The sequence below is a fragment of the Pleurodeles waltl genome, chromosome 9 (assembly GCF_031143425.1).
Source record: "Pleurodeles waltl isolate 20211129_DDA chromosome 9, aPleWal1.hap1.20221129, whole genome shotgun sequence".
Classification (NCBI taxonomy): Eukaryota; Metazoa; Chordata; class Amphibia; order Caudata; family Salamandridae; genus Pleurodeles; species Pleurodeles waltl.
In genome coordinates, this window is record NC_090448.1 from 1,071,668,867 (window position 1) to 1,071,740,955 (window position 72,089).

Genomic DNA, 72,089 nt, shown 5'->3' on the forward strand with positions numbered 1-72,089 from the left:
TCCATGTTGTACATACACTTGGACACCAGCGCGTTGGAATAAACGTTGCTGGAAATACACTGGCTGATGAAGCAGCCAAATTAGCAATAGCTACGGTTGCTGTTGCTGCAGTAACTCATTCTCATTCATTTCTGCTGTACCAATTCCTGATGGGATTGTTACATTTGATATATAAGGCCTCACGGACGACATTCTAATACCATATGTGTGTAAACTTTCTATGAACGATGTAATGATACCCAAAGTTGTTTCTGATGACTGGGATGTGAAAACAGTTGATTCTATGATGAATGAATTGCAGTATTTTACTGTATTTGAAAGTGGGGATGTTTATCAATCCAAAGAGAATTATGGTGACATGTTTTGCTATAATTATTTTCGACACCTTTTCATTCACAGAGCTAGTACCCCAAAAACTATTTTTAATTGCACACAATGGGAACATTGTCCAACTCCACCACAAGGGAGTTCTAAAACATATTCTGAAAAATTTGCATAATTTTCTGGACACAATGTTAAAAATGCTGAGTCACATCATTTCAAATTGCCATTGATGGAAAATGTACATATATTATTGACAGATACAAAATTAATTTATTCGGATTCCTTTGTTTTCCAGTTGGCTATAGAAGGCTATGAATAGTGGTTGAAGTCGATTGACTTAAAAAGTGTGGGGGGAACAAAAAATTGGCAAATAAGGGGAAAGGAAGTTTTAATTAGAGCACGCCTGATACCTGTTCAAATGATATTTGTAACTGAAACAGCACAAGAGACAAGTTGTTTAGGCTTAGCAAAGATTAAGGATTTGAATGCGCCCAGTATTCCTTGGCAAAAGTGTCTAAATGCAACTGAAGATCAGCTCGATGAACGGGTCCAGAACGGCACGTTTAATGCTTCACTTTCACGTCCTGATGGGGTGGTTATTGTGGCCAATAGATACCAATGAGTGTCATAAATGTTTTATAAACTCCACTGGGTTTTTAGAACAAGTAGGCCAGAACCTCGCTATGTGCCATCTGAACATGTGGGTATAGTAACAACATACAGTGTAGGGAAACTATGCCAGCAATGATTGAAGAGTTCCTCACTAGATGCTGTTAGAGAACACCTTAGTCTCCTGTCTAATAACACTGACTTACAGGATTTACTGTTAGGCCCCAGAAAACATCGCAGAAAGCGCTTCTTATATGCAGTCTATAATGAAATTGGGAAGCTTTCTCAACAAGAAGCTGCTGCCCGGTTAAGGCAAATAGATCAGGAAAACTTGCAGAAGGCATTAGCTGTTGTAGATAATAAGATTAATACCCTGTCCGACTGGATATACCCCTTAAACATTGTTTCTTCTGCAATAGACATATCACAAAGTGACAATGTCTTCTTTACTCCATGGGCAGAGTAAACTAAGGTCCATTATGCAGTTAGGTTGGACACTACAAAAACTGAAGGCAGGTCACGTTCCCTGGCAACACGTTAGCGCAAGGGACAGATTTTCCACATTTAATTTAACAAGACAATTAATGGCTAAGAAAAAAGTGACTTATGTCATGTTAAATATTGAAAATGTTGTTTTTTACTGTGGCTGAAATATCAGCTGTTGAGAGGTTAATACACAGGGTTATTAATCTGCCTATTTCAACACTTCATTTCACGTCCTGCTCAAAACACATTCCAATAGGCAAATATGAAAGGCTAGGAGATAGTTACATCCATAAGGTGTGGGAGCTACCCTTCTCGTACAAATGCCTCAGTGGCATGAAAGAGGTCTTTCTTAGCGGTAGTGAAAGCAAGACTTCTGTCAGCCATTCGATGGTTTGTAAACAGCTGTCCTTGCATGGGGCATGTAATGCTTCGGCAGCGAACCTGGCTTGTTATCTGAAGGGAGTCCCAATTCTTTTGAATAGACCTGTGTTTCAGGTGCTCTCGAATGGAAGCTAAGATTGTTACATGCTGTGAGAACGTACTTTTTCCTCCTACACGACAAAGGCAAGTAGTTGAGATTTGGCCCCATATCGCTACTTCAAATGTGAATTTTGACACGCTGAGCAGACTCAAGGCTTTATTGTTTCAAAAACATGTGGCACTCACATCTGCACGTAAGACCTATGCGCTTCAGGTTGCAAGGTCATCAGCAGAGATACAGTCCCTTTTAAGTACCAACTTCCCAAGACACTTTGGTGAGCTCGTGGGACAAATATGTAATGTGTCCAATACTACTTGAATCACAAATTTCTTTAAGACTGTTGTTTCTGGTTTCATTCACATTTTCTCCTCTATATTCGGCTTAATACCTTCAGCCATCTACTCAATATCATCCAGTATTTTTGTGGGATTTCAGATAACTTTGGCTATAATAGGTGGCGTTTTGCGATTGCTACTTTTTCTGCGCAATGGCTGACCCATAACAACAAGGAGGACTGAAAGAGCACCCACCAGCGCAGCTGTGTCGTGAATGCATGATGCAGTACTTTGGAGCAACACTCTTGGAGCAATTGGAGTGTGACCGGTCATTCGGACCGGTTTTGCATTGTGTGCAGACCAATTTTCGATGCCTCTGGTGCTCATTTGAACATGCAGTGAAAGTTTTTTCTTTCTTCGCACCACTTGCTTTCATTGGACGCTGATCTGTTGATGTTCTCGTTGAGTGCTCATTACCAGACATGCACGTTGAGGGTGCATTTGCTACGGGAAGCTGCCTATGAGTTGCCCTTCGTGGAATGTGCAGCTCTAAACTTATTGTTGGGCACACCATGGAATGCTGCTGCCTTGGCTGGAGCTTAGGTTTTGAAACATGGATGTTCCTTGGTTTTCCTTGGCGATGAACTTCCTACCTTACCACCTGCAGAAGTGGAAGATTTCCTGTCTTCAATTATCCCGGATTCCATTGGCAACTTCCAAAATGACTCTGACTCTTGAAATTCGCCCTTTTTAACACCACAATTAACATTTTAAATTGTCCTTTTTACATGTGTGGAAGTGTCTTTTAAATTGTCATTATTGACTTTCTTACATATATATATATATATATGCCTTAGGTTGAATTTTAGTAGCGGTCGTGGCGGTCTGCCCGTCATATTATGAACATGGGGCAGAGCCGTTATGTTTGAAATGCTGCCACTGCCAGGCTGCTGCCAGCCAACCATCGTGAGTCTGGCAGTCCCAGAACCACCAGACTCATAATGAGGGCCTTAGTATTTTACTACAGTGGCATTTTATATAAATGAACGGTAACAAACTTGTCGGCCATTATCTAGATGATTTCCTTTTTGTTACTGAAAACAACACAAACAAATGTTTAAAAGTGTTACAGAATTTGCAAGCCATGACACAGCTTGATGTACGATTGGCCCCAGAAAAAACAGACGGTCCATATACTAGGTTAACATTCTTGGGGAATGAAATTGATACTATAGAAATGGTAGCTAGGCTTCCTGCTACAAGGTACAAGAGATAAAGGGGGTCATTCTGACCTTGGCGGTCCATGACCGCCATGGCGGAGTGCGGCGGAAACACCGCCAACAGGCTGGCGGTGCTTCCTGGGCGATTCTGACCGCGGCGGTAAAGCCGCGGTCGGAAAAGGGAAGCCGGCGGTTTCCCGCCGGTTTCCCGCTGGCCCAGGGAACCCGCCATGGCGGCGCTGCTTGCAGCACCGCCATGGGGATTCCGACCGCCTTCCCGCCAGCCTGTTTCTGGCGGTGTCCACCGCCAGAACCAGGATGGCGGGAACTGGTGCTGTGGGGCCGCTGGGGGGCCCCTGCACTGCCCATGCCACTGGCATGGGCAGTGCAGGGGCCCCCTAACAGGGCCCCAGAAAGATTTTCACTGTCTGCTTAGCAGACAGTGAAAATCGCGACGGGTGCCACTGCACCCGTCGCACCCCTTCAACTCCGCCGGCTCCATTCCGAGCCGGCTTCATTGTTGAAGGGGCTGTCCCGCTGGGCCGGGCGGCGGTCGGCCGCCGGCCGCGCGGGAAAGCCGGAATGGCCGCCTTTGACCGCGGTGCGGTCTTTCGGCGGGAACCGCTTGGCGGGCGGCGACCGCCGCGGTCAGAATGACCGCCAAAGTCATTTTAGCTTTCAGAGATTGAAGAAAAGAAATTGGAGCTTAGGAAGATGCAAAAATTGCTAAGCTATTTAAATTTTGCATGCAGAGTTGTTAGAGCTGATAGGACCTTTTGTAGACGTAGGGGTATGGCTATGTACGAGGCGTTTCTACCCCATCATAGGATAAAAATTTCAATGGCAATCAGAGCTGATCTTGCTGTACGGTGAAGTTTCTCGATGAAAGAGTGGGATGCGATGGGGGGGTCTACTGCCTACCTTAGCAGAGATCTGCTCTACTGGAGGATGTCCATTTAGTAAAATCATCTGGTCTAACTCTGATAAAACAAATGAAAGTGGACTTATCTGTGGTAAAAAATAATTGGGGGGTAAATGTTTAATTCGGACAGAATTTTTACCCCGGAAACAGTGGAAAGGTGCAAAGAGTCATTCAGCAATCGATGAAGCAAGAAGAAAGTTAAATAGAGCGATGAGGGTTTTTTGTTCCAACCTAGGTATTACATTACTAGCTCACAAGAATATTGTCGAAAGTGATGCAAGTATGTTTTGCTCTGATGGAGATCATTTGTCAAGAATGGGGCAAGCTTATTATGTATTGAAATTAAGGGAATTGTTTGAAAAATTATGAAATGAATAACTATGGTGTTCAAGCTGAATGCTTTAAAAGGAAGCGTACGCCTACATTTTGGTGCGGCAGAAGACTCTGGTTTTCTTGGGTGGCAGTTTTTTGGGGGGAGGACAGTCTGGAGCGGGCTGATACATCCCTCGACGGGGGAAGGACAGAACACAGGAGAAGTGAAGACTAAACAATGTGCCTTTGAACATCACTATAGCAGATCACTTGGGGATGCTTGATGAGGGGAGACCGTGAGATTGGGGAATGCAATGAAAAGGCGGTGAATGAAGGAAGAATGGGAAAAAATGGAAGAGCATGGGGGTTTTTCTTGAAGCAATGTTTGAGCAAATTGGGGCGTTTAAGGGTGGGGGAACAGTTAGACCTTTTATGTATTAGCGAGGTTGAATTAAATGTTTGTATTAACTGAATTATATGCTACAATATCTGTTTTAATAAAGTGGCCTTTTTTGCTACATTAAATAAAGGAGTGGTATGTGATTTATTGTGCGATGCAGGGACCAGAGCGAGCATAGCTATATATCTTGTCTCCCCCTTGGTGACTTTGCGCAATGGAACAGGCCACGGTTAACAATATGTGTGGAGTGTAGAGGAGGCGGGGCTTAGGGCTAGGTTACATAGGTAGGTTTTTGGGCAGAAAGGCACTCAGTGAGGTGGTGCCAATAGTGGGTCATAGGTTTGTGTGACCCACCCGCACATCCATGTGTTACATTTTTTTGTTAGAACATACATTTAGGAATTTTTGAAGATCCAATGTGTAAAAAGTTGACTGGAGGTTCAGAAAAGTTATTTTTTGCCACGATAAGACGTGTTGTAGTCTTGTTTTCTCTGTATCAACATTTTGTTAGTCAGGTTGCTTTTTAGGGGGGTGGACAGTCTGGGGTGGGCTAATCCATCCCTCGGAAGGAGGAGGACAGAATACAGGGGAGGGGAACACTAAACGATGCGCCTTTAAAACACACTATAGCAGATCACTTGGGGATGCTTGATGGGGGGAGACCATGAGATTGGGGAATGCAACGAAAAGGTGGCAAATGAAGGAAGAATGAGAAAAGGTGGAAGAACATGGGGATTTTTCTTGAAGCAATGTTTGAGCAAATTTGGGAGTTTAAGGGTGGGGGAACGGTTAGACATTTTATGGATTAGCGAAGTTGAATTAATCTCAATGTTTGTATTCAATGAACTATATGCCACAATACCTTTCTTGATAAAGTGGCCTATTTTGCTACATTAAATAAAGGAGTGGTTTGTGATTTTTATTCATGTATTTGATTCATCTTTGTAAGTAAGTTACGTTGTGGCACAGTAATTATACAAGCACACGTGGGTATTATTCATTCAGTGCACAATATGAGGAGGTGGCAGTGCGACTGGGTCACGGTGTTAATGCTGGTTGATGTGTGCTTAATGTGATCAGCTAATGGTGGTGCGAGTAGAGGCAGCACATAGTGGTTCACTCACTAACCTTTTACCCTTGACACGCCAAGATTTAACCCTTTTTTAGCACATTAACAAATATCATTTAGAATTCTTCATGATGTGGCACATGCTGTTAATTAACCAACACGGTTTTTAGAATGGGCAACACGACACACTGCATGTTGTATCGCGTTGGCTGTCGTTTTGTCCTCCTAACCTTGAACTATTCGTAGTTTGTCACTTCTTCATGAATGGCATTAGAGTTACGCTTTAATAGTTCAGTTGGTAGTTCCAAGAGGTGACGTTAGGATTTCTGTTTTTCACTTGTAATACCTCTGAAGAAGGGCTATTCAACCCAAAATGCATTTGGTTTGTGAAACATATATTGTCAAGAATGCTTAGTACTGCACAACAAAGTGAAAATTAAGGCACTGGTGATGAACATCAATGGAGTAAGCAACATCGGTGCTTAAAAAACAAATAGAGACAATAAATAAATGCAGAATCTTTTGCATTGAAATAGGCAAAGCTCATTGATTCAAGTGTCAAGACATAGTGAAGTGCTTCAGGTGGCTGACCATTGGAGTCCAGCATTAGGATTGGAATTCACGAATCTTGCAAAAGTGAGACGTTGCACGGCACCTGACTGCACATAGATTCAAATGTTTTCTTAACTCAGAACAGTTGATTGTCAAAACAAAGGGAGTGCACAGAAGGAATCAAGTGAAGGAGCATAATACTGTCACCAAAGAGCAACCAGCACGCAATGTGTTAAGAAGTCATAGGACTCTCATGAAATATTTCTTTACTTTCATTGAGAGTCAACTAAGAATGACTTCACTCCTGCCCCAGGAGTGTTACAGCCTGTTCACCATAAGACAGTTTTGTAAAAATGGTCCCAAAATGTTTAACTTTTTGGCCCAATTTCACTTTAGAATGTTTGAAAATATATGGGATAAAGTAACTCCTGTCTTACATAATACGGATATTTCAAGTCACAGAGGAACAAAACCAAAGGCAGAGTTCTTTTATGAGGTTATGGAACTCTGAGGTGACTTGCAATATTCTTATCTTGTACATCAGGCGGTATGTTATGCCATATAATACATGATACACACAGGATAGGGAAGAGGAGGTCAAATTTAAAACAAAGTCCACACTCTCCGTGGGAAAACCTCAGTGGCTTTAAAATTGCCCTCACCCACACTTCGACACAAACCAATGTTTGGAGAGGTGCAATGTGATGCTTTGGAGTAAATACCCAGACCTTACACGACATCCACTATGCAGAATGTAATAAAATGACCTAAAGGGGGACCATCTATTTTATTCTGGGTCCCCCTTGGCAGTGTTTAAAAAATGTAACCTGGGGTACACTAAGGTAATTACTACCCTGTCACCCTCTCTGCTATCAATATGTTTCAGTCTGTCTACTGCTGCTGTGGGTAGTTGGGCTTCATCAGGATTCAGATCATCTTAATCATACTTTATTCCCCTTTTTGTCAATGCCTATAATGATATATGGAGGTAGGAGCTCATACAATGGCCTTATTTGCCACTTTTGTTAACATACTCAGGGATAACCTGTAAAATAAATGTACAACATCGGCAAATGTCACTTAAGGGTGTGCAGCCCCACTATCCAGAATCCACAACTGATAAGATTCCAGGCCTGTGCCAAGTCTATGCAGTTTTAATGTCTTGACTCAAGATGCTCAAATACCAATCCAGTGCCCAGCACCCATCACCAACCATGCGAAAGACAAAGGTGGATAAAGTAGCACACAAACCAAAGGATGAAAAAGACTTTCATGGGTATCTTACCCTGATCTCTAATATTACTTTGTATAATGGGGGTTGGAGTGGTAGCATCACCCTGTAGTCAAACACTTGGTAGGGTCAGAATAATTTAGTAGCATTTCCTTTAATTCTGTTCCTAGACACAAATATAATGATGTGAGATGCCATGTTTGATTATAAGGTCTACTGTTACCACATTATCACCCTGTAGTCAAACACTGAGTAGAAACAGTATAATTTAGTCACATTTCGAATAATTATGTCCCTGCATACAAATATATTCATGTCAGAGACTCTGGTCAATGCGGGATAATATGTGTCCTTCTACTCCCTACACATAGTTGTAGTTTTGCTTTTAGCCAATATACAGTAATGCATGGCTCTACCATGGGTCTTTTCTTTTGTTCGGTACTGAACAATGGCCTCTTTCTGTGAAATATGCCAAAATCACCTCTCAGTATCAATATCTCAACCCCTGGTACTTTCTCCAGGTGCAATCAAAATTCACCCCACAGCGTCAATAACCCAGCCCCCTTGCACTTCCTCCATGTGCAGTCCATCATCGCATGTGCATGCTACTCATTAAGTGCTTCTAAATATTCCTGTATGCTAGTGTTCTCAAAGGCTGGTCGTCTTATTGTACACAATGTCCTGTACACAAACCAATCAGGAAAATCATTCATGCTCTTAAAACAATCTCAGCCATCCAAAACTCACTTAGTCAAGTGTCTGTCAGTAATGACTCACTCAGGAATATCACTCATGCTCTTAAAGGCAATCTTAGCCCCCTAGCACTTTCTTCATCAACGGCCGTTGCCGCCCATCCTTTGTTGGTGGTTTGTGGGGTGTCAAATCTCCCCTTAAATAATGGCCCAATTAGGAGTGTTAATGATAATCATAATTAGTTTCGTGATTGCTAGTATGCTCTTATGGAATAGAACTTGTCACACCCTCCTGCCATTTTGAAGTAGGAATGTCTGGGATATAGAACTGATTCCCGACTATGCAGGTCAGGGTTTGCATCTTGCAGCAAACTGTGACCCTGCCTCTCCTTCTTTGTTCTCATTGACAAACCAGTGCTATGCTGAAGCCATACATGGCTGAGCTCAACTCTGTTATTGTCCTATTTCATGTGACCCCCCGCCTTATACTGCAGGGCTTGGCCAGTGATGTGACTGGGTTATTGCTCGTCCTCTTCCTCTATCTTGGATGAGGTCTTCTTGATCTCTTCCCTGCATGCTCGAGGATTGACTGGTTAAAAAAACCAGTTAGTGATCATGCTTAGGACACTTCCCTAGTGGGGATGTACACATCATAACCATATATTAGAATATCCTTAATTTAGTCATATTTCTAATTTGTGTGATGTTTTAAAAAATATATATAAAATCTAGCAATGTGTCTATCCATTTCCCATTCTGTTAATTCATTTCTTAAATGCATAAGCTGACAATGTGCCTCCTTGATGGTACGTTTAATCACTGTGAGCCTTTTTTCACTCTCAGGATCTAACTGGTTGATTACATATAGCCCCTCTTCTTAGAGTTCAAGCATCCGTGCACTCACGGAATTTAACTGGTTGCATACATATAGCCCCCTCTTCTTTAGACTAGCTTTTTAGGGAAGTTCCCTTACTATTAGGGCATTCAGCTTCAATCCACACAAATTGGAGTATTTATTCTCAAATGTGCCTCCTTGGGGGTATACTGGATGAGCACTGTGATGTTATGTTCCCCCTCCCCTCCTCAGGGCATTGAGACCCTCACAGGTGCGCTTTACAAATCCCTCATTGATTGATTGATTGGTTCTGTCATATTTCATAGCGGTGGGATTAAATCACCAATTCTCAATATTACAACCTAGGGGTCCCCAGCTAGAATGCTATCAGAGAATGAATGGTGGACCCACATGATATGCAGTTACCCCCAAAGATATAACACAAGATAACACATCACCTTTCTCACAAACCACTTACAATCTTGAAGCTTAGCTTGAAAGAGCAAGCTTGTTTGCAAACATGAAGAATAGAATTAAAACCTGTAGTGCAAAATCAAGCAAAGAAATCTATTAGATATTTTTTGCAAACGTATATTAAAAGCAGTTTAATACAAGTCAGTTTTAAAAACAATTGCACAAGCTTGGAATATGTAGAAACATGCAGAAAGATTCAGCATTTCTCTAATGAGTGCAAAAAATAATCATGGTATGCCTGCTTGTTATTGTAAGCTAAAACATATAGCAGAAGAAAGAAAGAAATGCAATGTTCAGTTTTTGTTGTTTGAAACCGTTGCTTTAACAATGCTCTGTGATCTCACCTGCCTTCCACCTTTGCAGCTGACTGTGGCAGCAGGCATTGGCACTACAAACCGCAACTATAATAACCTATATTAGTTGAGTTCTGACATTGTCTCTTTATAATCGATGACTGAGTGCGTCACAAGTTGCCGCTTCTAAAGAAATTAGAAACAGGCATTCATACAGGGATTACAGAATCCCAGGTATTATAACATCTATCTATACATCAACATTTCACTTATATTAATCTTTTCTATCCAGTCCCCTCCATGTTAATTCTCAATCATGTCTCATGACTTTAAAGTTTCTTGGAAGGAGGAGAGGGGAACAAATCCCACAATTCAGATGTAAAGCAGCACTAGATAGAGTTTAGAGGATCCTCCATTGGTGCTATTGCTTGGATTAGGAAGAATGTGTACTTTTGGATAGTAGATAGGATGCGCTATCTTACAAGGTAGATGTTCAGACTGTGCTATTGATGTTGACACAAGTGTTTGCTTTGAATATGTATCTGGAAATGCATTAGTTTTGTCCTCAATTATCATAATGTGAGTTTATAAAAATACTGTTCTATCAAGTAAATTCTTTCATGTGTTTTTTTTTTTTTTCATGTGAAGAACACAACTTTTAGCCTTCTATATTGTGGTATAAACATGCTCAATGACCAAATAGCAATTTCCCATTTCCATAACATACAAATATGTCTGCCGCACAGATAGATTCTCTCTGCAGGCCCATTTATGAACAGTTTTACATGTCCTGGCAGTGAAAACCCACTAACGACATCTTCACTGCAAGAAGACTATCTATCCAATAGTTTAAGACTGGGTTTCCTTATTATACTTAATAAGTATACAAATGGTTCTTCCACTCATTTGAATGGTACTTTAAAAACCTCTTTAATGGTAAAGTCAGCTTGTAAGCTACAATTCTGAAAATGCCATTTTAAGAAGGTTGCCATGTTCCTGCCTAAATCAAATGTGCCTTTCTGCCAGTGTTCAGGGTCACATGACTGTAAATGACTCTACTGTAGTGAGTTGTGTATTCCTTCCAGACATGTAAAAGAAGGTCTCGGGTTTTGAGTAGGTGCCCCCTCCTGAGCAAAATGTCCTAGGGGAGGTGAACTCAGCATTTTTGGCCTTCGAAGGGTAGCCCAAGGGCTGTGTCCCCCCTTTCTGACATCAGAGACTGCTTGCCCTGCCACTGCTAAAAGTAGCTCACTCCTAGGCCTGCCTGCCCTTTGTTCCCTTAGACAATTTGTAGCCAAACCCAGGGAAGAAGCAGTATTAGACCAAGGGGACACCTTACATCTTAGGAACCTCTCATCAGAACACTTCTGGATGTATGGAAGATTCAGAAAAATGAATGCCCTGCTGTGTGAAGATGGATGACGTGTCTGCTTGCCCTGAACCAAGGCTTAAAGTGGGTTAGTTAGCAGACATTATGTTTGAGCTACAGGACACAATGTGCTTTCAGAGGCCTCCCTTCAGCAATCCAGCTGACCCTCATCACCTACACCTTTCTTAGCCCTGCTGCTGGCCTCCACTGTAATAGGGTCTAATCCCAAAGAAGTGCCTCACATGTCTTGGACTATTGCCTGGCATTAGAATGCACACTTCCTGCCTCAAAATAGAACTCCCGGTGAAAATCCAGAGGTTTTGAGCTCCTCGCAACCGCAAGTGGACTCTTCGCACTGAGAAGTGATCATCTGTGATGCTGCCAATGAGAAGCTCCAGCAATGACTGTCTTTTCACTCCAAACAGCAGTCACTTAGGTCAACCACCGACTCGAAGCTCCAGTAAAACTCTTCATAGAAAAAAACCTGGGTCTTGTGTCTGTCCTTGTCCTATTGTGGGAAGCCTGAACTAGTGACTTTGGCATGGTCCAGTATGACCGGATGTGTACTAGTAAGGTGTGTGCTTTCAGTGCTGTTGTCCCCTAAACCTGTAAAAATCATAGCTTTGTTTCTATTGAATTTTTGTCATTTTTGTGTAATGTTATTTATTAAATTTTTCTAAACTGGTTTGGGGTGTTTTTTGTGTTTTGTTCAAATAAACCATTTCGACAGGTCAAAATATTGCTTTTAAATATCAATAAGTCACTCCTATTTAGACCTTATGGCCAATAAGGCAGGGTGCATGGCATTTAAAATTAGTATATGTTACTAGTATCTAAACCTATTTTCACTGTAGCAAAGCAGACTCTTACATAGTTGAACACTGGATTCACTATTAAATTTAATACTGCTGCCTTTGGCTAAGAAAAACCTAGAAACGTCATCTCAGGACTCTTTGTAAGATTTATTAAGAACACATTTCAGTCATTAAATTGGAATCTTAATAAATATTAAGGGAAAAGGCATTTTTAGAAAGTTCCACATTCCCTGTTTAGAGCCTCTTGAGTCCAGCTGCAGCTCTCTGTGTGTTCAATAGCTGAATGAGGTGTGACGGCTGCTGTCAGATCAGAGATAAAGGCCATGGTGTGGGGAAGTCTTGAGTTCTTCTGACAGCATGATCAATTGTGTTGTGCCCAGGAACTTAATTTACTTTACACGTCTCCTGTGAAATAAATAGCCTTGACAGGCCACTTCTTTTATTTTTCCAGTCAGGAAGAGGCTAATCCCAGTGGAAGAACGGTTTCCCTCAGTGCTGGTTTAGAGTGACTGCAGAGAAGGGGCTTCTCATTTACCTGGGCACACTTCTGGGGTTCTCACACAGGCTCTGCGCAAAGGAAGAAGGGTTTCACCATCTTTGATTTAGTTAGATCCCTCTAGAAAGATATGTATGTTCTTTTCTAGTTTTTTTGCTATCAAAGGTATAATTCTGTCCTATAATAGAACTTTGTCGGGGTTTAAAGTTTCTTATCTTCTCTTGTCACTGGCTACATGGTTTAGGATGATATTAACATTATAGGCAGTAAGCAGAGTTCAGATCCATGATTCATTTGGCATCAGTTGTTCTCTTTACTCAGCTGATGTATATTGTTAACTCTATCTTGCTTCAGTGAGGCATTTTGTCTCCCTAGACTGGCAAATATGCTCCTATATATAAGGCACACAAAAAACCTAATGATATTTGGGTTATTTTGGGTGCATTTGTCTAATTATTGCTCTCATTTTTAGGAATCCTCATTGTTCGATTTTCATTGCATTTATTCACCATTGTAAGAGACTTTAGTATTTAGAATCTAACCCTAAGCTAGGCTTTCTACTAACTGTAATTATTTTAGAAGTTCTTGGAGTGTGAAGGGGTGTTCGGTGTACATTTGGAGGAATTGCATTTAACTTTATGGAAGTACCTGCATTAGTAGTGGTTCACTCTTTTTTTTTTTTCATAAATCTGTTTATTAGTATTTTTATCATTACATTGCTTCATGTTTTGACACTTGCTTCATTTTGACATAGTATGGTGTGTGTTCTTATACCGTTACACATTTGTTGATATATACGAAATGCATTGCTACAGCATATTGTACAGTATATACTTGTAATTGTTTAACAATACATTTAGTTTATTTTGTTACCTGCAGTTGTCTTACAGTGTTGTTTTTGTTGCTTGGTGGATTGTATAATTGTCGACCCGTTGCATGGTTACGGTTGGAAAAGTCAGTAGTGTATCTAATGTCCATCGGTGTACGCGTCGCTTAACAGCGTTCGCCGGTTTAACGTTGTTTCCAACACAAATGTTCAATTGGGGCGGCTTGGTTAAGTAGGCAGAGATTGTGAGTTTTATATATAACAACTTTTGAATAAAAGGAAAAGAAGAAAAACATATATATATAACAGTATCAATTGCCGGCGATGGACACTTATTCAAATTTCACTCATGTAATTATTTCCCAGTCGGGGTGGGGATCACATCGTTGCGAATCAACTTGCTGACGGAGGGGCTGGTGTCAGGTCAAGTGGGTGTTGTCCCTCTAATGTCTTTGCCAGAAGGAGTCCTAAGTCCGCGAAGCGTACCTCCGCTCTGCGCTGCTTGCTTCTGTGGAATAATCCTAGGATGCATGCTTCCCATGTGAAGGGTATTCGTTGCATTATACAATTAGACAAGTTGTAAGTTACCGCCCTCCAGTAAGAGCCCAAGTCAGGACAGGACCATAGCATGTGCAGCAAGTCTGCTCCGATCTTGCGCATTGGGGACAAGCCGCATCTCTCCGAGTGAAGTATCTGTTCACGCGGGCTGGCGTGAGGTAGGGTCTGTGCACTATGTAGTATTGGATTAAGCGAAATCAAGAATTGCGGGGCACGTTAAGGTGGCACGAAAGAGCAATCGAATCGCCAGTGTCTGTTTCCCATGACGCGCGTAATGTTTCATTCTCAAGGGCGGTTTGGGATCTCAGGGCATCTGCCAGCCAGCTAATCAGGTGATGCCCCCGGCCCACCACCTGCCGATACTGAATCAACAGGTGAGTAGGAGGAGCCACTGAGATGTCTCCCCACCTAGATCTCATTGCCCTCACCAAGGAGCAGTGTAATAGAAACTGGCCAGGCGGCAATCCCATCTCCTGAAGCCTGGCGAAAGGGAGCAGCTGGGTTTATTCATAGAGATCTCCCAGTGTGTACAATTCTATTTTGTGCCATGTGCGTAGTTTGGATTCTGACGTGACTCTGGTGCCTCTTGGTGTGCCCGATAATGCCAGGGCCAGTGCAAAGGAGATTATCGAGTTTGTGAGGTGGAGTGATCGGCGGAAACATCTGTGGGCTACCCTGAGAAAGAGTTGTCGCGGGGACCGCGTTTGCGTGAGTGGGTGGAATAAGTGTTGTATCTGTTGGAGTGACCAAGGTCCACTATCTGATGCTGTGTCCGCAAGCTGAGCGTCTGCCAGCCATCTTGATATCCACTGAAGCTGGGCCGCTAGATAGTATTGTTCCAGGTTAGGGACTGCTAGTCTGCCCTTGTCTGGTGGTAGGTACAGTTTTTTTAAAGCAACTCTACAACGGCCGCCATTCCAAATGAATTCCCTCAATCCTGTCTCCAGTGCCTTGAAGAAACCGGGAGGAATATAGGGCCATATGTACAAACACATTTTCCCATAGACACAGAATGGGCAAAACTGCTTGCTACATCTGGCCCATAGTGTGGGAGTTTAGAGAAAAAGTACAAGAGTTGGGGCAGAACCACCATTTTTAGGAGTGCTATCCTGCCTGCTACTGACAGTGTCCTCCAGAACATCATTTGGGACTTGACCGAGGACACAGCCCTTGCAAGGTTGCCCTCAAATATATCTTCCTCGCAATGGTAGATTCGGATACCCAGGTATCTAAATGTGTGAGGTTGCCATGGAACAGGGTTCTCAGCGAGGGTGAGTCCCGGATCCGAGATTCCCGGGTCAAAGGGAAAGAGGCAAGATTTAGACCAATTGACCCTCAGGCCAGATGTTAACGCAAATTGCTGTAGAAGTGAGCCGGCTTCGTGAAGGATTTGCGTGACGTCTCGAAAGTATAGGAGAAGGTCGTCGGCGTACAATGATACTATGTGGAGACCGTCCCCTAATAGGATATCCCAGTTACTCCCTTCTTTACGCAAGGCCGCCGCTAAGGGTTCCATAGCAAGTGAGAACAACAACGGTGAGAGAGGGCAACCCTGTCTCGTACCCCTATGCACCTGGATCGGTTCCGATATCTCGGATCCCAGCCTCACCCAGACTAGTGTTCTAGTGTATAGTAGTTTAATTAGGCAAGTAAAGTATGGTCTTACCGAACTGCCATAGCACTCTGAACAGATAGGGCCACTCCAAAGAGTCAAAGGCCTTTTCCGGATCTAGAACAAGGCAGTCCGCTCGCGGCCAATCACATTTCGCATATTGCATGACCCGAAAAACCTTCTGATATTGTGGGAGGTGTCTCTAGCTGGAACGAACCCGTTTTGGTCCGGGTATATTAGACCCGGCACTGTCGGCGCAAGGCGCATCACTAGTAGTTTGGCTAATATTTTATAATTGGTGTTCAGCATTGCCAATGGTCCATACGAACCCATATCTACCGGGTCCCTCCCGGGTTTGGGAAGGGAGACCAGTAGTGCTTCCCTTTGAGTAGCCAAGAAATGACCCTCCTGTTCAGCTGTCTCGCATACACGGAGCAGTTTGGGTGCCAACTGCATCGCGAAGGCCTTATAAAAGTCGACTGGGAGCCCGTCTGGGCCTGGCGTTTTGCTGGATGCAAGCTTGCGGATACTAGATCTAATCTCTTCGCGGTCGAGGGGTGTTTCAAGTGCCTCAGACTGATCTTCTTCCAAATGTGGGAGCTCTACTCCGGCAAGAAGTTCTGCACCGGAGTCGCCTCCAAGAGTTGCCTTCGAGGCATAGAGTGCTTCGTAGTGTCTCGTGAACTCGGTGTGTATCTCCCGGGGTGTGTATATCAGTTCCCCCATCTGTGAGAGGATTTCCACTATCAGTTTCCTCTCACAGTCCCATCGGATTAGCCAGGCTAGGAGCTTGCCTGCCTTATCGTCCGATGCATGGGTTCTCGCGGAGTGTGCAGTGTAATTTAGGCATCGCAGGCGCTCTAGTAGTGACAGGCGTTCAGCGCTTATTACCAATAGTCTCGAGTCATCTGGTTGATTATTAATTGCTTCCCTCTCTGGCTGTAACCGGTCTTGCTCTACTCTGGTCAGTTTGCGTTCGACGGAGCGGCGCAGGTTACGTTGAGCTCCCAGACAGTGCCCCCGTCTGAAAACCTTGAATGCATCCCACTCTATCAAACCCGACGAGGCTGTGCTGTCATTTTGTAAAAAAAATTCTGGGATTACAGCGCTCAATGACACTCTAAGAGCAGCGTCTTCCAGTAGCTCTGGTCTCAGTCTCCATGTGGGAATAGCCGGACGGGGGGATCCTCAGTACAGGTGCACAATCAGGGTGTTATGGTCAGAGTGTGTGCGCCCCAGATACTCCGAGTTCACCACCACTGGGGCGAAACTCGTGGTGCAAAGTATTCTATCTTGACGCACATGTAGGGAGTGCGGGGCAGAGTAGAAGGAGTAAATCCTGTCTGTCCTGTGTCGTTGCCTCCACACGTCTACCAGTTGCCATTGTTGGATCCAGTTTACCAGACCCTTCAAGGCTGCTACCACTGGTGATGTAGGCAGCGGGGGAAAGGAGCGGTCCAACTACACATCAAGTACACTATTGGAGTCCCCCCCAGCAGCCATGGTAGGCCACTCCAACCCGCCAGCTGGTGGGAAAGATTATGTAGAAAGGCAGTTTGGTCTGTGTTTGGGGCATATATAGAGCCTAGTACAACCGTGTGTCCTGCGAGTCTTCCCTTAACTAGCACAAATCTACTTTGTCGGTCCACAACCTGCTCCTCCGCCGCAAAGGGAGTACCAGCTATAATCCAAATTAGTGCACCTTTAGCACATGCTGAGTGTCCCGTTGCATGCAATTGTCCTCTCCAGCGCTGGCGCAGTCGGGGGATCTCGGGGCTCGCTATGTGTGTCTCCTGTAAGAGTGCTATATGGATTGAGTGACGTTTAAGGTAGGAGTTAATGGCATATAGCCACTTGGGGGTGTGAATGCCTCTTACATTCCAATTGATTGCTGTGTACGTGGCCATATTATAAGCATTGGATTTTCTTTAATTTCTCCCTGCCTCGTCCCTCTGTGCAGTATCTCATCATTGTTTTTCCATTCCCCACTAACGGCCAAGGATTCAGTAAGTGTCGACCGGCAGAAACAAAACATAACTAATGCCATCAGAGCAGATAGACAACAGGTCACCGCCCAAACACAACAACAAAACCAATAACGTGTTATCATACATCCGTACATTATGTGTCTCTGCTGGAAGCAGTTTGGGGGTAGGACGAGTTCACAAAAGGTAGTACTTCAGTTATGGGCCTTTGTATCCGGTTGTGGCAGATAAAAGAAAGAATTAATAGAGGGGAACGTAGGGGGAGCTCCACATCTCCCAGTCATAGGAAAGTGCAGCATCCGGGAGAGGGCGTCGGGCCACCCGGGGTGCATATGGTTGCTTATAGGCCGGTGCATGTGCTCAGCAGTCAGGTCCGTTGTCTGCTCATCTCTCAAGTCACATCAATGCAGACATCATTGGCTTGGTGGTTCCTGATGTGTATGGTCTCTGGGCATTGTTCGAGGTTCCCTTAAAAAAGTTTGTCTGCGGTGGCCGGCGTCACAGAGGGCCCTCCAGTGTGGTCCGACTAAAATAGATGGTCTGGTGTGAGAGGGCGGTCACTGGCCGGCTGAGAGAGTTCTGTGTCTGATCCCGAGAGTAGGGGTGATGCACTTATCGTTGCGGCAGTGTGGATTGCTTCCCTTCTCTCCTGGATTAGCTGTTCCAGGTCTGGAGCGCATTTCGTTGGCCCGGTGTGAGTCGTGTTCCTCCTTCGGTCCCGTCTGGTGCGGCTGCGCCTGGGCCGAGGCGTCGGTCCTGTTCGTTCTGGTGCGCCACCAGAGGTTAGTCACAATGATTCAAGCCATTCCCATGCTGCCTCTGGACTGGAGAAGAAATGTGTTTTGTCCTCTGTCACAACCCGTAGTCTGGCGGGGAATAGCAAAGAGTAAGTTAAGCCTAGAGATCGTAGCTTACTCTTCAGAGGCAGGTAGGAGGCTCTATCTCTTTGCACCACTAAGGTATAGTCAGGGAACAACAAGATCTGCACGTTGTCCACTTGGGGAGGCGGGTCGGCCCTCACTGTTCGCAATTTAATGTCCCTATCTGCATAGTGGAGCAGCCGAATAATGAATGGGCGCGGAGCACTACCCAGTGGTCGCTACCGAGCCAGAATACGGTGTGCACGTTCCACAGAGAAGAAGGGGGTAAGTTCGCCTTCCGGTACCAACCCCCTCAGCCAGTTCTCCGAGTAGGCCACCGGGTCTCTATCTTCAGTGACATCTGGAAGATTCACTACCCGAATGTTGTTTTTTCTGGAGCGGCCCTCTGCGTCTTCGAATCGGCACTCCAGTTCCGTCACCCTGGCCTGTATGTCTTCCATTCCAGTTTTCAATTGGGCGGTCGCGGGCGTTAGTTCATTTACTGTGGCCTCAATCTCTTTGGTTTTATCCGTGAGCTTGCGGTGGTCCGCGTGTAGTAGGACAGGGTCGCTCGCCATCTTATCTATTTTGGCTTCCAACGACGTGCGGGCCCGTTCCAGTGAGTCTCCAATGTGCTCCACCGCTGTGAGTACTGCGTCTAGTTTTTGGCTGTCTTGAATTAACTAGTCCTGTGATTTCCCATTTCCAGCGCCAGAGCGTAAGCGCCCTGTTCCGGCCATGTTCCAGTTCTTGGGGGAGCTTCTGCTCAGTCTCGGGTCGTTGACCACCGTTTTGTCTGCCACCGCGCGTGTGCTGTGCTCCAGTCTGGTTTCAATTGGAATAGTGGGGGTGGGGAGGGCGGGTAGCTCACCACCAGGTCCGCGCAGGTCGGCTTCAGGTCGCACCTCCAATGGTCACCCTCAATTCCGTGTTGTAGATTTCTCCTTGCAGCTAGTCCAGCAGAGGGCCGTAGCTTGTGTCGCCTCCGATGTAGCGCTCCGTGTGTCTCTGGCCACTAGTTTGTTCTGCGATATTTAGTGCACTCTCTGCTTGTCAGATGCCCAAGGTGACCAGAGTGAGGCCAGGCCCGCTTGTCCAGGGGTTGACGGCAGCCCCCCGTGACAGCACGAGCAGCCCGGTCAGTTGGTTCTCTCCGCTCGGTCCCCTGATACCTGATTATTTGCCATTGAGGTACTTTACAGTGTTGCGTGCTCCCAATAGAGTAGGTGTGTTTAGTGCCAGCATAGATGTGGGTCAAGTGACTCCTGCGGGCTCAACGGGGGGATGGATCTTCTTCTGCTCAGCCACGCCTCCCTCACCTCTCAATCCGGTGCCCCGGGCATCAGGGGGGGAGATTTTCTCCATTCCAAGGCTGTGGCCAGAAGCGGGGGAGGAGGCCACCGGGCTCCCCCGGTTCCCAGAAGGCTCAGAAGCACCGCTGTGGCCTACACCCAGTCCCAGTGTGGGACCCACACGAGCTGCACGCTCACCTCCTTGATCGCCGTCAGGGGGTGCCGCCCCCCGCCCAGATCAAGTTCACCGGCAGCCACGGAGGGGAACCCAATGGTCTTCGGGTCGGGTATACAATCAAGGCCGCTTCGATTACCTTCCCTTTCCTTGTCGCTCTGTCTTGCAGATTGGTCCTCTGGTGTGGCCGCTGCGCGGCACCGCTGCTGCAGGCCGCTTATTTCTTCTTGGCTGCCCCATCCCCGCGGTCTGGTCTTCTAGCGCGGTCTGCAGCCGGGGGAGACCCGAAGGGCTACACGCCAGGCACACGGCCTAGGCCGTTCCGGTCGCCTCCTCCGCCTCGGCCGCCTCGTCCTGCGGCCCAGTCCTCGAGCGCGCTCCGCGTGGTCATGGCAGCTCCACAGTCGCAGGCCGTCTGTCCCTCCCGGGCCGCCCTGTCCCACGGCCCAGGTCTCGAGCAGGGCTCACGCAGCCTTAACGTTGCTTCTTCTCCCCGCGGGCGGCCCTCCACTCCCCGGCCGCTACGTCTCAGGGCACTAACTTCCGGTGTGCCTCGCAGGGTCGTAGCTCAGCTCTGCCGCCAAAGGGTGTTGGGGGTCCGCTCACAGCTCACACGGGCCTCCGAGCCCCCCATGCTCCGGTTCGAGGTGCTGGGGAGCAGCGTGACCCCCTGTCCCCCCCGGTTGAGTCGAATTAGCCGGATGCGGCGCGGAACTCTAACAGCTCGCGTCCGCCATGTTTAGTGGCTTGGCCACGCCCCCAGTAGTGGTTCACTCTATATCATGTCTTTTTAAAATCATAAGCTATGTCTGTCACCATTTAAACAGAAGACAAAAATAATATTATTTTACTATATTATTTTCTGGTTTGCATTTCTAGAAGCCATTGTCAATATTTATATTGTGAAGGTTGCCCATGTTTTTTTTTAGTTAGCTGAATAAATATGTTTGTGTTAAGGACTTTACATTTTTGTACCAAGAAACACATTTTCAGATCTTATGTTGATAAAATTACCATTTGATACAACTCTGTTCTGCCAGATGGCAGAAGAAAGAGCATGAGTTGTTAGAAAACAGAAACAATGTGTGGATGATATTCTGGGTGCTCCAAGACTGACAGACAGTTATTGAGTTCTCATGCGACTCCAAGTAGACATCCATTGAATACCACTGACATTTTATGGTGAAAGAAGATTGGGATAAAATGTCAAAATGGGTTTTCTAGGTCTTTTTCCCAATTGCTATGCCTCATTCATTGTGAGTAGATCACATTAGTTTGTATTGCACAACACTGATTGCAGAAACATCAAAATTCAAAAATATTGTGGTGAAATACTGAGAGCCAACATTTTGACTTCCTATATCTATGTGAGAGTACTAAACAATGCATACTACTAAACAGTAAAGACAGATAGAAATCTAGGAAGTACAAAATATACTATACTTCTACCAATATTTCTTAACCAAAAATATACAGTCCGATTTACAAAACTTAGAACTGATTTAGAAGTGTCTTATGTGTGAAAAAACCCTTAAGTTACTTATTTTAAATAGTTTGATATTCACAAAAGCTATGTGCTTCACCATGCACTGCTAATTATCTCCCATATTACTTGATTTATGACAATGTTCTGTGACATCATTGATAACATGACTACAAAATCTGAAATGACACAACTGATGACAACACTGTGGATGACAGGTGCATGAGTTATTGGTATTTTAGGGCACACGTTTTAGTTACTTGAGATAGCTACAACTGTTTAATTATAGTGTTTTTTTAGTTTAGTTTAAAATTGTATGTATAATGCTATTGCCAACTAACAATAACATTTATAACCTCATTTTTTGTGAATTCTAAGGATTTCTGTACTGTAAATTAATATATGATCAGAAGAGCTAACTGTAACATCACTTTAGCCTTTCTTTTTAGTGGATATATGTATACATTTAAAAAATATCCAGAGTCTAATATGTTTTCTGCTCTCCTGAGGAAGGCAGATGAGAGTAAATACTATGTTGGAGGTGAAGAAAACCTGTTTGGCCTCCAGGGGTGGAGAGTCTAGTCCGATTCCAGGATGAGCCAGTCACCACCAATACTTTTTGTAAAACAATTCCTGGTGTGTAGTGTGCTTTCTCCCCTCCTTAGGTAGGGCAGATTGGAAGTAAACACCAAATCTGCACCCAGGGCGAGCAGAAAGAATGTTTGTGTGCTCGGGGTTGTGTTTGGCCTGATGTCAGGACTAGCCTGTTCCCACTTCTTTCTTTTTAAAACAAAATACCCTTCCCTGGTGTCCAGGGTGCTTTCTGCTATCCTTCAGAGGGCAATCCTCCCATCTGCCCCACATAGAGTGAAGAAACATTGTTTGGGCTCTAATTTTGGCAAATTCAACTGATGAAAGGACTGACTGGCTGAACACCATTTCTATATTTTAATATATCCAGTGTCTAGGTCTGTTTTCTGTCTCACTGTGGAGGGTAGATGAGGAAAATCTAGCCCCCATTCAGCCTACCCTCAAAATGGGGACAAGGGAATGCATTTAGCACTCAGCTATCATGTTAGTGAGGCAGAACAATCCAAGGCTGACACAAGGATATGCTGTGGGATAGAAATTCAAAACTTAGCATCACAACTAATAAGACTCAATAATATATCAATATATCAATGTATAATCAGTGCCTTTGCTTAAAGGAAAGAAGAGTACTTAAATAAACGGACAACTAAATAGTACACAAATAATTTCATATATGCACACAACAATGTCACACTTCAATCAACTTGTGCCCCATATGGTGCATGGGCTATGGTAGCCTGTGACACATTTTTATCCTCATAACATTATCCCAGTCAGATGACACCCCTTGGACTCCCATCTCTCCCTACGCTTGGACATCTTGTTACTTTGTTTTGTCTCCTTTTGTTATTAATCATACCTCATGTAACATATTGGATTCATCCTGTTCTCGTCATACTCACTTCTGACCGCAGATGTTAAGATCTTGCCCAAACTCCTGGGAGAGCTAATACTCACATGTAATCTGGCAGCTATCTCGGACACAGCATTGTATAAGTGCTGCTCCTTTTCTCAGAGCCACGCTGCGCTTCAAGTTCCTTCTGCTGGAGGTCCCACATCCCAAGTATCCCCCAAAGTATCCAAAACAATCATACCTTCTTTACAGCCCAGCAATTGTTTGTGTTCTGTGCAGCCGCTGGCCCTCCTGTGTACTTGCCCCTCATTGCTGGGCAGCAATTCTGTTCCTAAAAGAGCCAGACAACAAACAAAACAGGTCAGTGGACTGAGCCTGCAGCTCCAACAATCAGTACCGCACAGCAAATTCCGGCAGCAATATTAGGGCTGAAGGCAAAACAATAAGGCAACATTCTAGCATAATGGACAAGACAAATGCTAGGTAGTACATGGTAATTGAACATCATAAATCATCTCAGAATAAGAGGCCATGGACTATCCTTGACATCCCTGGATGGTGGATACCTAGCAATTAACCAGAACTATTATTTGCATTAAGTGATGACAACTTGAAGTTTGGAGAATTTATTGCAATAAAGCTTATGTAGATGAGTGATTGCTCGAGGAGTTTATTTACCAGGGTATCATGAGTATTGTTTCCTGCTGTGCCAAGGCTTAATTGTTTCTCTGTATCTTTTCAGAGAAAACCAGTCACAGGGATATTGGAACTCCAGGGTTTGGTGCGTACCTGCTGTGATAAAGAACATGCAAGTGTTATCCTCTTTTCTTCCCAGTCTTCCCATTCCTTAACCCCTTGATTCCCTCTGGCACAACGGCTGATACTTGTAATTGTGAGATGTTGAGGGTTGCTCCAAAGAGGTGTTGGGTGCACTATCATCATTCCTGCAGTTGCTGGGCTTCAGGTGCGTGGAGTCTTGGCAAATAGTAAACACCAAAAACAGGTACACCATGTAAAATAATCACACATTCTAAAAAAAGCTCATAATTATCAATAAACCCCCTAACTCTAGACTAAACCACATAGGTCCAAGGCACCTGCAATGGTGTATGTGCCAGCATACCCTAACACCTTTTTCACCTCAATATCCCCAAATGTTCATAGAGCAAATAATAGAAGGCACTCAACTATAAAACATCAGACCTACTATCTTTACCATGATGTTCATAATTCGACATTCATTGAAAAATGCACAATTCAATGTGCATGAACATTTCAGTGATTTGCCACAATTATGCTGATATTTTGCCTTTCACTTTTGAAATGCCAGTCCAATAAAAAAATATATCTTTCATTGTTGATTGTTTACACAAAGCTGTCTCTGGACCCAAAATGCAATGATCCTGAGCAGACTTCCTGGGCACAAAATAAATCAGCCGACGAAGCTTGAAACAATTCCCTTGCTTCCTCTGGGGTCCATTTAATGCTCTGCCAAGATGGAGTTGATTTTCTCCATGCATGTGGGAAGCTTAAGTAAACCTCTACACTTATTCAAATTTTCTGTGGTGCCCGTGTCCTTCATCAAAAGCGAAAAGGAAAGTTTAAGACATTACCCCCTGTACTATGTAACTCTACTTATTCAAATGAAAGTGGCTGGTAGTGGGTAAACCTTTAATTTTCTCTTTTTTATGTCTTAAAGTCTGGTGGGATTCGTCTATGAGTGTCCTTCCCCATGCAGGTATCTGATCTTGCACATGTGGATTTAGCAGATAGCTCTGTTCAACATGGTCTTTTGTCCGCCATGCCAGCATGACGATCAGCTATGACTGACTAATATGGAAATCCAGCTATGACAGGAGTAAGGGTAGTATCTCCACTTCATAAACAGTATTGAGGAGTTGTACAGTAGGTCTTGGGAAAGGGGAATTGAAGAAGAGGGAGAGAACCTGAGTCACTGTGACATCACATACCTTTCTGCAAGTTGCCCCCAATCTGAACTACCGGAGCCTGTTATCTAAAAAGTAAGGGAAAAACTTTAACTTGAAGTATTGCATCTGAAGTACCTGCTGATACTCTACGTATTTTCACATTATAATTCAAAACTCTGTCTTTCTTCTGAGATGAAATACACTGAAGGTTTAGCATCGTAGCTGAGTGACAATCCCAATTACAATGTGTTTGTTCACTAGCAAGCTTACGTCAACATTAGAAAATACATTTAGTTCGTCGTTTCTGTTTAGGAAGACATGTGGTAATTTTGTTAGTTTCTATCCTTGGTTATATATATTCACTATCTTTGATAACGGTGCTCCATACATCAATATTTCTGTGCCTATATGCTGCTATTGAAATTTGCAATAATAAATAATCGGCACCACTAATTCCATGTGATCTCTATCAATTACTCAATTTGAAACAAAGAAAATACATACAGTTTGTAATGCCTATGGATGACTGCTGGACCTGACCCTCACTGGGGGATCACCCCAAACATTTTGCCTTTACCATACAAATTTTTGCTGAATGTGTTTTTGTTGGCCTTAGGATTCTGTGAACTTTGCCATTGCTAACCAGTGCTAAAGTGCTTGTGCTTGTTAAATTGGCCTATACCCAATTGGCATATTAAATTTACTTGTAAGTCCCTTGCAGAGTGGTATATCATATACCTAGGGACTGTAAATTAAATGCTACCAGTGGGCCTGCAGCACTTTTTGTGCCAAACATTTAAGCAGCATTTTCAAACATGTCCCAAATTGCAGCCGGAATGCAGTTTTAAATTGCATGGCAACATGACATTTAAATCCCCTTGCCAAAGCATTACCTCCCCTTTTATTACATATAAACACCCCTAGGGTAGGCCCTAGGTATCCCACAGGGCAAGGCGCTGTGCTATTAAAAGGTTGGACATGCACTTTTACGAGTCTTGTTATTGAAAAACTCTGAAGTTCGTTTTTCATTACTTTAAGGCTGACCTCTTACACAGGATAACATTGGGGATTCTTTATTACATTTAATAAACTGTTGTTTCCAATTTGACATGTCAGCCACGTCATGTTTGCCATCTTTGGAATTGTGGTGGAGAGCCCTATTTAAAGAAAGTCTGTTTTTTATCAAATTTTTTTTTTAAATGCCACTTTGAGAAAATTGGCATTTTTCTGCACTTAGACCTTTGTATCTGTAGCCTATCTTGAGTCACATGACTGGGTGTAAAAACATTTAGACTTTGAGAATTCCTCCCAGACAGTCACATACTAGAGGGATTAGTTGTACCTGAATGGGCCATCTGCAAGCAGGAATGGGGGGGTGGTGGGGGCAGGCATAGCCCCACTGGCATCTGAATAGCCTGTGTCCTACCTTTACACAAAGGGCCTAACAAGCCCACATTGTCACTAAAGCCAACTTGGAGCCAGGTCAGGGGAAGCAGGAAATTACATGCAAGTCACTGACAAGAGGCTTCGCCCACCTTCCAGAACCAGGGCACTAGGGTATAAATAAGGGATCTCGGACACCAATTGCCCCATATTTATCAAGGTTAGCTAAACCTAAGTGATATTTATCAAGTCATGCAAGGCCTCCTTGTGTGGCCTTGTGTGGCTTGATAAATCTAGATTAACACAAGGCAGCACATATCACTGCCTTGAGTTACTCTGCGGCAGGTATGCGTTCCACACATACTCCCATGGATTTTGGGGCATTCCAAGACTTACCATAAGTGACACACTTGGGAATGTGTCAAAATGCTACTCCTCCACAGATGAGGCAAAAAGAGGAGATATATGTTTATTTGGCCACTTTTCTTTCCTCTCTACCTGTACTTCATTATGCAGCACACAGAGCAAGATGGAAATGCCTCTCAGGATTGTTTTTGGGCAGAAAGATGTCCCTTACAACACAGGCATCCTTACAGCATCACACAAGGGTACCTGCTTAAACACTCAGCAGTCAAAAGTGCACAAGCGCTAGCAAAGGGCAGGAATGCACTATATAATGACACATACAGGACATTCCTGTAGTGTAGTGAAGCAAAGTGGCTTGTTGCATTGTGCTGCGTGAAAGATTGATTAATCTGCCCCTAAACCTTTAATACACTTCTAGACCTGTGGATACCCTGCCAGGAAAAAGGACTACTGTGCTGCTGAAAGGGATGTTGCCATTCTGGACTGCTGCTGCCCTGCTGCACTAGTGCCCTCTTGCTTGGGAAAGAAGAACTGGACCTGCAACTTCATCATGACCTCAGGGCTAACAGAGTGATTCCAAGGGCTAGCTGACCTCCTGATTTGAGCCTCAGGGACATAAAAGGCTCCCCAATATCCTGCACCAGCACCTGGACCTAGCTGAGTTCTTCGCCTCCAAGTAGTGCCCCTCCAGCCCTGGACACATGGTATGGCTCAGAGAGTTGCATTCAAGCTGTTGGGTGAATTTAACAGGGTCTCCAAGCACCAAGACCTCACCCAAAGCACATTGATTTAACACTAAGCTCTGTCAGCCTGACCGTTCATGCTACAGCATTAACTCTTGTGGGGACCATCAATGAGAAGCTCCAGCAGCGCCCACCTGCAATGCTCCCCCTGCTCCCTGCAGCCCCATTAACATGAATGGGACTTTTGGCACAGATTTTGAGAAAATAAACTTCAATGGGCCTTACTTGGTGGCCTTACCTCGTGACAGGGTTCCATAACAGTCAGATTGAACTTTGACCTGGTCCTGTGCGACCAGATATCCATAGTTGGAGAGTTGTGCTTTTTGATGCTATATTTACTAAAATCTATAAAAAATCATGTCTGATTCTACTTATTTGTTTTTTTTAATTTTGGTGTCAAATAATTTACTGATACTCCATTTTTCTAAGTTGTTTTGGGATTTTTCTTGATTTGTGTTTTCAGTCTACTTCACATTATTTCTGTTTGTGTGCTGCATAAATACTTTACAAATTGCTTCTATGTTAAGCCTGACTGATTTTTGTGTCAAGCTGCCCAGGGTTAAGCACAGGTTAATTTAGTGACTTATTGTGGATTGTGTTGCTGCTTGACCAGGACTCACACCCCAGTCAACCAACAACTCAATTTCTATCAATGACTCATTGTAAAACAAACAAGTACTCATTTGTTCCAATAGCTATTTCTCTAGACCCCATATGTCTTTGTCAACACCACAGAGCACCAGGTAACAGGATCCCAAAAGCAAGTCCTGGTTACAGCAACTATGTATCACAATTGTGTAGAAAGGACAATATGGATCACAAGGAACTTATGCCATGTGGTGTGTTATTGCTGCACCAAAGACAAGTCTTGTTAGAGTCTTTTAGGCTCACTGGACGTGTAGTCATTCTTATCTTTATTCAGGTATTTCATAAAATGTCCGTCTGAGAAATCAAGGTTCTGTCCAGGCAGTTCACATTCTCTGAGCACTCTTTCATCCTCCTCCAATCTTGAATACATTTACACTCATGTGCATCGCCATCCTGGACTTGGGTACAATTGTAGGTATGTCCTACTCTGTATTCTAATAGACAGGTAGAGAAGTAAACTGTTTCCTGTTGTTGAATTTTGGAATTTTGGAAATTTTGGAATGAAGCCTAGGAAGAGCTTCCCCATAAGAAAGTGTGTTATTGTTTGGGGCACCAACAACCTGAGCTCAAACCCCCTCACAGCTAGGGCAAAGAACTGACAGGCTTAACTTATGGCTGGGTAATAATGCTGTGCCAAAACTGTGATATTGTCAACATGAAAAAAAGTATGAACCAGATCATAAAAGTGGAGTCAATTTTAATAACAAAAATGAAAAAAATCTAATAGTTAGATGTGGAGATATGACCTTTTAAAGATTTAAGTAAAAATAGTGCATAAAAAGCATAACGCACCATTGATAGTATGGAAGAGGTAAACCGGGACCTAGGCATGATTACAAGCATAATGAAACATGGATCAGACACATCAAGCAGGTAATCCTCATTTTCCCTGCTGACCTAGGGCTTGATTTAGAGTTTGGCAGAGGGGTTACACTTTCCCAAACATGACAGATACTCCATCCACCATACTACAAGTTCCATAGGCTATAATGAAATTGGAATATGATGGACGGAAAATCTGTCACCTTTGTGAAAGAGTAACCCCCTCTACCAAACTCTAATTCAGGCCCTTAGCCTTCTTTATGGAACCCAAAATCCTCCAGCTGGGCAAGGCTGAAACTGTATCCAATAAACTTGCATTGCAATCCCACCTTGGCTGTGAGGTCCCTCTGATGCCCTGGAAGTCTTGGAAGTCCTAACATTTTCCAAGTCCCAACTTTCAGGGCTTCTACAACAGCTTCTCTGGGTCACTTCTAATGCTACCAAGTCATTAGGGACAAAACTTAGGGACAAGGACTCAGTCCAGCAGATTCCACCAGCAAGTTCCAGTTCAGGTCCAGTTTTTGGCGAGCTGTGGGTAAGATGCCAGTTTGACTGGCCAGTGCCTTCTGGTGTCTCCTGGATACTCCCTAAGTAACAAGAAAATAGCTCCCAGGGCCAAAGCGCCCCTCTTTTGTAGCACATCGTGTTTGCCTTACTGCAAAATATCCCACATTGTACAGTTCTAATGGATATCCCTGGTGGCTCAGGCCTTTTATCCTTGGAGGGAGTGTGTGTGCTAATCAGGGGGTGTGCTTGGAGAAATGTACTATTGCCTTCTCCTAAGATAGACCTAACTGTTTCTCTGGCCAGCTTCCCTTTCCATCCCACTGGCATAGAGCCAGCCTGATTAGGAATCAAAGAGTTTCTTCCTCCCAGGTCTCTCCTTACAGTAAACTATTAATTGGCAGCACTCAACTCTGACCATTTCAAGTTAATACAGTTCCTGGAACCTCCCCAGCTGCCCTTCCTGAACTGATAGGTATCCCATGTGCCACACCCAGTTCGTCCTGTCACAAGCCCTAAGTCATTGCTCTGCTCTGGGAGTAGTTTTCACACCTAAATAAGGTCAAGCACTTGCTGGGCATCTGGTTGCAGGCTAATGCACATTAGCTTCCAGGAGCTTGAGGCAAGGAAAATTTAACTTTTTAAAAAGTTATGTCTTTTAAATAGGTATTAAAATTTTAATTTCACAAATATATTGGATCTTTAAAAAATATGAAAATAGAATTTGAATGACTATTCTAACTTACCTGGACAAACGTACAGATTAAAATGTATAATCTATATATCAACATTTTCCAGGATCAAGTTATGGACTTACAAGCAGAATTAGTTTTTGGGAGTTTGTCATTGGAGTACAACTTTAATTTTGCACATTTTCCACTTTTAAATACTGGGCACCCTACCTTGGTGCATCAAGGTGTTCATCAGGGTGACTTATAAATAATTATAAGCAGTGGTTTTAGCTAAAAGGGTTATTCTGACATGTGTAACAGCAGGTTTGTAGATTGCTGCTGTTGAACTACACATGGTAGCGATGTTTTAAAGGCCAAAGCTGGGGATAGCACAATAGGTTTTGAAGTCGTCAGGTAACATTTAACCTCAGGACTTATAGGCAAGTTAAATATGCCAATCTGTTTAGCCATGTTTAAGCTGTCAGAGCTCAAATACTTGGGCATGGACAGCAGTGTCCCAGTGTGCAGAGTTCAAAAACAATCAAAAAGAGGATGCTGAAAAGGTGAAAAATCTAGGGTGATCATGTAGAAAAGGAAGATTTGCTAGACTCCTGCTTCCACAGGGCCATCGGCATATGCCCATGTGCCGCCTCTGCAGTAAATGCAGTGCAGTAACCATGTTCCTTAACTCTAATAATGGGATAGGTGGAATTAGAGTTGAAGCAATCCTGATGCACCGAGAGGAACCAAAGCACTGACGTTTCTAGAGGTAAACTACAATTAGCCATTAAGCTTTCTCACGGTAGAACATATATAAATTACCTACTGGCAGTCACCAGTAGGCAGTTATAGGACCTAGTTTCCAAAGGGAAAGTGTTTTTATTTTGTCAATATCTTTGGCACTGCTTGGCGAATCTTCACAAAAATTTTCAAAACTAGTTTACCACTCATTTCTGCTGCTGTTTGGAAAGATTCAGGCTAATTCGTCAAGCAGGGGCCCAGGAAATTAGGGTGTCCCAAAACACATTTTCCCTATGCAATTTCCCATTGGGATTTTAGACATGACAAAAGCTTGAACCGTTGGATGGAATTTGGCAGAAAGTTAGCTCTTGATCCAGAAAGAGCTCTTTTGGTGATTTGGTGTAAATCCATTTAGTAGTTTTCGAATAATTGAAGAAAAAACTAAATTGCACATCTAGGGTCACGGACCCTCTGCGGATCTGACAGATCTCACAACTATAACTCTTGAATTTCCATACTTTTGTGTGTAAAATCTGAACCCAACTATAATGTCCATGCAGCCCTTGGTTTTTTCAGTGAAAAAAATATAAAATATCTTTTAATCTTTTTGTGTATATATAATCTGAACCCAACTATAATGTCCATGTAACCCTTGGTTTTTTTTCAGTGAAAAAAATATATTTTTATCTTTTTGTGTGTATATATATATATATATATATATATATATATATATATATATATATATATATATATATTTATACATACCCATACACACACACAGCCACACTTATCTGTGGAGAAAATATGTGTAATTTATATGTTTATTCATTCCCTTTCAATTTTTTTTAAACTTGCCACTTTGATTTGAGAGTTTGCAATTTAATTCTTATAACATGTAAATTCACCTAACAATTGTGAAATGAACAAATAGGCTTCTAAAGGTGTACAATAATCAAAAGCATGCACTTGCTTTGAAGCCATTTTTATTGGTACTAAGTTGTGGTGAACAGGTTTTACGTGCAAGGGCTTTTACAGCTCACTCAGCATTTGCTCATTACAAGTCAATTTCCTTTAATTGGCGGAGTAGTGCAATCAGCCTGTGCTTTACCACTGGAGAGTACAGCTGTTTCCACTTTAACATTTTCTAGAGGATTGTTTAAAATAGAACCACTTTGTTTCTTCACCTGTTGCTTACCAATTAGTGAACCCATTTAGGGAGTCTGACATTTATGATCCACTTTCCCACTACACGGATATAATTGCACACTAAGGAGTCTGTAGACCTCAGGCCAACTGTAGCCCACAGTAGCACTTCCAGCAGCACTAATGATGATGAGAAGGCACAAAACAGCAACTGAGGTGCCTGTGACAAATATTGATGACAGCAGAAACAACTTGTACATACAAGAATGAATACTGAGGCATTTAATAGGGTTGGTGAATTTTCCAAAACAGTCAAGTTTGTGGGTTGAAGTTTTAGACACAAGATGCTTTGTTGCCCACTTTCAAGGACCATAATTTAATTAGAAGGAATGACATTGTAGTAAAAAATAATCCACAGGGTCGATCAGCACTGTGGGTTTATGGATAGCTTGGTCGGCAAACACATTGAAAGACTGATGCATTGACCTCCTTCATAGATGAAAATGGAAGTACTACTGCCAAACTCCAACAGTTTAGAATGACGAACGATGAGATGTCAAACATGGAGGAGCCAATAAATTGTATACTTATGTGATTGTGTGTGTGAGTGGATGATGTAAATGTCAGCTTCTACAAGATAACCTGCGTGCACCAAATCTTATTGCTGCATTTACTGCACTTTGATATTAACTGATTTTGAGTGCATTTCTCAAAATTGTCGCTGTGGATATTTTTTCTATTGGGATAATGCATTCAACAGCACAAAATAGCAGTCTGATGTGTCACCTTCTATAGTCCATCAAAGAGATTTTTGGCAAATCCTCCCATGTGGTACTATGAGCATTTAATTTTCAGCCCCTAGTACTGATTACTAGGGGCTTACAAGTAAATGTGCCAATTTGGCATTAGTCAATCATACTTTGTTTTACGGAGAGAACACAAGCACTTTAGCACTGACTAGCAGAGGTAAAGTTCGGAGAGTCCTCATGCCAACAAAAACAGGTTTATCAATGGATGGCAATAATCTTGCGGAGAATCTGAAAAAAATCCCTGGTCCACCAGGCATGATAATAATAATGTAGCCTACATTCAAAAATAAATTCACTGAAGTAACCTGGAGGTAAGAGACACTAAAGAGTCCTCAATGCCTCCCTCCACACAGGAGGAAACTCCAATAATGAGGGGGTGTATTTTTTCAAAAAGTAACTAGTGCTTTTGAATTTCTTTTTTGAAAATAAAAAACAATTGTCACTTTGATGTATGGCTCCATAATTTTTGATGGGACCAACCAGCAAAGTTACAATGCATTGACAGGAATCTGTCAATGCTTTGGGTGTCCTCTGGACCAGTGGACATTTGATATTGGGCTAGAAAAGGACTCCATCAGGGTGACTGAGTAATTTACTCCATTCCCCAGATGGAGTTTATTCTACCGGCGAAGTTAAACATTCCGTCCATCATCTGTTGTTTTTGCATTTGTTGCCCCAAGTGGGTAGGGTATGCCCAGACGTGAGTCCCGTGCTTGCTATGCCACCAGATTCAAGCTAGCCTGGCTGATGAAGGGTGATACCCTGAAACCGATCCCAGGATGCTCGTTTCTGGTCCAGTGTGGACCTGGCCTGCCAGTCCATCGGGGACAGGATCAACACTGATTTGCATATGGCTGAGTCCAAACTGGAATGACATGGCAGGCAAAACAACTGATGGATTAAACCCATATCTGTGACTGGGGTGAATGTTTGATTCGTTCTGCATTCTGTCCATCATCTGTTGTTTTTGAAGGTATGATTCAGGCCATCAATCTTTTTTTATGGAGCTTAAAATCTTCCAACAAAGCAATCCTCAAGCTGTATCTGAAGATGTCCACTCGAAATCAGGCACCTTTGCCACAAAGTCAACATTTGTCACACACTGGTCTGCTAGACACTTTAGGAAAAGGTAAAGTTTGTAGTGTCCCTGTTTTTGGGAGGTTTGCTGTCTCTAAAGCCTCAAAGTTGGTCAACCAACTGTGCCTTAAAGTTCAAGTTGTCTCCCTGAGTGCAAATGGGAGTAGGTCCAGCCCTTCAGGCCTGCATACAGGTCTCAGCCCAGCCTTCATCTGTTCTTCCAAAGGTCCAGAGAATGTTCTTATGTGCTGTGGATAAGGTGTCACTTTTGCAGGACCTGCAAAACAGTGGATGGGGTTGACTTATGGACACACCCTAACCAACAGGAAAAAAGTTCCCAGGGGCACCCTTTCCCTCTTTTACAGCGCTTCTTGTTGTCTTACTGCAAACTATCCCACATTGCACTATTCTGAAGCAAAGGCAAGATGGCAGCACATTTCTGCCCTTGGAGGCCACTGGTGTGCTAGCCAGGGATGGGCTTAGAAAAATGAGCAGTCCCTTACTTCTTAACTACATCAAACTGGTTCCGGGATATACTCCCCTGCCACAGGACTGGTTCCAGTCTGGCAACGGAGAACCCAGAAACAAAAGCTTATCTTCCCAAGATCTCCCTTTATACTAAACTATGCATGGTCAGGCCTCACCTTGGTCCTTTTTGGGTTACTGAAGTTCTTGAACCCTAGGCAGCGTGCCTCTTTAGCTGATAGGAGTTGCGTACCTAACAACCAGGTCCTCCTGCCAAAAGGCCCAACCATTGTTTCTGTTCTAGGAACTGATTTCACACTCCATTTAGGAGAAGCACTGGCAGTAGCCATCTTGTAGTAAGTTGGCCTACTGGAGCTTCAGGCAGTCAAAGTCTATCTTAAATAAATCACCTTTCCTAAACATGTCTTAAAAATCTGACACGACAGCTGAATTGGATTTATAAAATACATTAAAACAATAGCTTGTCCCAAACCAAAAACAGCATAATTATGATTTTACCTGGAAGCTTATTTTTCCTTATAGGACAGCTAAGGCCCTTTAACTGTGAAAATAGATGTTAGGGGCTTGTCCTGTCCGTACATGCTAAAAGTAAATTCTTGTACATACATTCTTAAAGACTAGGATTATACCTTGTGGGCTCCAACGTCTACTTAGGGGTCCATTGCATGATGGTTGCAAGTAGTGTTCTTTTCTGTCGAACATGGTTATTTTGAGAGTTTCATTTGTAGGTTTAAAGGCTGCAGATGTCAGGCTTCTCCAGGTAGGCGTGAAGCAATGTGTTAAAGGTCAGTCCAGTGGATGGCATACCATGTACTGCAGTCCACAGGTGACATTTAACATGTCCATGCCATTTATGTATTTCCTGCACCGTATAGTATGCTGGGAACTTAAATATACCAATTAGGAGTTAGACAATTTTACTATGTTTTAGGGGTATGGGCACATATTCTGGTCATTGGCAGCAATGCCCCAGTGTGCAGACTTCAAACTCGAGCAGCATTAGTCCACAAAAAATGGGATTGACCACTCATAAAGAGCCAGCTTCTCACAGTTAAAAAGGAAGGCAGAGGGTTATACAAATAATCTCTTACCTTGGACAAGACCAGAAGATTAATTTGAAGAGGAGAAACATTGTGCCCCCCCCAGTACCTCATAGTTATGTTACCTGTTAACTGGGTTTTTCTTCATGTCACATCAACAGCACAATAAATCAGCAGTTAAGTTGCCTCTAATTGTATTTGTATGAACAGGAAACTCATAAAGGATTTTTTAAAATAATTCTTTCATTATAAGTTTTAGAATGGTCATTCAGACTTGAATCAGAAAACTAAATTTTTCAACACAGTTTTGGCATTTTACTGGGAAATACTCCATTGTGACTGTTATTTGTGCTTTCAGCCTCCTTCCAGTAAGTAACAGAAATGGTTGTGAAACCAGTGATGGATCCCAGACAGCTAAACATTTCTGAAGAGTAGACCAAAGTTTGAATACATCAAAGTGTCATATGTATGGATCCTTCAAGATTTTACTACATGAAGTAACAGTTGAAATGAAAAAATATTGAAATTGAGTTAAAGAAAACAGTCATTTCCGTCTACAGTTTTTTCCAAAACTTTTTCCAAATATGGTAGATTTTTTTAAAGCAATATATTGTTATGTCTTCTGGACTCTTCTGGTTGGGGGGACATAAAAGTCTTGCAGATTCATCAAGAACCCGAGGTACCCAGAGCAAGTTGTGTTTTCCCTGCAGGCAATCACGACCCCAATGCAAACCAGACATGTAAAAATAAAACAATTATGACCCCATATGGGACCTGCCCATGTCAGGAGGGTCGACCTGAACATATATATATATTTTTTTAATATGCCTTGGGGGGGGCGGGTGCAATCGCTCCCCATGGGAAACCATTATTTTTAAAAATAAAATGACGCTCCCCTAGGGGGTAGGCCCCTATTAGAAGGGCTGACCCACAGCATTTTTTTTTCAAATTTATTCCCAGGGGGGAGCGTGGGTGGGTGCGATCGCCCCCCAAGGGAAAACCAATGCTTTTTATTTTTTTTAATAACACAGGGACCAACACCCCTAAACAAGATCCTTGAGGCAATGGCCAGGAAACAGTGTCAGTAAGGCATTGATGGAAAGGGGAATATCTCCTTGGCATCTCAGGAGGCCGTTTTGGCCTTTTTTTCCTCCCCAGAGAGGGGAGAAGACACTTATCTCATCCACTCTGCTGATCTGTTGGGGAAAGTGTGATGTCAGCACGCCTTCGGTGTATCCCAAGGGGATAAAAAAAATCCTCCTTTGTGCCTGAGGATTTTTAAAACCCCTCCCTGGTGTTGGCCAGTGATCGTAGCCCGCACTATGGAGGGTGTGTGTGTGTCAGCCATTGGCCGACACACACTCTGATATGGTTAATATTAAAGGGTATCCATTAATAATTGGTGAAATTGTTTATATTTAGTTTGTGAAATATATGTTGCATATTGAGCATATATTTTCTTCACAATTTTAAATGTATTTCAATTTAGTAGATTTATTTTAAATTTAAGGTGTAAGAAATATGGTTATTAGTAGAAGGGGCATGACCCCTATTGAAGAAACAGCACCAATCCCTGTTATGATGAACCACAAAATCACTAAATTAACCTTTTCTCGAATCCTATGATAGTTTGGCACAAATGCAGGCAGGCTTATCTTGGAGTCAATGTGTAAAGTATTGATGCAACACACAAACAGTAAGGAAATAGAAATACACAACAAGAACAGCCCTACACCAATTTAGAACAATAGAGTAAATTTTTATAACTTGACAACAATATAGCAAAACTCCCATTAGAAAACCAGAGTTATGATGTTTTAACATTTTTGTAGTAAAAACTAGCACCAAAAAGATGAAAACACTGACTGCAGACCTAGTCTTGCAAGACTGGGTCAAAGTCGAAACATATGGCCAACAACCAAGAAGCACAGGTCAGATACAAGGACTGGATTGCTGATGAGAGTCTCAAGAGACCCGTTACCCCTTTGGAGAAGGGCCACTCAACAGGATGTCCTGTTGTGGAGAGGAACATAGTGGGAGCTACATCAAAATCAGCCCGACTGGTGATGCACCTTGGATGGTTAAATGAGCAGGATGGTCTTGATCTTCCTGCAGTTCTCCAAGCAGTTATAGCCAAAAAATCCAAAAGTCTTTAGGTTTGAATTTTGTCTCACTGTGCACCTATAACACCACTACCAAGAGCCCATGACTGGAGTCGCATCACTTGGGGGTTCAGCACTCATTCAGGCTGGGTACAGGTGCAGGTTAAAGATGGAGGGAACCTGTTATGAACCTGTGGCTCTGAATCGAAGGCCGGCAAACTAGCCCTTGGAGTCATTCTGGTAGTGTTGGATGCACTTGATGAAGCAGGGCTCATGCAGCAGAGCAGGCCTCTGAAGGCTCAAGGTAGACTCCAGGAAGCAAAGCAGTCCTTCCAGGTGCAGCAAAGTAGCATTGTGGAGTACACTGCAGGCCACAGTAGCAAGCAGTCCTCTGAGAGCCCTTCCACAGGTCAAGAAAGTGAACTGAAGAATGGGTCTGCTGGTCCTATTATTATACTTGGGCCCTTATTTCAAGTAGGTGACTGCTCTTTGAAGTTGCAGAAAAAAAAGGTTGTGGCTGTGTATGAGTGGTGCGCACTTCCGAAGTATACGCTAAAGGTTGTATCATAAATGCTGGTCCATCAAGTCCTACTTGTTTGTTGTGAAGAGTGCCCAGGCGGTTTTACACCCAGCCACAGGGTATGGTAACTGTGATCCCAGATAGGTCCACAGTTGATTCAATGATAGAAGAAAAACCACAGCACATCACAGGTTTGAAGTAGTGTCCATTTATTCTTCCATGATAAGTCTGATAGACGTTCAACCAAATATGCCCCCAGCAGATGGAGAGCTGAGAGAGGTGTCATCAGGCCAAAACAGTTCTCGTGTTAATATACATCAATAGCCGACACGTGTTTCGTCAATAGTGACTTTATCAAGGCTGTGAACATAATCATATATAGATGGAATATATCAGTCATATGTATCCAATTGTTTCATGTATGATGTTACGTCTAATGATAAAAATAGTGACGTGTGCAAAAGGAAAGGCCCATGCCTGATGGGTAAAAATGTAACGTGATGTGACTGCACACATTAAAAGTGTCAAAATGCAAAGAAAAATGTTAATACAGATAGTAAGTATCACAAGATACAGTGACATCCCTGTGCAGGTGCAGAGTGCATAATGCTGTTCGCATGCCAAAGACAGTGATGGTGTGTCCCAAATTATGAAGTGCAAATCAAGTTACAGAGTGCTGAGGCTCTCAAAATCTAAAGGACCAAGTAAAAAAGTTAAACAATTATTATAAAATTTAGAAAATTAAATGGTGGAACAAGAAGTCGTGAAAATAAATCAAATAGATAGTAAAAAAATAGTTAAAAAAATATGTCGAAGAAAAAGGAGACAAATGTGTAGGGCATACCTCTAGTATATAGAACAAATTGACTTGTAAATTAAGATGGAGCAGGTTAAAAGTTGCTCGCTGTCCTTAATTATTCTGCACTGAAGAGCTCCAACTGGCTCTAAAGATATGGTCTAAAGTTGGTTGAGGAAATGCCCAGAAACCGTGATACGTCTGGAAGCAAGAAAAACATTATAATGAATAATTCTGAAAGTTGCTGATATGTTCAGTATAAAACCATCAATTATGGCATGGTATCTAAAAGTGTCAGGAAATAATTGTAAAGCCCGATTGGCTCAACAGTACTGTTCCGCCAAGGGGCAACCAAATGAGATATAACCAACCTAATATATACTTGAGAAAAATATATATATTTGCGAGGGACCAAAGAGGCTCGAGAGAGGGTCGCGTATCTGTAAAATTAATAAATGGAAACTGCAGTGAAAAAGAGTAACAGGCTGCCCAAAGTTACTGTATGTGCAGCCACAGATGAAGAACACTTGTAATAGGAAAGCGTTCATGGGACGTATAGCATTAAATTGAGGGGAACCGCCATAGTGAGGAGGCCGTGCAAGGTCTTGATAAACTAATAACGTCAGCATGTTAAACGCAAAGACCCGCCTAAATGGTGAGTCTCCAAATGTATAGTAGACCGAAAACATGGATATTAAAGGTAATAAATAGTGGGAACTTACCCCCGGGTATAGCGGTAGTAATTAATACCGGTGGTGCGTAGAGTATCGCGGCGTATGCCCCAATGAACAACTGCTGTTTAAATAAACTCCGAGAAATAAAAATAGAAAGCGGACTCACAGTAAAAACAACACCGCGTGTCAGCCATATTGGAAAGAAAAAACAAATATGGGTTGATGGAAATAAAATAGTGAAAATGTACATAAAAACAAATTGGAAAAGAGAAAACAATAGAAAAAAGGAGAGTGAACAAATGATCCCAAAAGCACAGATTATTAGCTTGGTGATCCTAATGTCATGATATATTTGTTTGCAATGTAATCTCATGGTCAGATATAATAATGGACACATCATATGTAAAACAAATAGTACTCCAAGTAATTTCAAAAGTAATCAGTCAATAGTTTTAGACAGTATGTAAGTTGCTCATAGAAGGAAAAATGAGCCACAACAATTCTTGTAAGTACAAACAATGGTAGCCACTGGTAGTACCATACATTTGTTACATAGTTGGGCTGATGTCAAGGTCTAAGGCATGGATTATCAGCAAAAAATAACAGAGATAACAACTGCCTATTATCAAACAGAAAATTGTAATTATAGAAACATATTAAGCTCAACTTGACATGCACTATGTAAATAAGCCGTATTGTTACGGATTAGGTTACATTCTCTAGGGCACAACAATAGGTGCCTTATACAGCTATGGCTTATTTACATAGTACATGTCAAGTTGAGCTTAATATGTTTCTATAATTTCAATTTTCTGTTTGATAATAGGATGTTGTTATCTCTGACTCTCCTGACCTGGCTCCAGGCTGATTGCAGGACTAATGCACTAGTGACGAGCCCTTTGTGTGAAGGCAGAGCACAGCTTATTCAGTTGTGAATGGGGCTGTGCCCAGCTATGTGTCACCATCCTGCCAGCAGAAGGCGCATACAGGTCCACCTAATCCCTCTATAGCATGCTTGTCGGGGAGGAGTTGACAAAGTCAAACTACCAATGACATCCGCTCATGTAACCTAGGACAACCTGCAGGCTCCAAGCAGCAGGCATATGTCACCTTTCTGAAAGTGGCATTTTCAAAATTGTAATTTAAAATCTGGCTTTACCATTAAAGAGGTTTTTTAATTACAATTTCTCAGACACCAAATATGAAATGGCCACCTGTTCTCAATCAAGAAATACACATTTCTGAGCTTTTCACTACCAGAACATGTAAAACTTAGAAATACATTTTAAATACACTGCACCCTGCCCTATAGGCTGTTTAATGCTACCTTAGGGGTGACATATGTATTAGAAAGGAAGGTTTGGGCCTGACAAATGGTTTATTTTGCTGACCACTGTGGCAGTTTAAAACTACAAATACAGGCTGCAATGGCAGCCCTGGGACATGTGTAAAAGGCTACTTAAGTGGGTGGCAAAGATAATGCTGCAGGCCCACTAGTAGCTTTTAATTTACAGGCCCTGGGTTCATGAAGTACCACTTTTCTAGGGACTTAAAAGTAATTTAATGTGCCAAGCCAGAGAACACAAGATAACGAAACAGGGTTCATAAAACATGAGGGTGAAGTCAAAACATTTGGGGATCACCCTGCAGAAAGAGCTAAGTCTAACATATTTGTGTAATTAATTATATTGTTTTTTATCTACTTTTTTTAGTTTTGCAATATTTATTTTTGTATTACTAAATTGCATGATACTGATGTAATATTTATTATTACTTTTTTTAATTAAAATAATTAATATATTGAGTTTGATCATATTTTAGTGTTAATTTAAAAATACATTTATTTTATTTAGTTACATTATGTTTTAGTATGTTTGATTTAATGATACCATTATGTATGATTGAGAAATGTAAATGTGATTTCTAAACATCTTGAACATTTTCTACTGGCAGTCAGGTTGAATTGGTAATAACTATCACCTCTCAAAAATGCCAAATTCTCTTCATTGTCGTCAAGGTTTGCATGTGAATAGTAAATCTAAACCCTCTAAAGTCCAACATTTTCCCTGCTGTTGCTTAGCTATTTTACTTGGTCTCATAATACTTCACATGCAAAATTGGCTGATAAATACTTTGCTATATGTTTAGTTATATTATTAGTAATGTTTTCTTATCTCTTTCCACTATTTGTCTGGGCACATTTTCTTGAGTGGAATAATTAAACTATATTGTAAATCCTAATTTAGATACATTTCATTACTACCTATAATATTTATTTATTTTATTTATTTTTATTTATGTCTTCTTTTTCCTTCATGTTCCTGATTTCTAATACAAGAACCTACATATCTAATTTTTAGACCTCGATTTTGCTTGTTCTTATAAACAATATGTTCATTTTGCATTTTCTCTTATCAATAGCTACACTTCTTATGGTTACTATGCAGTTTAGTTCTCCTGGCACTTCTGTTTTTGTTCTAATAAAGATTTGTAAACTTAAAAAAAGTTCCTTTTGGGACAAACAGTTTTTTTTCTCCTTCGGTGCAACTTTCATTGGCAAGCCTCAGCAATTTGTCCCAGTACTCTGCTGGAGACGAAGGTGGAAACATTTCTCCTGGTCATTCAGGTAGCCCATAGCTGCTCACTGCAGACTCCCAGGCAACATCTCTTTCTGCAGCCAGGTCTCCTTTAGCACCTCTGTTCAACTGAGCACTCTATGAATGAAAAGGCCTCTTCTGCTTCTTTTTGTCATTGCCGCAGGAAAACTTCACGACAGACACTTGACTCTTAGGGAGCTGTCCCAGTCCCTGAGTCCCAGCAGGATTCAGGAGTCCTTGAGTTTTTAACTAAGGGGCATATTTATACTCCGTTTGCGCCGGAATTGCGTCGTTTTTTTTTATGCAATTCCGACGCAAAACTAACTCCATATTTATACTTTGGCGTTAGACGCGTCTAGCGCCAAAGTCCATGGAGTTAGCGTCATTTTTTAGCGTGGACACCTACTTTGCGTTAATTATATGCAAGGTAGGCGTTCCCGTCTAAAAAATTGACTCCGAGGCATGTGCGCCGTATTTACACTCCCGGGCAAAATTCACGCCTGGGAGTGGGTGGGTCAAAAAAAATGATGTACGGCCGCTTTTGCGCCGTTTTTTAGCGACTGTAAAAGGCAGGCGTTAAGGGACCTGTGGGCTCGGAAGGAGCCCAGAGGTGCCCTCCCATGCCCCCAGGGACACCCCCTGTCACCCTTGCCCACCCCAGGAGGACACCCAAGGCTGGAGGGACCCATGCCAGGGACATTAAGGTAAGTTCAGGTAAGTGTTTTTTTTTTTTTTAATTGTGGCATAGAGGGGCCTGATTTGTGCCCCCCTACATGTCACTATGCCCAATGACCATGCCCAGGGGACATAAGTCCCCTGGGCATGGCCATTGTGCAAGGGGGCCTGACTCCTGTCTTTGCTAAGACAGGAGTCATTTCTATGGGGGTTGGGAGTCGAAAAAAATGGCGCAAATCGGGTTGAGGCGAAAAATTTGCCTCAGCCTGACTTGCCCCATTTTTTGGCGCCCAAGCTCCATATCCCCCTACGCCGGCACTGCCTGGTGTACGTCGTTTTTTTCAACGCACACCAGGCAGCGCCGGCGGCTAACGTCATTGTTTAAATACGGCGCCCGCATGGCGCTTCAGAATGGCGTTAGCCGTCGCTAATTTTTTTAACGCAAAACGGCGTTAGCGCAGTTTTGCGTCAAAAAGTATAAATATGGGCCTAAGGGCCAGATGTAGCAAAATGCAAAATTGCGACTTGCAATTTGCGAGTCCATCCGACTCGCAAATTGCAAGTCGCAATTTGCTATGCAGTACGGTGTCTCAGACACCGACTGCGACTCGCAATGGGGTCGCAATGACCCACCTCATCAATATTCATGAGGTGGGTCGCAAATTGCGGCACCATTGCGAGTATAGGCACTCGCAAACATGGAGGCCTGCTGTAGTCAGCAGACCTCCGTGTTCGTGACTGCTTTAAATAAAGCAGTTTTTTTTTTTTTGTGTAGCCCGTTTTCCTTAAAGGAAAACGAGCTGCACTTAAGTTTCGGTATTTTTTCAGGGCAGGGAGTGGTCCCTTGGATCACTCCCTGCCCTCAAAAAAATATTTTTGGGTCCATTCACAAAGTGGAAGGGGTCCCATGGGGACCCCTTCCAATTTGCGAGTGGGTTACCATCCACTTGAAGTGGATGGTAACTGCAAGTCCATTTGCGACCGCGTTCGCGGTCGCAAATGGAATTGCATCCCACTCCGAGTCGCAAATAGGAAGGGAACACCCCTTCCTATTTGCGAGTCGGAAATGCATTTTGCGAGTCGGAGCCGACTCGCAAAATGCATTTCTGAATAGCAAAGTGGCTTTTGCGCCTCGCAAACACTTTGCTACATCTGGCCCTTAGTCTCTAACTATGTCTCTCCAGCATGAGTCAGAAGTAGGGAGGTGTGAAATCTGCATAATTTGCTTTTGTATAATTACGCAAAATTATGTCTAAACATTTGAAATACAGAGCTCACATTAGGTGCTGTATTTTAGCACTAAATGCATCCTTGTGTCCACTTTGCAAGGATACGTTTCGCAAAACAAATGTGCAAAACTTAATCCCATGAACAATAGCATCTTGCATTGTTCTCTTGCTTTTGTGGTATATTTTTACCAGGGGTGGCTCACTCACAGTACATTTGTATCCCAAATGGTACATGAGTATGCATGATTTGTGGAATTTTTGTGTAAAAAAAGTGATACAAAATTACTGAAATTACACTGGTGATATGTAAATTTTGCCTAGTCCTGGTCAAAGGTCTTCCTCAAAGTGGCCTTCTTTAGTTGGACTCTTGCCAGCCCCAGACATGTTGTGAGAATGTAGTGAACGAGTGTCAGATTTTTCCTATGCATTAGCCAGCGACTGGAGAAATTCTACCATCATCTCACTTTGTTACTACCCATCACCTCACTTTGGCAGCATTTGCCCTTTCCCTTACTGTAAAATTGCCCAGAAGTCCCAGTTTCAAGATGGCAGAATCCAGCTGGGCTCTATGCCTTCAGCTGCTAAACCATTACCCTATCTAGATAAGCTCTCCTCCCAGATGACTGAGTCAAAACTGGTTCTCTCCCCTACTGTGACTGAATCCTGGCTGTTTAGGAGACTCCTGGGACTGAAGGACTAAGCTTCCCCAGTATCACCATGCCAAAAGAGATGGTTCTGAAGCTGCACTTCATTCTGCTAACTATCCTATTCATTCCCACTAACCAATCTCTGCTAAATTATTAGCAGTTAACATTAATTTGCTCTTCCTGGTCACAGAGACAAGCTACTGTCCCCTGAGTCAGTGTTACGAATACTTCCAAACAAGGATATGTATTCCAGGTCTGGTAGGTATAATGAGTGGCAGGGGTGGTTTTAAGCCGGTGCTAAATTAGGCAGTTTAAAGTACATTTTTACAAAGTTATTTTTCCACTTAAATTATCAAAACTGACTGTCATTAAATCAGAATTTGAAAATTAAGAAGGAAGTAACCTTCAAGGATTTTCCCTGGATTTATTTGCCCATCTGGGATGGGAAATGATGATTTGTATCCCATCAATGCCTGTTTAGTGAAAATACGAGCATGTCCTACTCAATTAAATAACTTATGAGTTTCATTTCACTTTTACAGCATACAAACCTCAATATGTAGTTAGTCCTATTTTTATGTAATTGCATCCTGCCTTTTGGCCCTACAAGGGACACCTTAGAGATAACATATGAAGATATAAATATAGGCTTTTCTTACAAGGCAAGGGCACTTCCCCTGCCATTTGCTAATGAGTATGTTTAAACTGCAGCCCAGCCACAGTGCATTGGTGCTCATGTTAGCCATATATTTAAACATATATTTGAGTGGCGTTAATACATTCTGCAACCCACATATAACATTCAGCATTCCTTATCACAGTTACATTTTAAGCACATTTACAATGGACATATAAGGAAAATAAAGAGGCAAGACAGAGAGTTCCATTGTACAGAACATGTTTTACTGCTGTTCAGCAAAGCCCGCAAAATCAGACAGGAAGAAATGGGGGATGTTGGAAATGAGGTCTTGGTTGGCAGTCAGGTTATGCCCTGTCCAAGCAAGGACCCTCACTCTAGTCAGGGCAAAGGAGAAACACAACTGGTTAACTCCCCACTCACCCCCTTGGTAGCCTGGTACAAGCTGGCAGGCTTCGCCCAGAAGCAATATGTAAAGTATTTGTACCAACAGACACAGTAATACAGTGAAAACAGAACAAAATGGGCATCGCACCAGTTTAGAAAACTAGGCATTATTTATCTAAATCAGACAAGACCCAAATGACAAAAATTGAACATACATAAGTCAAGATATGAATATAATAAGAGTATTACTCTATAGAAAACCATGGAAACATTGATTTCACACAAAGTACCTGGTTTGCATCAAAAGTAAAGGCTCACGGGCGAGCGTGCATCAGAAAAGTCAGCGATGCGTCAATTCCTTACTCGCAAGTGAGGCCGTGCATTGTTTCTTCTCCGGCCTGGTTGGCGATGCATCATTTTTCTCCCTCACAAGAGATCGATGCGTCGATTTCTGGATGGGGAACCTCGGATCCGTGCAGGTTCACCATGACTTTGATGCCCAGGGACGATGCGTGAGAAATCCAGTCGCACGGTGTTAGAAAACCGCACTGCATGGGGTTTGCGTCATAATCAGCAGCCACAAGTGGTTTGTTGTGTGTCGTTTCTCCAGCTGCAATGTGTCGGTATCCCAGCCGCGATGTAGGTGGACCATCGATTTCAGCTGGGAAGCTGGTGGCGCATCATTTATCAGCTGCCGCAAGTGGGTGCTGCACGTCGTTTCTCCAGCCATGATGTGTCGATCTCCTAGCCCCGATGCAGGTGGAGTGTTGATTTCAGCCACATTGCAGATGGTGAGTCAAAAATGTTCCCGCATGGCGTTCTGTGCGTGGATTTCAGCTCTTGTTCTGCCAACTTCACCTTTCATGGGCCCAGGGATTAGATAGGGCACAACTTGGCAGGGCAGGAGTCTCAGCAGGGAGTCCAGGTGCTGGCAGAGGAACTCTTTGATGGCCCTGAGACTTCAAAACAGGAGGCAAGCTCAGTTCAAGCCCTTGGAGATTCTTCTCAAGCAGGAATGCACAACAAGGTCCAGTCTTTGTCCTCTTTCACAGGCAGAAGCAGCAACTGCAGGATAGCCCAACAAAGTATAGTCACAGGCAGGGGCAGCACTTCTCCTCAGCTCTTCAACTCTTTTCCTTGGCAGAGGTTTCTCCTCAATCCAAAAGTGATCATGAAGAAATCTAAAGTCTGTGGTTTTGGGTCCACTACGTATACCCTTTTCTGCCTTTGAAGTAGGCAAACTTCAAAGGAAAGTCTCTGTTGCTCACAAGTTCCTGCCTTGCCCAGGCCTGGCCCCAGACACACACCAGGGGGTTTGAGAAACTGAACTGTGAAAGGGCAGGCAGGTGTAAGTGACCACTTCTCCCTCCACTCTTGCACAGATAGCCCATCAGGATATACAGGCTACACCACAGCTCCCTTTGTGTCACTGTCTAGAGGAAATTCACAACAGCCCAACTGTCAGTCTGACCCAAGCATGGAATACACAAGCAGGCAGAGGCACAGAATGGTTTAAGCAGGAAATTGCTCACTTTCTAAAAGTGGCATTTTCAAACTGACAATCTAAAATCAACTTTAACAGAAGATTTATTTTTAAATTGTGAGTTCAGGGACACCAAACGCCACATTTCTGTCTGCTTTCAAAGGGAATATGCACTCTAAGAACATTTAAAGGCAGCCCCACTGTTAACCTATGAGAGAGATAGGCCTTGCACAGTGAAATTTGGCAGTATTTCACTGTTGTGACATGTGAAACACATCAGTACATGTCCCACCTTCAACATACACTGAACCCTTCCCATGGGGCTACCTAGGGCCTACCTTAGGGGTGCCTTACATGTGTAAAAATGAAAGGTTTAGGCCTGGCAAGTGGATACACTTTCCAAGTCGAATTGGCAGTGCAAGACTGAACACACAGACACTGCAATGGCAGGTCTGAGACATGTTTACAAAGCTATTCATGTGGGTGGCACAATCAGTGTTGCAGACCCACTAGTAGCATTTGATTTACAGGCGCTGGGCACCTCTAGTACACTTTACTATGGACTTACTAGCAAATCAAATATGGATATGGATAAACCAATCACCAATAAAATTTACACAGGGAACATATGCAATGGTTAGCAGAGGTAAAGTGCCCAGAGTCCTAAAGCCAACAAAATCTAGTCAGAAAAATAGGAGGAAGGAGGCAAAAAGTTTAGGGATGGCCCTGCAAAAAGGGCCAGATCCAACAGGGAACCAAGGCAAGATCGGGCAATTCTTACTTGGGCCTCCTCAGCTGAAAAAAGTGTGAACTACCCACTGTCATAGGGTTTCGGATGACTAAAGTTGAAAAACCATGAAAGACCATCAGCAACATTGCGGTTAGCCACAGGTCTGTGTTCCCCCGTAAATTGCATACCCTGCAGAAAGATGAATTAATTACCTCAACATTGTTATGTTGTCCCCAGCATGTTTACCAGCCACTTAAGCAGTCTGTGTTCTGTCTGAACTTGTAAATGTGTCCCAGAAAAAGAAGACTCTCAGGGCCATATTTACAAGAAGGTTGTGCTTCATTGGTGATGTGACACTTTCCTTGCGGCCCCCTTGCATCCCCTAATGCCACCATGGTACCACTGTGTTTACAATACGGCACACCATGGCTCATGTTAGGGGCAATAGCATAATTTATTATGCTATTGTAACGCTACACTGAATTAACGTAGAAAGAATTACACTAATCTAGTATAGTGCTAAGATTCCCATTGCAATAGGAGCCACATTTTAATGCCTGCGACCCTCTAACAAGTGAATGCCTCCTTTGCATACATCATGCTTATATTCTGCATGATGTGGCACAAAGGGTATACAATGTGGCGCAAACTACCTTGTAAGTATGGTGCTATGGTAGTGGTTCAATAGCGTCACATTTGGGGCAAACATTTGGCTGCAAATGTGGCATTAAGTTTCAGGTTCTGCATCACCCCCAAGTCCTCACTCTCAATGGAACTCCATTCCTGTTCCCTGGGTAGTAGCTGTCTTCAGATGAATGACATGGGTTGTTTTAGTCCTTCATCATTTAGCTAGGATTGCACTACCGCAGAGCAGGCTCTGAAGCATGGGTCTGAGTAAGTGTATTTTGTGGAATGGTGCAGTGCATGGTGCCTCCATCAGGTTTCAAAAGCCCTCTCACATTCCTATAGTCAAATCACCTTTTTGGGTTGCTTCTTTAAGGCCAGTTCCAGGAGTGGTGCAACAGTATGCCTGTAACTCTTAACAAATCTGTGCCAGTGCCCAGTGAGGTCCAATAAAGGTCCTCACCCTAGTCATGTTTGACAAATCCATATGGCAAAGGTACAGTGCATTGACAGCAACCACCTTGATGGCAGTTCATGTCAATGCAATAATTCTCTATTGGCCCAAACAACATTTCTAAATTTGGATTTTGGGAACTCCGCCAGGGCAATGGAGCAAAATAATCTATCACTCTGGTGGAGGATGGCCAGAGTGCCAAAATTGTAATCAGGTCCAAATTCTCAAGGTAAAAACTTTGAGCACTTGACTCACTTGTTACATTTAACTTTCGCTCCGTCACACATGGCCTGAAATCGATCCTGGGTTGCAGTAAAAAATGAATAGTTAGATGGATTGTTGCATCTTTTTCTTTCTTCTTTATGGCTTTACACTTCAAAATGCCTTCTTTTCTTCCTCCTAACCTTCAATATTGGTAACTTTGTGCTCATTAATTTTCTCTTTAATTTTCTAAATTAATTTAGGAAGGCACTTTAGTTTGTTATTTACTTTTAAATTAGTGGTACCTCTTGAACTTAACACACACTTCCCTGGCAATTGCTTGTTGCTTGTGCCAAAGCTGCCAGGATTTGGGAATAGATTCTCTCTCTCAGAGCACTTGTTTGCCCTAACCAGAGTAGGTTTATTGAGTGGGTACCTTCTCCCTAATCAAACCCCGATTTCTGAGAGCCAGTGATTGCCCTTGGCCTAATTCTGTAAGGGTCATCTTCCCTTTGTCTTGAGCTGATGATCCGCTGTTGTTTCTTGTATGGCGAAACTGACAAGTAGAGAATGTGCCGAGACTGTAAATGAAATTGCCTTTCCATCCATCAGAAGAAAATGTGCTTTTGAACACATGGGTGCCTTTCCACTGTGTGGACTTGTACTATGTATACAACTCCACATTAATGAAATAGCAGATATCACGTCAGTCCCAGTAGTATGTTGGAAAGTAGCAACATGGAAAATCAAAATTCTTCAGTCTTGCACAGCTATACTTTCACAGATGAAGGTTCATGATTCAATTTTTGGATAAATGCCTAGTCTTGCGTTATTGTAGTGGCTGCCCAATGTGCATTCACAGGTTCAATAAATAATTGTGTCTGCAGAGCTACAAGAGTATGCTTGTTTCCCTTTTTTGCCCATCATCCAGTTTTACATAAGGGAAAAAATTTAGGGCCAGATTTAGGTAGGTTTCCTTTTGCGAGTTGCAAATTGCGAGTCCCAGCGACTCGCAATTTGCAACTCGCAAAAGGAAATGCAGAAAGGTGTCTCAGACACCTTCTGCGACTCGCTATGGGGTCGCAAAGACCCACCTCATGAATATTTCTGAGGTGGGTCGCAGTTTGCGACCCCATAGCGAGTCTAGGCACTCACGGGGATGGTGGCCTGCTGGGGACAGCAGACCACCATGTCCGTGACTGCTTTCTTAATAAAGCAGTTTTTTTTTTTCTTTTTGCAGCCCGTTTTCCTTAAAGGAAAACAAGCTGCAAACAGAAAAAAAAAAAGAAACCATTTGTTTCGGTTTTTTCAGAGTAGGCAGTGGTCCCTCGGACCACTGCCTGCTCTGAAAAAATATTTTTGTTTGCATTCACAAAGGGGAAGGGGTCCCATGGGGACCCCTTCCCATTTGCGAATGAGTTACCATCCACTTCAAGTGGATGGTAACTGCGAGTTGATTTGCGACCGCTTTCACGGTCACAATTCAACTCTACATCGCGATGCGGTCGCAAATAGGAAGGGAACACCCCTTCCTATTTGCGAGTCGGAATCACATTTTGCAAGTCGGTACCGACTCGCAAAATGTGATTCTGCATCGCGTAAGGGATTTTACGCCTCGCAATCAGCGTTTTTCGCCATTTGCGAGGCGCAAAAGCCTTCCTACATCTGGCCCTTAGACATTCCACACCTATATCGTCCATTCGTTGGGAAAGGGTTGTGCATCGCAATGTTTCAATTTACTTAAAATGCACCACAACAGTAAAAATCAATATATGGCAAAAATACAATTGAACCAAATTTGACAAAACCCTAAACATATTTTGAAAATGCTTTAATGAACTTCTATTCTATTTATTCTTAGTATAAAATCGATGAAACATTTTAAAACCTCGGTTTCCCCGCGGGTATTTTGTCCTGGCATCCACCACACAGAGAAATGCTGATTGGTTGTAATGAACGGCATTTCCACCATTATCAATACTTGGATAATTGAAACTTTAACCTATCAAAGCAATGGAAGCAACATTTGAACATAGAGACTGTCAAACGTGCAGAATGCCACAATCCAAGTTAAACAGACCGATAATATTTACCGTTACATCCATTTTCCAACACTATTCGTATTTGAATTGGTGGCTTTTAGGATCCATCCAGAAGAGGCGATCAGCTTAAATCAAAGTCTTGTAAAGGACCATGCAGTCTGGCACAGTTTTAGCACACCAACAATAGTCAATCCATGCTTTGTCATTGGCAATGAGTAGTTTGGTAAAATACCAGTGACAAAAGCCACGAATTAAATTACAAGATGGATGTACTTTGGAGTGACAAGAGGCTGTAGCTTGAACATCGGCTTTTGTTTGTACATATTGCTAAACCACCTTTACCTGTACAGACGAGCAAAACTCTTTGGCTTTGCAGTTTAGCAGGCGTGCCATGTGGGCACGGCACCCATTTAAAGTTATTTCTCCAAACTCCTTTCTATTTCTGTAAAACGTGGAAACAACCTTTTCCCCTGACAGGGTACTTACTTTAAAATCAAGAGCAAGCATCTCGATATCTTTTCATTTCGCAAACCTCGTAATAATTCATGGATAAACAATACAGCCTAACTTCCGCAGGCACCATCGATGCATTGTTTGCTTAAACCTGCAACAGGTATGTGCTTATTGTATGCCAAGAGAAATCTAAACAAGCGGATAAACTACAATGTACTGTTACTTTTTCTATCAATGTAATTGGCAATGTGATAATATAACAAATGCGTCTTCAATAAGTAATCCTGGAATCAATTACACACATTGGCCAAACTAATTACTGTGCGTTGTCTAATCAAGTAGAACGGGCACTAAATAAAAACATCTTGGGCCAGATCTACAAAACCACTTAGCATTTCCTAACGGCCTAAATCGCCATTTTGGGCCATTAAGAAATTATAAACTGTTTTTTTAGATGTACAAAGCCCTTCAGGGAATTGCAAATTGCGATTTCCATGCAGTAAAAATGGCAATTTGCGATCTCCCAAATAGGAAACAGCAAATAGGTAGTACATATTTGCGATTCCTATTCAAATGTTTAAAGCATTTCCTAAATGCAAATTCGGCATGTAGGAAATTCAATTTAGGAAATGCAATTACCGTTGACTCAAAGTCGATGGCAGCCTTGTGCAATTTAAAAAAATACCCAAGGATGCTTTTATTTTTAAGTGCAATAGAGCACACACATGCTCCTAGGGCATATGTGGGCTCTATATGTGCACCACTATTTTTGAGGTGCATCACAGGGGACTTTTTGCCCAAAGTCATTCTTGGTTTTGCATTTAGAAAATACCGATTTCCGTATAGGAATTTGCTATTTTGGAAATGCTAATCCGGTCCATCCATTGTAACAAATGGCATGGGATTCTTCAATTGCGTAGGAATCGCTATTAGGAAATTGGTATTTTGAGACATATCATTTTGCATTTCCTAAATGGCAATTTCTATGTAGTTGCTATTTAGGAAATGCTAAACTGCATCTACGTACATCTGGCCCTATGTCTCTAGAGGCTGATATTGCAGGTACCTCAAACCAAAATTATACATGAATGGCCTTGTCTGTAAATACTAGTATGTTGCCTGCTCTGAGCGCATTAGCCTTTTAGGGGAGCAAGTGGGAGGATCGGCTGAACTAATGGGAGAAGTGTCAGCAGCTGCAGGTGTTAGGCCCCTCCTTGACATCTGTGGGGAAAAATATGGACTTCCTGGGCATGGCCAGTAAGACCTGCTCCCTGCTATGGCTCCCCGCTATGATATGCAGAAGACAGTCTGTATACAATACATCTGCTCCTCAGGTATTCTCCAAGTTTGGCGCTAGTCAGTTGGAGGTGGAAGCATCGGTAGAGCAGCCTGGTTGTACTGTATATTGACCCCCTCAGAATATCATGATACATTAATATTGGGGACAGACTATTGAGGGACAACATTTGAAAGGTAAGGTCATATGGGGAACTATGGAATAACTATTCTAACTCTATGTCTACTTACTTTGAAGATATATATTTCTTTGGTACCTATTTGTAGAGTTAGGTAGAGAGAATCTAGATTTAGCAACCAATATTGTATTTTCTATATTCTGTCCTCAATATTGTGTCACATCAATAGTTTAATGTTGATATTTAGGGTGCACACAGCAGCCTCAGTGTTGGTCCTTGTCTGTATTCCCACATGTCCTTAAAACTAACTCGACGAAGAGTGGCTAAGTTTTGAATGTATGGAGCTCTGCACAGAAAAGCACCGTACATGCTAGTCTATTGCCAAGAATGATCCCGCCTGAGTTTCCTATACAGGCGCCTGGTCCCTGAATGTAATTCACACAAGTAAATCACTGTTTGCAGAAATAGTCTACAGTAGCATCCCACTGTCCCTTCCCATTATTTTCTATGTTACACCAGTAACAGCAACGTAGGTGTAGGGTCGCGTTGCACTGCAGCCGTGAACAGGTCAGCACAATTAGTTGGATGTCAGTGAGAGAGCCTGGACCGGTCACACCACCATTTTTTATACCTCTGGGCATAGCCTGGCCCTCACGGTGTGTGTATGCAACAATGTATTGTAGAGGCACTCTATATCCCATCCAATCTTTAGATTCTTCATTGCGGCACAAACAGATAACATAGGTAAATTTGCATACAGAGTTTCTGGCTTGGTCTCGGGTTGGGGTGGAGATTGTGACTTTGACTGTGGATCCCACTACTTCTTGGATCACCTGTCATCTCGTCCTCGTAGGAGGGCATTATGCGGGTACCTGGGGGCCCATAGTTGTTCGGACGCCCAGCAGGGCTATTATCCTCTCTGCTTGGCTGAGTACCATGGTTCCCTTCTGCATCAGCTGTTCAAGGCTCCTCCATTTCCTCTCCTTCAGTCAGCCTTGGCTCCCAGCTCTCCGGGGATATGGGCTGCTCGTGTGGAGAGAGTGTTAGTCCCTTGAACCAAGAGAGGTTCCATGCCATGGGGGATTGCCCTCTTTTTACAGTGACCGTGGTCCCTTTTATTATGATGACTGTCCACACCTCCTTTTCTAACAGGGTATGGAACTTCTAGCACAGATGACAGTCTTTCATTTTTGTGTTTCTAAAGTCTTTCATGACAACCTGTTTGCCAACCAACAACATTGGAGTAGTAGCATGTTGAGCCTGGCTGGCTTGGTCGTTTGTCTTCTGTCTTTTCTGTTGTGCCGCTTGCACATCAAGAGCCTCTGGCTGCCTGTTTACGCCTGCGGGGATGCGGTCGCTGGTGGCCTGTTGAATTATCAGGTTGATGGGTGTGTAGTTCTTGGTGCTATGTGGAGTTTGGTGATATGCTCACAAGAATCTGTGAAGAGAGCACTCTCAATCCTCACCTTGCTCCACTCTGGTGTGTATGGCTCAGTTCAGAGTGCTGCACTTCCACATTGGCTTTAGGGCAGTGTGGAGTCACCTTGCAATGTTTGATGTTAAGTGACTGCAGCTACTGATGGAACTCTTGTCCTTGGAAGGGAGGCCCATTATCCATTTTGATTTCGTGAAGCAGTCCAAAGGTATTGAAGATCTTTTCAAGCTTGACTGTTGATTGTACCAGTTCCACCACTGCGTACTTGGTGTGGCTGTCATCAGCACCACTGTGAGGGTCCAATCTGGGAAACTGCCAAAGTCTACACTGAGGAGAGACCACGGTTTCAGATGCAGCTCCTCTGTCATAACTGGGGCAGACCAGGGTTCTCCACTGGTGACTGTACAGGAGTGGCAATCCTGCACCTTTTTGTCAGCCACTGAATCCATTCTGGGAAACCACACCTTGTGGCATAGCTGCTCCTTTATTTGTTTTTGCCCCTTGATGGCCTTGGTGTGATAAGTCAACCACTCTTCTCCACAGGCAGTGGGGCATCATGATGCATTGCCTCTGCAGCAACAGCCCTTCTCCACTGGCACTCAGCTCATCCCCTGCTCTCCAGAGTTGGGTCATCATAGCTTGGTCCTCATGGGTTAAAAACTTTGCTCCTTCCAGAAAATATTTCCACTGTTTCTTGGCGAGTGCTTCCTTAGCTTTTGATAAGGTAGGGTCTAGCACGGTCACTTCAACAACTTCTTCCTGTGAAAATGTTCAGGGGATCGTATCATGTATGATCATCTGCACAGACCCCTCTGCAGCTTGATCTTCCTCACATTGACTGTCACTCGGCTGCTCCTGAGGTTGTCAAGACAAATAGTCAGTCAGGTTGTTGGCTCCAGGATGATACTTCACATCTAAGGATGTCGTAGTTTGACTCTTTCTCCTAAGCAAAACTGCAGGTTTAGGGATGACAGCACTTTTGTTTGCAGGCAACTGAATCACTCCTACAAGTCACAACTGTCGGCCCTATCCTTCTGGCTCACAAGCAGTACTTCATAAAACTCAGAAAGCAAAGGTGATTTCTGGTAGCCTTACGCATGGACTCTAGATTGCGTCGTGGTGGAACAGAAGTTACCCTTTCTCTCATTAGCAATAAGCCTCAGTCAGACACAGACAATGACGGAGATGCAGGAAAGTTTTTAATATATTTATTGAAAATACTGCAATCTACAAAAAAATGCATGTGCTGCACTGATTAGGATAATAAACAGTAAAATAAGCATAATTGTGAAGATGAGAGTTGTGAATATAAACCCCCCACCATCTTACAATAGACATGAGATATAAAATTCCTTACAAAGAAAATCTAATCTCTACCCTAGTGAGAGCTAGGTATGATAATCTTCATCTGCCAGTACCATGTCCATGGAAAGCACCCCCATCCCTTGTTACCTTGGAATGAGGTCTTTAGGTCAGACTCTGTGGTGACATAAAGGCTTAGTTCTGCAGCAAGGTGACGTGCAGTGTAGATGACATCTGAAAGGAACCCCTCTAATGACCTTGTCTGTGTGAGATATATTTATACAGATCATGTAAGATCCCTGACAGAGGTATGTTCCTAAACAATTAATAAGGAGGAAGACTTGTGGAGGCAATTATATAAACAATCCCCAACAAGTTCCTGTCACACGTAAGTGAGAAAGGGACATGATAACAATACCTACGTACATCACTGGTCATGATGCTGATAATGACAACTTCTCAGAGTGGCATTGATACTGCTAATCAAATCATCTTTATAAAATATAAACGAAAGCAGCCATCTTAGAAGAAATAATCAAATAAATGAAATAAAAACACAGCAAGCTAAGTAAGTTAAAAATCACTAGGTGACTGGGGCCACATGCCTGCAAGCCAAAGGCTAAGATATATTCCTGAGTCCCAATTAGAATTAAAATAGATTCATCACAAGGAGTAAGGCTGCAGTTTTATGGCTGCCCTGACAATGCGGAGTCGTGTCAAGAGGTCCCTGCGAAAAGCAGAACCAGTGGCTTATGTTTGGTGATAACTTGGAATATCTTGACATTTAGGGATTGGTGAAAGTGGCGACCCGCCCATCTGATCGCTAAAGCTTGATACTCGGTTTGGGTGTATCGAGTCTCCATGTCTGAAAGTGCCCTGCTGGTGTATTCTATTGTGACCCACAGCCCTGTGCTCTTCTCTTGCAAGAGGACAGCTCCAAGTGCAAAAGGGATGGCATCTACGGACAATTGTGTTTTGCAATTGTGTTTTGCATCTTGGATCAAAGTATGCCATTGTGGAATGAAACAGAAGTGCTTCCTTCACTAGCCAAAATGGCTTTTTGGCCTCATCAGTCCATTTGCCGACAGCGTCTGCATTCGTCAGGCCGCTTAAGGGCTTGGAGAAAGTGGCTAGTTTTACGATGAAACAGCCACAGTAGGTCGCCATTCTCTGGAAACTCCTCACCTCTGTGGCATTTTATGGGGTTGCTGTTTTTCTTATTGCTTCCCCCTTCTGGGGGTCCACTTTCAGTCCTTCTCTTCATAAGACGTACCCGAAGAAGTCTATGGAGTTCTTGTTGAAGGAACATTTCTTCTGGTGGAGTGTGAGGCCGTATTTGGCTAACCTTTTCAGAGTCACTCCGAGCAACATAGGCCCTCATTACGACTTTGGCGGACTTTTTCAAAGACTGCCAAAGCCGAGGGCACCAGAGGACCACCAGTGCTGGAGGTCTTCTGCCCACCATATTACGAGTACTGCAGGATTCCTGCCACATTTTGGGTGAAAATCCTGCAGTAGTCATGCTGGTGGGTGGAGGCACATGGGCAGTTCTACCACCGGCCCGCCCCACCAAAAGGGCTCCACCACCCGTAATATGGCCTGGCAGTGTCCTGATGGCGGGGTGCTGCTGTAGGTGGAAGCGCCTGTTCCCTGCCAGACGAATTCCTTGCCAGACAAGGTAAGTCGGTTGTCCGACAGGGGAGAGGGGGGCACTGTACCATAATGAGATGGTGGGGGGTTCTGGTATGGAGAGGGGTGGAGGGTATTGGACTTGCTGGGGGAGTCGTCTGCCAGTGACAGGGAAAGACTCAATCCACCTCAGTCATCATGTCATCCATTAAACCCCTGTTCAACCTCACAACCAACCTCATCAACACAGAACTCACCATCATCCTCAATACCTCCATCATTTCTGCAGATTTTCCACACAAATAGAAACATGCAGAAATCAAACCCCTCCTGAAAAACCCTCACCCCACCCCCAGAAAACTCAAGAATTACTGACACACCTCTCTACTCCCCTACCTGGCCAAAGTACTTGAGAAGGCCATCAATCAGCAGCTCACCAGCTACCTGTAAGAAAACTACATACTGTACATCTCTCAATCAGGTTTTCATTCCAATCACAGTACAGAGACTGCACTCATTGCCCATCACTGACAACATTGTAGCACTCCTCGATCATGGGGGAACCGCCACCCTGATCCTCCTCAACCTATCAGCAGTGTTCAAAACTGTCTCCCACCACACCCTCACCAACAGACTCCACAGCATCTGAATACAAAATGGTGCCCTCAAATGGATTGCTTCCTTCCTAACAGGATGTTCCCAGAGACTTCAACTATGCCCTTAAACCTGCTCACCCAAGAGCATCATTCGCGGAGTACCCCATGGTTCATTCAACAGCTCCACTCTGTTCAAAGCCTACATGACCCCCCCGGCTGACTTTTTTACATCCCACAGACTCAACTTCACCTACTATGCAGACAATCCTCTCACTACTGAGGAGTCCTCCACCACCAGAACCAACTTCTGCAACACCAAGACCACTTCAGCAGAATGGATGATAAATTAACTGCCTAAAGCTCAACTCTGATAAGCCTAAATCCTGATCTTCAGGAGAAACACCTACTTCTATGCCTACAGACCATGCTGATAGCCTTGGCATCATCCTCGACAGTGAGCTGATCATAAAGCGGCAGATCAATGTAGTTGCCGCCTCCTGCTTCCACACCCTCAGCATGCTCTGCAGAATCTTTAGTTGGATCTGAGCCAACGCCAGGAAAACTGTCACCCAGGCCCTCTTCATCAGTCCCCTCAACTATGGTAATGCTCTCTACGCAGGCATATTCTCCCAGCTCCTAAAGAGACTCCAGACAATACAGAACACCACTGCCAAACTCACCCTGGACCTTCTCAGGTGCACCCACATCACCCCCACCTCAGAAACCTCCACTGGCCCCCCATCCAGAAGCGATGTAATTTCAAGGTCCTCACAGAAGCCTAAAAAGCCCTACACAATCAAGTACCAGACTGCCTCAACCATTGTCAACACTTCCACCAACCTACCAGACACCTGTGCTCTTCCTCTCTGCCCCTTGCACACATGCCCAGAATCCAGTACAGTCACAGCGGCAGGCACTCTTTTCAGTACATCGCTGAAAAGGGTTGAACGACCTATCCCTCCCACTTTGAACTGCACCCTCACTGGCTGACTTCAGGTAGAGGCTCAAGACCTGGCTCTCACACAGAGACATCCCACCCCAGTGCCCAAATACCATCGGGGGGCAATGGCTCAGTTCTGCCATACGTGCATATTATCATTCTTGTTGGAGATAACTTTGGTATCTGCACTATTTCCTTAAAGTGGGTGCAGTCCATAACTTTGACTGACACTCCTGTGTTAATCAGGACTTTTAGGAAGGTGTTTCAGATCTCCACTGTGCACATGGGTGGTGGGTGCTTGTGGTTCCCTCCATTCCCTACAAAGGGAACAGTGAAGACCTCATTGTTGTCACCATTCTCCACCAAGGGAGGGCGCTCTTGGAATATTATGTAGGGGTACAGCCACATGTTGTCTGTCATCAATAGTGCTGCCCTCAGCTTGCTGGTGTTGGCACCCTTTGCGCTCCTCCCCTCACTCTGGCACATTTTTAGTGAAATTATCCATTTGTCCACAGCGGAAGCACACACACCCTTGGGCTGGGCAGACATCAGGTGTCCAGTGTTTAAGGCCATACTTCCCACACCTGCTTCCCACTCCACATGGGGTGTTGAAGCCCGATGGTGGGTGGGTCGCTGTTGGATAGCATCCACCTGTTCTTCCTTCTTTTTTACAGAGCGAGCCACATTGGGAGCAGATGACCTCTTCACCAGGGCCACTTCCATGTCATCGGCTAGGCTATTTGCCAGTTCATGAGAGCAAGCCAACTCTAGCATGTCATTCAATGTGATGCCTGGTTGCACAGGATAAGCCTCTGTAGAACTGCTGACTTGCTGCCCTGTATTTTCTGCACCTTGATCTCCTCGGTTTGATTGCTGTTGATGCACATTTCTGCCAACTTCCTTGTCAACAGTGTCATTCTCAGATTGCCTGGCCTATCACTGCTGAAACCATTCATAGTCAGGGACGAGTTGGGGGTAAAGATGCTTGTCAAGGGCCCACACCAAGGCATCGAAGTAAGCATATTCACCAGTGTTGAGGAAGGTTTTGAATAGATCATACAGTTCCGCCCCTCCAAACTGAAGCAGTGGTGACCTATTCACTGTGGCACCTGTCTCTCTCTTGGCGCAAAAGTAGTGTCTCAGTCTTCCAAACCACGTGCACCCTTGCAGCGCGGTTGTCACCGGAAAAGCAAGTTTGCTGAATGGTGGCAAAGCTGTGATGGATGATTGGGTGTTCGGAGTGTGGGGCAGGGACTATGGATTCTGCTGCGGTTATGACATTGTTCAATGTCTATCTTAGTGTACGTTCAGATAATTGCCCTGTATGTATGAGCAGGTCTGCTAGTCTCAGCAGTGCAAGCCAGATGATCACAAGGCCAGCAGCGCGCTCTCACGTATCTTTGCTTGTCGCTGAGCCACACTTGTGCGAGGGTGTGCTATCCTTATTTTTCATTATTTTTTTTTTTCAACAGTATCTCCGCCAGGCACAGCTCATGCTTGCTCCCAGCTTCACCACAGACTTGCACAGCCTAGGGGGCGGGCTTGTGCTCACAACTGGCCTGGTGCTGTCTTTGCAGCTCTTCTAAAGTACTTTTTCTGAATCTGAAAAGTTCTCCCAGGAAGTGGGGCTTCCTTAGGGCCCCCTTGATGCAGGCCACGTGGGTGATGCAGTCAAAACCACCATCAGCAAACTATCAGGCTACTGGGCCTAGACACATGTAGGCCCATGCTGAGCAGCATCTTGTAAGCCAACTGCAGTTTCCTGCACACACCAGCACCTGGTTGCTGCAGGCAGCAAGATGAGCTAGCGCACCTAGCTACCTCATCTTGACTCTTGGGCTCATGTGGCAGGAATCTGTACTGATTCAGATGTGGGGATGACCAGTCATCAGTGAAGGGCCTTCATTGTATGCATTTAGAAGGTAGGCCTTGCACCGTGCTCAGCAATGAACAGTTCAGCACAATTCCTTGGATATCACTGGGAGTGCCTCGAGCAGTCACTCCAGCATTTATTCATACCTTTGGGCCAAGCCCGGCCCTCAGGGTGTGTGTTGTAGAGGCCTTTTGGCACTCACCATAAGGGAACTCCTGCAGCAACAGTCCATGATTAGGGGGCATGTATGAAGTTGGCTACCAGAGGCTCCTGTTTACATGCTTAGTCCTCGCAATGCCTTCTTGTTCCAAGCACAGCTCCAGCTTACCTATACTCACGATTACATCAAATTGGTTGGTGGATTCCCCATGTTGTGAGGCCACCATGTTCATTATAAAGAAACTTCTATCATGTATCACCTGGGCTTTCCACAGGGAGGGATGGTCTTGGCACGCGTTCCACTCTGCCACATTCTGATGTTCTGATTAGCAGGATCCAGCTGAGTGATATGAGACCTCAGGTGAGGGAGCAGCCGCAGTGGAGTCGAGCGCATTTCCTGACACCTCTACAGAATAGAGTGTGGACAGGGGAGCAAAGGTAGAAGAGACTCAAAAGAACCACCCTCCTCGGTGGTAGATGCAAGGGAAACATGCTTTAAATGTGGAATGTACAGACTCCGGGCAAGACAAACTGAAATAAGGAGGAAAACCACCAAAAGCAAGGCAGCTATTGGAACTAGTCCTGTGCAGTATAATATACAATGATGTCTTCGACAGACTGCTGTTTTTATTAAAAAAGGGTATTAAGCAAAACACACACAGAGGTGTCCAAACTTTGCTTGTCTCTTTTAACTTCAGATGATATTTACGTTCTTGCAATCACTGTGTCTGTATGTGCACTGTCAGTGCACATACGGAAAACGTAATTTATGGATAAATATTTATGAACATGGTTAAAAACAACTATTTTATAAGTAAATGATTCGTATTATAATATTTTCATGGGTATGGATAGTTTTAATGTTAGCACTCTGTTAAATTGCACTAAATACTACAAAGCACATAAATACCATTTACCATTAAGCGTAGAGTTAGTATTAAAATATATGAATTAAATTAATTTAAGTTAATTATATTTAACACCGCAGAAGGGTAGGATTAGCATTAGGTATAAAATAAGATTCATAGTTATTTTATTTGAATATATTTAGGACTACGCTAAGAATTAATTTAATAAAATATATGCTAATTTAGTTTGAGTTCAATAACTTAAATTGAAAAAAATGATGTGTTTAGGGCATCATGGGGATTACAATTAAGGTTTTGTTTTTTAATGCAAGCAAGTATGTTTTGGATTTGTATTAGCATACTTTTCTTACAATTTGATTATATTAGTTTATTTTAATTTACGGATGGATGAAGGTTAGCTTTAGACCAAATAAAGATATCAAATATAATTTGATGCTGATTATGGTTAGGTTAAAGATTAGGGATGCTGACATTTAATAGAATACATTTAATTTAAAAATAGAAGGAATGGAACAGTTAACATTATGCAAAGTTTCGGGTTGGGGACAGCAGGCGAAATTAAGAGATGTGCAGTAAAATTCAGTTGATGTAAATGTGTAGAAGAAAACCCAAGGAGAAATATTAGAATAAGAAGCAAATTCATGCTACCTGTACAGATCTTCATAAAATGGCTTATTCGACCAAAAAGCACTCAGGTGCCATAATGCACCCAATGTAGCAATGAGGCGCAAAAACTAAAAAAGCATTTTGTGACATATTTACAAGTCCCTTGCACTACTTTGCAAACCCCTTCGCCTCATTACACCTGTGGCAGGTATAAAATATGCACGGGAGGCTTACCCACCAGTTAGGCCAAAAAAAATGGCGCAGAGAAATCCACAAGATTTTACTGTGCCATTTTAGCATCATGTTTTAAGGTAACAGTGGAGGAGCAAACGCATCCAAATCTGTGGAGGTTTGAAGGACTACATTTCAGAAAATAGAACAGTTGTGCACATGCTTTTTAGGTTTCTTCTGAAGTAGGTTGAAGGTGTATGTAGGCAGTCCTGTTGTGTCCACGATCCTATATTCTACGGGCCTCCATGAGCTTTGCCTGACTAGCACCAACAATTTGAATGCTGGTCCAGCAAAGCGCCACAACTGCACCAAATATTTTGGCCCTTTTGTGCTAACGAGTGCCATGGTGTGCTGTATTGTATTACAGCACTACCATGGTGTTGTTAGGAAGGCGTAGGGCAGTGCAAGGAAATTGGCACATCAGAGCTGATTCACCAGTTCCTTGTAAATATGGCCCTTATTGCCTGGCAAAAATTCTGACAAAGACCTTATTTGTAGGGAATTTCCTCAGTCTAGAAAGACTTGGGCAGAATAAGAATACCTTGAACCTTACACATTCTGTGTAACAATAAACATTATAAAATACACCCTGAAAAAGGAGCGCACGGTTACCTGAAAGAAGAAAACAGTGATGCTGTGGTAGATGATATTAAAATGACATAAGATGTGTAAAATGTACAACACAGAAAAGATACAAATTATCCAGTAATCAAGTGACATATAGAGGGGCAATTGCCTGAAATGCATCCGCATACACATAATCCTAGAAGGAAATAAGGAATCTACTGCTGGAGTCGAATGTATAATGGCCCTGATAGTTATGCAAACAAAAGACACAAAATTGAACCACCGTACAAAGAAAATAGAGTCATGTTAAGTGGGTCAGGCGGCGTAGACCTCTTGCCAAATCTAGGGAATGTGATGAGAGAGTACTAACAATCATTGACGCACACACTGCAAACAACCAGTGAATTGATGGCTGCCATGAAGACAGTATGTACATTGGCAGGTACAACCAAAGGAATTTTTAAATGCCTGATATAGTTGACCCAGGCTACCATGATATTCATAGGTAAAATTGGTGCTACAGAAGCACATACCTTATCCGAATTTACATGACCAGTGCATGCCTACATGTGTAGATTTTGGTGTGCTATTAGATATGATACAATATATCATATTAGGGAACATGTTTCTATGTAGCTTCAGCCACTCACCTGCTGGGCACTCAGAAGGGAACGGTAGCACAAAATATAACTTTCAAGGTATGCAGCACTTGCAGTAATAGAGATCAGTGAAACGTTTCTTGCATTATTGAATGAAAGATGGACATTAATCTGCGCTACATGCCTGCAATACAATGTGGTTGCTATGAAACATGTTTGAGTGCTGGGTAACACTTGATCCTATCAACAGTCTGGAGTTTCTCTGACAGAGGTCCTATGGTGGCTGGTCCCTCTTACAGGCGCACCTATTTCCTTTGAGTCTAATATGGGAGATTGATTGGTGTAGTTTGTGCTGCCTCAGCCATCTTTTGCAAAACATTTATGGCACAATGTATTGATAGGTTAATATGACAGGACAGATGGTAGACCTGTATCACGGTCAGTACTAGTGCATAGTAGACAAATGGTTAACCTGTAGGATATCCTAAATATTTGCTCCAATCATATCGTACAAAGAACATTAATAATAAAAATATATGAAGGTACTTATATCTAAGTGTATGCTATATGCTACTTAACACATAACTTGAAGGTACTACATTGTGCGGTTAAGAATAGTAAATCTTTACTTACCTATATCTAACCATCACAATATTTTTTTGTTATAATATTCTTGCTAAAATATTATTATAGCACTATGGCCCAGATTTATGCTTTTTGCCACAAATTGACTCCAATGCAGTTTTGCGGCTAAAAGTTTAGCGCCGGCTTGCATAATTTAACACCACAAGCTGGGTGCCGTATTTATTAAATGGTGCAAGCCGGCACTAAACTTGGGCTAGCCTTATCAGGCTGCAGCTCAGGCCCACTATAAAGGGCTTGATGAAGCAGGCGCACCACTGGCGAGACCAGGAATGCTAAACAGGGTATCCCTAAAGGCTAGTCTATTCAGCTACTCAATTGCAGCCTTCAGGAATGATACTTCACACCCCTGCATACATTCTTTTAACTTGGACACTCCCATCATATCCTGTAATGTGTGTCACTGGACCCTTCAGCTTCACTCTCCATTTCAGCAAAGGAATAATTTGGTCATAGCTGGTAAAATCCTGCTACTCAACTGTCGTTCCTTGCCTGCACACAAATTCCACATTTACTTATTATTAACTGATCTTGCCCCGGAGACTTTATTTTTAACGTAACCTGGCTATCTGAGGATTCCTCACCCGATATAGCCAAGACCCTTCCTCAGGACTATCTTATACACCGACTAGACAGACTCCACTCCAAGGGAGGAGGAGTCGCAATCATTTATAAAAATTCCATCAACTACGTACTCAAAATCTGTCTATTCCAGACTGTGGAAGTCTATTTTTTCCTTAGCAATCAATGCTACTTTTACTCTCTCTGGAATTTTAATTTATCGTCCCCCTGGCCCTGAGAGGAAATTCCTACAGGCTGCACCAGAAGTGATAGCAGATTTTGCCTGTGGGAACTCTAACTTCACCATTTTGGGTGATTTCAGTATTCATGTAGATGAATAATACATTAATTCAGCAAAAACTCTGCTTAAGGATCTAGCAGCCTTAGCTTTGCACAGCTGATCCATGTCCCCATGTATATTAAAGTATATACCATTGATTTGGTGTTTAGCAATCTGTTAAGTTTATCATGCACTGTCCCCGCTTCCTTTGGCATGGACCTATCATTTCTTAATGTTGCTTTTACTCCCCCGATTTTTGCGACCATACAGGCTTTATCTACTACAACAACTCAGCGCTTGTGGTCCAAGTTAAGTCGTAAAGACTGGATAGACATGCTAGAATTCCATCATCCATCCTTCTCTACTAACGAATCCTGGTCAGTAGAGATATTCAATAAATTGATCTCTAATTCTCTTGATATCAAGACTGACCATAATATTGTTCGTACCAAAAAGCCCTCCTAGTTCTCCCCTAAGCTACGGCAGAGAAAAAAGTAATGTAAGCAACTAGAAAGGAAATGGAGGAAAACTCATGACGACGATTCCAAACGCGAATATAGGATAGCGATTAGATCCTATCATGTGGAAATTAAAGACGCCCAAGGAACGTTCTATGCTTCTAGAATAGACCAATCTTCTAATCCTCCCAAAGAGATCTTTACAATTTTTAAAGAATTAACCCAAGAACCCTTTCTCTGCATTTCAACTCAAGCCTCTCTGGAGCATTGTAACAATCTAGCTTTCTGAAGGATACGACCTTTCAAGTCCTTGACCAATCCTTTTTTTCCAACTCTTTGCCCCTTATTTGTGAGGTGCCTAAGGGCTCCTCTTTGAGCCCTACTCTTTTACCACCTGTATGTCTCCCCTGGCAAGAATCATTGAACCATATGGACTATCTTTAGTATCCTATGTGTATGATACTCAGTTGGTCTTCTCCTTCTCTGCTAAGACTAACCGAGAACAGGCTACTTTATCTTCCTGTCTTTCAGATGTCGCCAGATGGATGGCAGACAGCAAACTCAAGCTCAATGACGGACAAACAGAAGTCATAGTGGTTGGGAACTTGTCTTTACTCAAGTCTCCTTCTCCAGCTGCAGATTGGTTTAAAGAACTTCCCAGCCAAAAGAAAATATGAAGAGTTTGGACTTTTGTTTGGGCCCTCACCTTACAATCGAATGCCATTCCAAGAAACTGGCAGCTACCTATTTTGGTTTTCTAAGAACTCTCAGGAACATCTTTAAGATTCTTGCATTCTCAGCCAAAAGACTCCTCATTCAGGCTCTGATACTATCACATCTTGACTACGGAAATGTGTTGTTCCTGAGCTCCCCCTCTTATGTCCTAAAGAGACTACAAGTGACGCAGAATGCTGTGGTTCGCTTACTCACAGACATCCCCAGACATTTGTCTTCCATCCCAGCATTGGCTTCTCTCCATTGAATTCCTGTTGAACAGCACATCATCTTTAAAGCTATGTGTTTTGTACACCGAAGGGTCCAGTTTTTCTTAGACAAATGATTAGACCCTATAGCCCTCAGAGAAAATTCTTGATATTCAACTAACATTCTCCCACAACTCTTCTCATGAGGCCAAAATGACACTTCAAGACCTTCCGGGAGTCACCTTCTCAGCCTTTCAGCCAATGACGGAGGACGTAGTAGTCAACCTCCTAGGTACTATAAAATCTTGACCCTGCCCCACAGTTTATTTTAGTCCTAGGCTCAGACGTCATAGTGCCTGTCCTAACCAAGATTCTCAATAACTCTCTACTTTTTGGCCAGCTTCCACAAAATTGGAAACATGCCATCATCAAACCTCTACTTAAAAAGCCGAGGCTCGATCCTACTTTACTGAGCAATTATAGACCATTTGCTCTATTTCCTATAGAATCTAAAATCATCGAACAATTTGTCAGTAAACAAGTCTCAGGCTTTCTCGAGGACCACAGTCTCCTACATCATACTCAGATGAGCTTCAGACCTTTACATAGCACAGAATCTGCCCTTTTGGCTGCCACAGAAGACACTGGTCTACGGCTGGACTCAGGCAGCTCTGCAGCAATTATTTATTTAGATTTGAGTGCCGCATTTGATACTGTCGATCATAATATACTTCTACACAGAATCTCTCAGATGGGATTTTTATGGATCTCTTTTGAGTGGCTCTCTGTCTTTCTGAAGGATACGACCTTTCAAGTCCTTGACCAATCCTTTTTTTCCAACTCTTTGCCCCTTATTTGTGGGGTGCCTAAGGGCTCCTCTTTGAGCCCTACTCTTTTACCACCTGTATGTCTCCCCTGGCAAGAATCATTGAACCGTATGGACTATCTTTAGTATCCTATGTGTATGATACTCAGTTGGTCTTCTCCTTCTCTGCTAAGACTAACCGAGAACAGGCTACTTTATCTTCCTGTCTTTCAGATGTCGCCAGATGGATGGCAGACAGCAAACTCAAGCTCAATGACGGACAAACAGAAGTCATAGTGGTTGGGAACTTGTCTTTACTCAAGTCTCCTTCTCCAGCTGCAGATTGGTTTAAAGAACTTCCCAGCCAAAAGAAAATATGAAGAGTTCGGACTTTTGTTTGGGCCCTCACCTTACAATCGAATGCCATTCCAAGAAACTGGCAGCTACCTATTTTGGTTTTCTAAGAACTCTCAGGAACATCTTTAAGATTCTTGCATTCTCAGCCAAAAGACTCCTCATTCAGGCTCTGATACTATCAGATCTTGACTACGGAAATGTGTTGTTCCTGAGCTCCCCCTCTTATGTCCTAAAGAGACTACAAGTGGCGCAGAATGCTGTGGTTCGCTTACTCACAGACATCCCCAGACATTTGTCTTCCATCCCAGCATTGGCTTCTCTCCATTGAATTCCTGTTGAACAGCACATCATCTTTAAAGCTATGTGTTTTGTACACCGAAGGGTCCAGTTTTTCTTAGACAAATGATTAGACCCTATACCCCTCAGAGAACACTCAGATCTTCATCAGCCTTTCTAATTAACTTCTTTCATGCTAAAAAACCTAGATGGGGTAGATCCTTTGCCTGTAGAGCAGATAAAATCTGGAACTCCCTCCCACTAGAGCTTCGTCATTACATGTCTGAACTTTCCTTTTGTAGAAAACTAAAAACTGTACTGTTCTTCGTATAGTCCTGTTCCTATTGCCTAGTGATTCTCCATCAGCGCGGGGAGGCCTCGGGGTAGCCATGCGCTCTATAAATCCCATAAACTAAACTAAACTAAACTAGCGTCTTCAAGAAAGATGCTAGCTGGGTGCGGTGGCGGTAGGGAAGGAGGGGGTTGTGCGTCAGAAAATGACGCTAGCCTGGTTAGAATCAAAAAATGCCTCTAATCAGACTAGCACCATTTCCTGGCGCACAACCACCAAAACATGACTCCTGTCTTAGGAAAGACAGGAGTCATGTCCACCACCCCAATGGCCAGCACAGGGGACAAGTTTCCCTTGGGAATGGCCATTGCACCCTTTGCCATGCAGGGGGACCCAAGTTAGGGCCTCCGCTGGCGCTTTAAATAAACATTACCAAAATACCTACCAATACTCACCCTACTTGCATGGGAAGGGGTCCCCTATCCTCTGGTGTCCCTCTGGTGTGGGTGGAGGTGTTCCTGGGGCTTGGAGAGGGCACCTGTTGACCCAATCCATGGTGTTTAACCATGGAAATTGGACCACAGGTCACCTAACACCTGGTATGACCCAGGTGTTAAATAATAGCCCCTCCTCCCACTCGTACATCATTTTAGCACGGGGATAAATATGGGGCTATGGGAATAGCACAATTTTTTAGATGGGAGCGCCTACCTTGCATTTGAATGATGCAAGGTAGGTGCACACATCCAAAAAATGGTGCAAACTCTATTTTGACGTTAGTCATGTCTAACGTCAAAATATAAATATGAATTAGGGTTTGCACCACATTTGCGTAACAAAAACATGACGCAAATTCTGTGCAAACAGAGTATAAATATGCCCCTATATTTTTGTGTTTTATATTCTGATACACAATCTAAAATACAATGGATGCCATTCAATCTAAAATTCTACCTTTGATTGTTGCTATATAACTTTAACATGTTAAGAATTGCAATTCCTAAATGGCCGAATCGTATTTAGGAAATGCTTTGTACACCAAAATAGGAATTAAAAATAGGTAATCCCTGTTTGCGATTTCCTATTCTGGGGATCAGAAATATGGATTTCTAAAGTGTAGAAATTGCAGTTTGCGATTTCCTTAAGACTTTAGTACATCAGAAAAGGCCGTTTTGCATTTCTTAACAGCCCAAATACTGATTCGGCCATTAAGAAAATCAAAAGGGTTTAATACATCTGGCCTTTTATCCCTTAGTCAGTTGACAAGGGGCCTGATTTAGTTTGCCGGATGGGTAACTCCATCACAAAACATAACAGATTCTCCTTATTACAAAAGCATCCTATCTCCTGGCACTTGCAATACTACAGATGGGATATCCTTAATGTTTGTGAGGAAGTCACGTGTCTGCCAAATACTAAATCAGGCTTTGTGTTTTAATTCTTTTTTGAGGAGGCAAATGTTAAATCAGACCTTTATTACCTAACACTGGAAATACAATAAAAGGAAGCCACAGTAAGGTACAAGGCAAATAATAAAAAGTATATGCATTCCATTGCAAAAAAGATTCCTCTCTGCTTACAATAGTCTTTCAGCTTTCAGGAATGATCTTAAGTCCTGCAGCCTTTAAACAGCCGTGTGGGATTCCCGCAGTTAATTTCTACGGAGGTCTGAAATGCAGGAGGAGGAAAAACGTACATAGAAAAAAATTGTATTCTGATATGCTTTTTCTTAGATTACATTGTAGTCCAGTTAAAGGCCACTCAATCCAGAGAAAGCTAGATATTTGTTAAGAAGTAACTTACAATTGGATCCTTGCATGACTCTTTAAAATGACTCTTTAAAATGCATTAATGAAAACACTGCCCCTGTTCAAGACACAACACCTATTATCTATTAAAACATGGCACTGTCCCCTTCTGTCCCTAGCTGGTGCAAAAGTGTCTGTATCCTGTTAGGTTTTGTACGTGAAGGCATCTTTTCTTTACAAATACTAAGCCTTAACAAACCTCAAAATGTTCCCCCTGTGGTTATGTGGTGTGCAGTGCAGCACACGGGCCAACTTGTAAATGTTTGGTGAGATAAAAACGTTTCTCTAAGTTAATGGCAACATCAAACATGTTGTGAAAACCTCATGTCTACTATTGATAGTACATAGGGTTTTGCATCAAAAAGAATGAGTGGTTGCTTGGGAATGTCCATTTCCCACCCATGGTTAGGCTTGGGTGATAGTTTAATTGCGGCTGATTAATTAGCATTATTTTGGTAATTTTGCTTAACAAAATCAAAATGTAAAATTACTGTGAAAATGCCATTTCTCCACATTGCGTAAATTTGGCCAGAAATCTTAATTTTTAAAGGTGAGCAGCATTTCAAGTACATTTTTCACTCTAACTGATCGTTTAGGTAATTTTTTTAGAACAAAACCTCAAACATCACTGCAAACATGCGTGGTCAACAAACTTTTCAGGTAGATTTTTGTACCCGAGCAGACGTTTCAGAAATGTTTAAATGCAAATTTGCAATTCCAAAAATGAGTGGCAGTGTTTTGAATGAGAACAACCAGAAATCAACTTGAAATTACATTTATGATTTGAATTTGTACCCAAATGGAACTTTCAGGTACTTTTTTAGTTTGAGATACATTTCACATAACTATACATAATTTCACATACCTATTCTGTAATTTCACGGAATTACACTACCCGAAATATAGATACTCCCAGCCATACATAGAACCCTGGTGCAAAGTAATGCAAAGCACAGTTTTACTTTATTTTCAGGCAACTTTCAGCTGGAAAATAGCTTCCAAATAAGTTGAACCAGTTTGCATCCATTTCTCCCCCTTTAACTTTTGTGAAAGACTTACTGGCACCCATTCAAACATATTACTTTACTGGTTTGAAGACACACTTTCTCCATTTTAGAGAAAACTGAAGCTCACAAAATCTGTTCAATAACAGCAACGAGGACCAGACTTAGAGGGTCATTCTGACCCTGGCGGCCGGTGGCCGCCAGGGCCACCGACCACGGGAGCACCGCCAACAGGCTGGCGGTGCTCCAACGAGCATTCTGACCGCGGCGGTTCAGCCGCGGTCAGAAGCGGAAAGTCAGCGGTCTCCCGCTGACTTTCCGCTGCTCGTGTGAATCCTCCATGGCTGCGGAGCGCGCTCCGCAGCCATGAGGATTCTGACCCCCCCTACCGCCATCCTGTTCATGGCGGGAAAGCCGCCATGAACAGGATGGCGGTAGGGGGGGTCGCGGGGCCCCTGCCATGCCCATGCCAATGGCATGGGCACGGCAGGGGCCCCCGTAAGAGGGCCCCGCAAAGTATTTCAGTGTCTGCCTTGCAGACACTGAAATACGCGACGGGTGCCACTGCACCCGTCGCACCTTCCCACTCCGCCGGCTCGATTACGAGCCGGCATCCTCGTGGGAAGGTCGTTTTCCCCTGGGCTGGCGGGCGGTTTTTCAGCAACCGCCCGCCAGCCCAGGGGAAAACTTGTAATACCCGCTGCGGTCTTTTGACCGCGGCGTGGTATTTTGGAGGGCGGCATCCTGGTGGGCGGCCTCC